We start from the raw sequence: 57,621 nt of genomic DNA, 5'->3' as shown, positions 1-57,621 counted from the left end.
TATCGACGACCGACGTCTGTGGTTGCCGCTTTCGCTGCGCTGTGAGTGCTACTTCTTTCACTGGGCACAAGTTCGCCCAAAAAGCGTTTCATCTTTGCCGGCTGAGTCTTTCTTTCTTTGCCTTCACAACCACGTGACAATATGGTCTGCTTTTCCGAAGACTGCCAAACATTCTGAAAGATGGGTTTGCGACGAGAAAAGAAAGTTCCATTAAAAATAAACTGTGAGCTGTGACGGATACCCATTATGTTTAAAATCATGCTAATTAGTCTTTAATGAACTCATATGCGTGAGTTCAATTATTGATTAGTTATTTAAGGCACATGTTATAAATGAACAATTGTCGGTGAGTTTTCAAGGCATATCAACTTGAAATCTGAGGTTAAATCGAACCCGCATATATCGAACTCGCAAAAAAATTTTTTTAAAGCGAAACAAAGAAAAACAGGAATTCGTTCATATATCGGATAATTCGATATACAACTTTCAATGAAATTAGTGTATTTTCGATGCAGATTTCAATGCGAAAGTTGTCTTCACGGCACTTCACGATAATGTAAGGAACACGTCTTCACTACAACACGCGTTTTTTTTTTTTTTTTTTGCATTGCTCCGCCGTTTATAGCTGAGGATGTGGGGTTCAGAGACGGTATATGGGCAAGAAAATGCGGTATCGATATAAAAAGCAGCTCAAAATCTTCATACACAGCTGAGCGCACTCGTCGGGTGCTGTAAGCATCCAGTCTGCCTTGGCCCTAATGGCTGCCTTGTTTTTCGATATCATACTTAGCGTGCTTCTTGAGATGCTGTACGCAGCGGCGACGAAAGGCTTCTTTTCCCCATATTTGACTGTATTCATTATGACCAGTTTTGCGCAGAGCACATTATTCTGTTTCACGGCGTCTATCGCGTTAACAAAATTAGCGGAGAAGCGAACGGCAACCCCGCATGACTGGCCGGCGACGCAACGACGAGGAACCATGGGGAAAGGCACATGATGGCGAGCGGTAGTTTCTATACTCACACTGCGCGGCGCCCTCCTAATTACACCGCTCGTTTTCCCAAATGCATGCGGGGAAGGCCCCTTCCGTGAGGAAAAGCCAACTATTTTTGAGGGAAAGCCAACCACTTGCGGCGTTTCGCGCTTCCCGATGTTCGATATATCGAGTGTTCCGGCTATTTTTGTTCGATGTAACCGTAAATTTTCGTATGCATTCACGTTAAAGCATTGCTGTGTCCGGAAAAGGTTCTACATAAAGGATAATTCGATTTGCTCGAGTTCGATATAGTCGGGTCGACTGTAGCAAGAATTCTGAGGTACGCGTCATGAAAGTTCTGGTGAAAATATGCCGTTGTTCCATTTACTTTTGTAACAAGACGCTGTTTTGTACATTGATTTACAAAAGTAACTAGTATTACGTCCGTGTATTTCGTAGCACACTTAAGGAAGGATTATTTCGAAACTGATGTCATCCTTAGATTACGCATAGCAAAGTCACCGGCTACAATTCGTGAATTTCAGTATGTGCCGTAAAGTAAGTAGTAATCATTCTACATATGTTAACTATATTTTGCACCATTCTGACCTCCGATGACGTCCGCCGTTCCTGATAGATTACTTTGAAGAAAGATCACAGTTTCGCCGCAAGGGTGAAACAGTGAATGCGATAGCAACAAACTGAATGTTATACGAAGTAAGGCTGGTAGCTAACTGTTTTTAGATACGATATCGCGTAACTCTATAAAACACTGGTTTTTAGGTATACGGCCGCTCCAGGAAGCGAAGCGGTTTTCGCGCTGGCGTCGTCTAAACGCGAAATAAGCCGTGAGAGAACAGCACGCACAAGGTAACACGAGCCGTCTACTGATGTCTGTCGAGATAGCGCTCACGCCCGCGCCCTTTTGATCGAAGTTCGCAGTTGCTGCTCGAGCGACGCAGCCCCCCCTCCTCAACGGCGCCCCTTCCTGCTCCTTCAACCGACGAAAGACGGGCAAGGCGTTTCCTTTCTCGAACACATAACATAACAATGCACATAGCGTTCGGCAGACGCCATCTCGCCGCTAATTAAAGACAGACTCGTAAATTGGTCGTGAGAGGCGCGACCCTCCACACTGCACTTGGGAAGCGAGGGGCTCCACACACAGTAACCAGGGAGCCTTATGTTTATTAAACATGTTTCTCCCTTTCTCCTTGGTGAGCCATCGACGGCCGGACTCGCACGCGGCGCGATGTTATCGCATGAACCCTTCGTGTGACGGAGATGGCCGGCTTGTTTTATCGCTGCTTCAGCCGCGTTCGTCCTCCGCTCTCATGCACTTCTACTCCCGCGTAGAACATACGATGCGCCGGGCGATGTTATCGATTTGGACTTTATACAGAACATGACGGCGACGGCAAAACCTGCCGAGAGTGTCCATATAATTGCTATCGCAATAAAATCTTAGAGTAATTTTCGCAGTCCTGAAAAAAAATCTGGTATGTGAGTACGCGTCTTGCCAACAAAGTTTAGTTGAGAGCTCAACGTCGTCATCTCCTGTTTACACTTGCTTAACTTACTGTCCCTGTATTGGACCAATGCATTGAACCTTCATGCAGTCGTCAGGTATCTATTTCTTTTCTTATGTATTAACTTTTCAGGTGTTCCGGATGCCTATTCTGCCCTCTCCACAATTAATCAACTATACAAAATGCTATACGTAAATATTCTACAATAGATGTACAGCATCTACAACAAATATAAGCCTTCAACTGCGTCGTTCCTTTAAATATAAAATGAATTCACTTCATTGATTCGCTATACGTTTTAAAACAAACAGCTTTATTGGGCACTTTCATCGGCGCATGCACCTACGTGCTTTCATTTGAGAACTTTGTGGCGTCTAAAGGCTGTGTCATAGTCTCACGCCGTACTTTTCCGTGGGTTAATAATGCACACGTCACATGCCGTTTCACTTTAGAAGCATCAGTGTGACTGCTCTAATTATTTATGTGGCTTCCAGAGGCCGCTACTTCTATGACGACATTGTTTGGTTTGTAACTCACATAGTTATTTTATATAGGCTGGACAGGCTACGCGGACAGTGCATAACCACAACATGCGCATCAGTGAAGGCAGATAGCGCGTTAGTTCAACTTCGGTAGTCAACGGGGCTGCCAGATTGGTTGTGACACGCATGCCGCTTAAATTTAATGCGCATATACGGCGTCTATATCCGTATTTTTCGTATTTTATTAACCAGCCTTTTTTCTGGTTAACGTCTCTGCTAAATTTTGTATATATCTATCTATGAGCTAGACCTCTTTTATTTTATGAGAGCTTAGCTAGCAGTTGCTCTGGCAGTTATCTAAGTAAAAGGTAAATGGCCTGTACCCCACTCCTATTCAAGCTCTTGCCCTCTGATTGCAATTAGGGCCTGTTGGCTGGCCACTAGAATGCACAAATATATCTTAGTAAAACTTGTTGATGGGATAGTTGGCACATGCTTTCTGAGATGCAAATAGAGGCGAAACCAGCAATGAAGGACTCGAGACAGAACGGAAAAGGGCGTCCTGTTCTGCCCCGTCTCGAGTCCTTCCTCGGTGTTTCCGCGTGTAATGCACAGACTTGCGCGTCCGGGACACGGACCAAAGGAAGACACGTGACTCATCGCGTCTTCTTTCTGGCCGTGTCTCAATGGCACAACTTTGTGTATTCTTTCCTCTCAGTTTTCCTCAGTTCGCAACATCTGCATGTCGCTGCTATAAGTGACAACGTTCCGGCATATCTTACGTAATCTTTTCCGACGTTGAACCTTAGGTGACGTCGAAACTTCTCCGGTGCAAACCAGAAGACTACGTCTCCAACTTGGCATATCAGTTTCGGATTCATTGTGTCCATGCTTGATGATGATGCTGCACACGAGAAAAGGACCCACGTGAACACGCATTATCGCCAATCGCACTAAAGGAATAGATACATTTTCTTTTCTTGCATTGAGTGAGAATCCTCGACCACGGTGCTGTAGATATAATGCTGACACGCCCGAGAGTACAATGACGCCCTACGATATGATAGCTTCCTATACGAGCCAGTTCAGGCTAGAGCACTGCACGGGCCCGGGCCGGCCCGAAAGCCCGGGCCGTCTGAAGCGTTTTCCGGCGGGCCCGGGCTGGGCTCGGGCTTGAAGCCGCGGGCCTGGGCCGGGCCCGGGCTTGAGGCTGCGGGCCGGGCCGGACTCGGGCCGGACTCGGACCGGCCCGCAGCCTCATATATATGTGTATATTAACAGCACTAACAATGGGCCAGATCACGGTTGTTCCCATGGGAGGCATAAAGATTTCGGTCTTTTATTCGAGGTTGACACATACGATACATTTCATTTATATTCCTTGGTATTACGTGCCAAAACCACGATATGATTACGAGGCACGCCGTAGTGGCACCGGATCAATTTCGACCACCTTGAGTTCTCTAACGTGCACCTAAAGATATACGGGTGTTCTTGCATTTCGCCCTCACCAAATTGCAGCCGCCGTGGACGCGGGAGTCGCACCCGAGTCCTAGGACTTAACAGCGAAACAGCTTAACCGCTGAGCTACCACCGTGGGCAAAGCAATATTTCGATGCATTTACACACCGGATTTTCCGTCCGATCACCCGCTACAAAGCGCACGTTGTCATTATTAATCACCATCAACAACTAATATCCTCTAGCGGGCCCGGGCCGGGCCCGGGCTTGGAACGACGGGCCCGGGCTCGGGCTGGGTACGGTCAAGTACGCCCGGGCCCGGGCCGTGCTCGGGCTGGGTTCGGTCATGTACGCCCGGGCCCGGGCCGGGCCCCCGCTTGGAACCACGGGCCTGGACTGGGCTCGGGCTTCATAAAGCGGGCCCGGGCCGGGCTCGGGCCGTAAAATCCGGCCCGTGCAGTGCTCTAGTTCAGGCTTCCTGCGCCAATCGCTTTAAGTGTTCTCATATTATGACAAAGGCGGTGGTCACGTGCGAATAGAACGTTTCAACTTTTTCGCACTAAGTCCAATTCACTCGGTGGAATGTTACACTGCTAAATCGGGCTGCCCAACTAGCTGCATAGAAGACGACCAACCGAGCCGAAGAAAAGGCCTAAACTTCGAAATGTGCGGTTCCCGTGTCGCCACCTATTACGCGACGACACCAGGACGTATACGTACATGGTTACATGGGAGGTAAAACATAAATAAGTTTTTGTTTGAAAAGCTATATTGCATTTTAAGGCACTACGAATATGGTTTCCGAGGCTTCAATGCAGGGCTGGGCAAAGATACTTTGAAATTGTATCGCGATACGGTACAAGATACTCAGGCAAAAAGTATTGGAGATACAGATACAAGATACTACCGCAATAATTGTATCCGATACGATACTTGCCAATTGTATCTTAAGATACTTCGACACATTCGCAAATTTGTTATTACAGACCCCCATAACGTAGCAGCGACCGCCTATGCACGAAAAGGTTTTCTTGAAAATTTCTTTTATGCGACAAATTTTGTTTCATCTTAAGGAAATGGAGGTTAGTATCTCAAAAGTTTTGTCCTTCTTGCTCGAAGGGCATTAGTTTACTTCCGATAGAACTTATTGGGGTTTGGTTTGGCTGCTGACAGCTCTTCACTGACAGCGGCTCTTGCTTGTCATTTTTGTAAGTGATGGGAGTCGCTGCTCAGCGACCAGCTAGCGTGTCGCCACCTAATCACAAGAACTTCAATAAGAAGCCTTCGCACGATGGCGCAAATACCGGTGTGGAGTTTTACCTTGTCTGTTAAATACCGTTTACACAGCACCGAATTACCGGTGTACAGCAGCAACAGCGCTGCTAGCGACATTGTTCGTGACGCATTGTGTATACGTAGAGCTCATAAAACTGCAGTGACTTTTCATTTTCTGCTTATCTGCCGGCGTAAAGCGTTAGTTATCACTATACTCACTAACGTGCAATCTTTTAACAATTTTTCTTCAACGGGAGAACATGTGCACCCCAGAAATGCCTAATACCTATTTTATTGTCACGTGGTGGTGACGATGAATAGGGCGGCAGTCACTCTGGTAAAGACGAAACTGCTCACTGGGCAAACTTGAGCCCAGAAAACTAGGTAACTCAAAGTACAAGCAAAGCACGCTGTACACCGAAAGTCGTCGGCCTTCGATAATGTGATCATCGACGGAACGCGTGGTCGCATCAGCGATCGAACCTTGCAGCGTTACCGCTGGTGCTCGCGTGAGCTCCCGAATGAACTAGAGTGCTCGCGTCCTGCGCATATTTTTAATAATTATTGTTGCGGTTTTGCATCACAAAACAACGATATGATTATGATGGATGCCGTAGCGGAGGGCTCCGGAAATTTCGACCATCTGGGGTTCCTTAACGTGCACCTAAATCTAAGTACACCGGCCTCTAGCATTTCGCCTCGGTCGAAATATGGCCGCCGCGGCTGGGATTCGCACGTAATCTTAACGGAACAATCTGAAACAATCGCGAATATTTCCAAACATCGCGGCGCGGCTTGAGCCTAGCGCTGCTAATATTTCTTTTGCGGTTTAAACCTGATCACACCAAAATAAAGAAATAAGAGCGCGTGGCAGGACACCGCTGCTATTCACGCTATTTCCACCTATAGCTCCGATTACCTGGTGATTAGAAAGAGAGAGAGAAATAACTTTATTTATAAAGTCCAGCGAACTTGATTGGGGTAGGCCCCATAACAGTAAAAAAAAAATTAGGGAGACCTCAAAAGGAAAAAACCAATATACGTAAATAAAATAGAAAAGCCGTTCTGCATCAAATATTCATCGTGAATAAGTATTGAAACAAGAGGCAGGCGGTACCCCTAATAGCTATGGCAATTAAGCATGAAGTATCGTCAACTAACCTGTTAATGTAAGACAAAAGATGTAGTGCCTATGAAACATTGAGTGAAACGGCTCGTTGGGCGCTCATGAGAAAAACGGATCATTTAGTATAGCAATGTTTCTCGAATCCCCTTCCTAATGACTTTAAGGTGGCTCCTAATTATTTCCATTATTATAGTGCAAACTCAGTTTCACTGTTTTACCAAGCAGTAAGCAGGATGTTTGCTACTGTATACTCAGTGCGTGCCTACATAATTACATATTTGTTTTCAAAATCACCTTGGCAGAACAGTAAATTCAAGTGAAATATAAATGTGTGAACAGTAGCAGAAATAAAGCTGACAGTTAAAAGTAAGAATAAAGGAGAGAGCCTATTCTGGCAGCACGTTACAAGAGACATACTGCTGTGAGCACACCGAAAAAAAAAAAAAACAGTTCAGAGCCCGAGTAATGTCCGGGATGCAAGAGAAGAAAAACTAAGAAAACACTTGTGCTAACAATCAAATTATCATTTCAAAAACTCTTTGAATAAAGATAGCAGGAACATCATAATCATAATTTTTACGGTTTAACGTCCCAAAACCACGATATGAGGGGATGCCTTAGTGGAGGGCTCCGGAAATTTCGGCCACCTGGAGTTTAACGTGCACCTACATAGAAGTACAAGGGCCTCAAGTATTTTCGCCTCAATCGAAAATGCGACCGCCGCGGCCGGGACTCGATCGACAGCAGGCAGAAATAGGTAGGGTACGCGAAGATATCTTCTGTTAGATAAACGCTTGCTCTATTAGATCTAGCATCGGTACTAGAGGTGCTGTAGTTAGGATCTTATTTACACATAAGTCAATCGCAAGAAAGTCAAACTTACATCCACAAAATCCTTCAAATCGCTGATGTGCGAAAGCCACGAGACGCAACGCAAATATGCTTCAGACTTCGTAGCGAAGCACAACGCAGGAGAGCGGCATCAGAATTTGCGCGATAATCGCCGCACGCGTTGTGGTACGCTGCGCTGGACAGTGGATAAGAGTGTGTCATGGCAATGGCACAAGTCAAAAGAAAAGAATTGACAAAACGGAAGGCACGTGAGCTAAGCATAGACGTTCGCGCGCTTGTTCTGTCGAGGCTGCTCGAGCGCTGTCATGTTACTCTGCTCAACCAAAACGGACGCGCACACCCCATCGCTCGCCCTCACTGGTGAAAGATAAAAATATGTCACTGCCCTTAGTTTTATTCAGGCTGTTTAGTACCAGCTTAAGAAGCGGAGTTGAGCCAGCGATTATTGTTTCAATGGTGTTCCTATAGGAGTATCTTGTATCTTAAGATACACGATACATTAGTGAATGTATCGGAAATACAGATACAGATACTCGTCTTTCGAGACGTATCGCGATACAGATACAAGATACCCAAACAGTATCTAAGATAGTATCGAAGATACATGTATCTTCGATACTGCCCAGCACTGCTTCAAGGTCTCCAGAGCCTTCACCCAAAGCAAGAAACTGAATGGTAATCATTGTCGTGTCAGTGCCGCTCCAAAAGGGACAATTAGTTTTAGCCTTTACAAGTTCAGGAATTCCTAAAGCCATGCGGTTGATTTTGGCTTCACAATAATAGCGCGCGCGTCTGAGTGCAGATGTAGATGAATAGGTAGATACTAGGATACACTGGGCGGCAGAATGCGAATCTATTTATGGTAATCGCACTCATTGTTTTCATTTCTTCGGCCTGAGGAATCATTCGTATTATGACACTCAAAAGTGAGGCGGCGCTTAGAACGCAACTCTTTTGTGATACAATGAAGAATATATAACGCACGTTTCATGCCTGTTTTCTTTTGCAACTTTCCGTAGTTTACCCGCATGTATATGACACAAGTGACACACATTATTATTTTAGTAATCAAACACCTGCAGGCGTTTTTTTTTTTCGTGGTTTTGGGATGTCAAACACCAATAATTATATTATTATTAGAATTCTTTTTTAATGCATGGCAACAAATATACACTTACAAGTGAAATAGCTGACTGGGACGGCCACCAAGAGCAAGGCAAACCAGGCTAGCATGCTGTACCAAAGGCTTGAGAGAGCATAGATATCCGGTAGCAGACCACTGCACAGAAATGGACGGGTTCCGTTAAAATAGAGTGTTTCAGCGGATTCACAATGAATTAAAAAGAACACGCCATTTTTACATCTATTCACTTCATCTCCTTTAATTTTAGCTCATACTTCAACTCAGCAGTTGTATGACATACCGAGCATATATATTTGGAAATTATAGTTTTTGTTCAAAGGTAGCGTTATGTCAGATGTTATGAACGACATCCGAAAGCTGATTTTTAGTTCTGGTGCCAAGTCCTCTGTTATGTGCCCGTAATTTGGCTCTCCTTACTACCTAATGCAAATCAGCAATAGAACCGGACTAGGCAGACAGTACTGTTGGGCAGGACTTGGCAAATGGTTGCCCATATTATATATATATATATATATGTATTCTTTGCTTTAAACTACTCCTCCGCCTTGATGCGTGGTTCAGTCAAAGCTACAAAACGCCTACAAAGAACCCGAAATGGCGGCGGTCAGCTTCATTTAGACTGTGGCGCCAACCACACTGGAACCGCAGTCATACAGAAATATAATGCAATAAATTACTTCAGTCAGACAATTCACAGTCCACTCGGAAAAGACGTTTCGTCTCTTGTCGGCCACGGGAGCAGTTCTTTTACAGTTGTCAAAGCCGCATATCACAATGGGTTGCATGAAGACATTATCGAAGCACATGGGGAACCAGGGATCTCATGATAAAATAAGCGCAATGTGCACGAAGGCCTAGAAAGGACACGGGACGGAGTGCTTTAGGAGCCAGTAACTCGCACAAAACCTGCACTTCCGGGGGGCAGAGTGACGCCCGGTTGTACTATGAGGCGACGCGAATCTCGCAAACGTAGACAGCGATCAACGCGGTGATGGTGGCAGGGTTAGAGAGGAAGACGTTATTACCGCATGGAAAAGGGCCCTTTGTACTAGAAATTACATTTAGGATGACTGCCGGTTGGGCATGTTGGTAAAGGTTCATGATGAAACAAGCGCAGTATGCACGAAGTCTTAGAAAGGACACAGGACGGAGCGCTTTGGCATTTCAGGTGGGCTATTTAATTTGATCATGAATTAAGTCTCAGGTGGCGTATTATCTTTATGACGATGAAGAATGCCGAGATATAGGCCGCAACGCTCCACAGGAAGGTGTATTGAGTCGTGAGCTTTTGAATATGCAACAATTGCTGGACTTGCTGATATTGGCCGCGAGAACGACCCATAGGTGGCAGCACCGTCGCCGCGGTAGTGTGGACTGGAGAGGCCTTCGGCGGCGCGTATACAAATGCACACAGCGGCGCTTCGTTGTGAGCGGTTTGAGCCAATTGTCGGCGAATAAAATGCGTTGATTGCTGCTTACTGGAAATATATACGATCTTAATTGTTGAATCGATGCACAAAGATCATCCAAAGTTAGTATTACTAGTAAGAGAAGCGCAATCGCCGATGAAAGGGATGCTCGGCCTGGATGACAGTCTGCGCTTACGCACTATATGACGTTTTTGGTTGTTTTATCTGTAGGTGTTTAGCTTGTGTTCTGTGGACTATGCACTGCTGTAGCACGACTGAACTATTTGTTCATTTGTATACCAGCCCATATTCCTGTGCAATGAGTTCAATAGCACTGTTCGCGCGAATACGCATTTTTTTGTTTGTTGTTCTGTTCTTCATGAACTGTAGGACAGTTGATAAGTTAAGTCAGGAAAGCTACGTGATTGACAGCGCTTTAGCGCCACGGAGACGTTCAACGCGTACGCACTTGTGCTTGCTCCAGTAACAGAATAAAAAGGTAAGAGTTTAGCACAGAGCTTTGATCGATCGATTGATTGATTACGTGCACGATAGTGATGCAACAAACGTCCGGTTATTTTATGGAATAAGTGTCTTTACTTTTTTTTCACATTAAACATGTCCGCTGCCTTCCATCAATTTCTAACAAGTCCACAAAAACACTCAAGATAAGGTAAAACAGGATGAGGTTTTGCGTGAAATTGTACGACATAAATGTAAGGCACGCCGTCGGGATTAATTTTCAACATTTGGGTTCTTCAAAGCGTACCTAAATCTAAGCACACGGGTGGTTCTGCATAAATTGCGCCCCAAGTTAAAATTGCGCGCGGCAACTCCGTTTTATCACTGCCGTTTCATTCCATTGTCTGTTTTTTTAGGGGATAGTTTGAGTACCGAAGTGCCAGACTTCACGTGAAAGAAATATTTCGCTGTAGCGGGACCACTACAATAAAAGGACATCTGAAGCACAGCTAAAGCTCATCGCATAACCGATGAACCACAGTGCCGCAGTTATACACCTAACAACAACGCGAAAGTGCATGGCCTAGATGCTCGTTTTTGTTTACCAACGAGTCGCTAAAAGGGTGCCTTCACACACTATTAATTGCTCCTCATGTTTAGTGCTATGCCAAGCACACTTTAGGATGTGCTTGAACCAGAAAGCGACACCTGCACTGAAATGATTCTGGTGAACGAAGGGTACGACACCAATACACAGCCCTCTCGAAAGTCGCACTCATTGATCTTATTACAATGCGCATGCAGCCTAGCAAGCCCATTTGCTTCTGTACACCATGTTAGGTATACGTACGAGCAGTTAAACTCGCGCTACATAACAGAATAAACCGCCCTTTGAGAACGGGCAGGACGTACGCGCACATGCAAACACGACGTGGCTAGCAGACGACGCAGGGATCAATCCACACTAGGCGCGGTTCAGCCAGTAGCCGCCAGGCGGCAACTCCGCTCGATCTCGCGGCCAATAGCACAGGGTGCTTCAGAATTGGTGTATACATATATAGTGAAGATACATGTATTCGGGCTTCTGGCGCTTCATGGGAACAACTTGGCGCAATACTACTACGCGCAGTGTCTCTCGCTTCTATGCATTTGCACGAGCGGGGTCTGCATAAAATGGCTGTCAGATGCACTGCGCTTATTATTATTATTATTATTATTATTATTATTATTATTATTATTATTATTATTATTATTATTATTATTATTATTTAACACTCGAAAAGAGTGGTTCAGGACAGCTTTTGAGAACACCGGTTCTTTACATCGGATGAGACGTTTTTTTTTATTGAAGAAAGGAAATGAATGAAGGAGTTGTTGTCACCATTGCTAGTGACGGCTACCCCTTTCCACATAGTTGTCAGGATTATATATATATAATATATATATATATATATATATAATATATATATATATATATATATATATATATATATATGGTAAGTTCAATCCTCGTTTCAACAGAGCACACATACAGTCGCGGTGCGGTCTTTCATTTAGGCCGCTCAGTAATCATCACAAATATTGGTGTCTTCAAAAAAACGTAGGAGCATTTTCACTGCTTTGCGGTTTATCCTAGACGGCCATGGGCCTAGTATATTCGCCAACGAAAACGTTCGCTCAGAGTCCAGCGTGTGAAGTTGCTGTTCGAGTCGCTGTCTGTGTGTCGTGCTTGGGACAGTCGAGCAACAGATGATGCATATCCTAGTCGTTGTGGCCGCACGAACATGCGGACGATGATGCACACTGAATCCGAATAAGAAGTGCTTTGCGTAAGCAGTTCCGAGTAATAGACGATGAATGAGTGTGTCGATACGTCTTGGAAGCTCAGGGTCTAATTGGCACTGAAGGTTAGGGTCAACACGTACAAGATCGATTCCTTTGTGCTGTCTGAGAACCAGGTGGATAAGCATAATTCACGTTTTGCTGTTCGTAAAATTCGGTGTATGTCACATTGAGATATAGGAATGAGGCGGGCTTGTGTGTAATGATGAGCGGCTTTCGCCAACTCATCTGCCACTTCATTTGCCTTGATTGCGCAGTGACTGGGAACCTACTGAAATGCCACGTGATTACGTGACTTCGTAGCTTCTGATTAAGATCGCGCATACTATATGTATATCTATTTTTCCTGAAGTGGCATTTTCCACACACGCAAGAGCCGCCAGGGAATCCGTGATTACGATCCACTTTCTGGGTGTCGTTGACAGTCTAACAAAGCTGATGGCTGGCAAAATGGCTACAAGCTCGGAGGTTGTTGAAGAGGAAAGATGACCCAGCCGACATACATATTCTTCATGTAACTCCGAAATGATGAATGCTGATCTCGCAGTCTCTTCGTTGACGGAGCCATCAGTGTACACGTGAACAGTGTAGCCTTGGTACCTGTTAAACAGGTGATGTGATGCCAACTGCAGTGCGGCAACGGCTGGTACGTCATGTTTACTGCGAAGTCCTTCTATTGACGTTTCAATAGTTGGTAGCTCTAGCAACCAAGGCGGATAGTTTAAGTCCGGTGGCCAGTGTGTCGACGCAGGAAGTTCTGAAATGTACTGTTGGTACACACGGTGCATTTGCGTTCCGGGACGGTTCTCAGTTTGTGATATGAGTGGATGGGAAGGGTGTTGCGTGACTCTTACCTGTCGGTGGTTTCCTTCAAGACTGTCGTGCCGTCGAACAAAACAGCAGAACTTGCATTTTTCACTTCAGCGGGACAGCCGTCCATAGACGGAGGAGGCTTGGGAAGGGCCATGGAGGTGACGAATTGACCGAGATTTATCCAAAGTGAGAAGCCGAGAGATACGATCAGTCCCGCCATTGCTCCCTGCGAAGGGCGTAAATATGTGTGACTTATGCGCACATCGACATACTGCAAAAAGTTGCGACACGACATTATAAATATAGACCACTGGCCACGACAAGCTAATGTATACCCATGTTCCACCGGATTGACAGTGTTGGCTACAGACGGAGCTGCAACATCTGTTGATTCAGCGTGAACCAACAATCATACGAGAGAACACACTGTACGAATCGCCTGACTAGCTGCTACATCATGCATGTGTTAAAGATTTCTTAATCAGCCCCGTTACTGTTCACTTGACTAATATTTGCTGGACTAACACTAAGGGCGGGTATTATGAACCAGTAAGGCCTGCTCCTTTCACCAAGGATCAAGTTCAACCACCCTAAATGCAGACGAACTGCAGTAAATGTTGTTTTTCAATCACGAGAAAAAAAAAAGAAAAAAAAAGACTGGTGGCCTTATGCTGGAGCCCGTAGGAAATTATAGTGCAAGATGGCGTGTCGTGTGCTTTATTAATATTAGACACGCGGTTATTTAGAATGATATAAGCGCAGCATGCATAGCCTTGCAGCAGTGAAATTATGTACACTCTGCAGTGAATGCACTCATACTATGGGTATGCATTGAAGATACTACCTGTCAGGGTACTTACTTTACTGTTGCCACATGGAATGAACATTCCTAGTGTAAAGAGGCCCAGAAGAGGCCCACCGATTGAACTGGTGATGACTTGGGATGCCTGCGAAGTCCGGCGAAAGGAAGAAAAGCACCGAAAACGTTGGAGCGTTGTGAATGTGGTGAATAAAGCGAATGCCGCTGAGGTGAACTTTAGCGCTACTTTAAGGTCAGACGTAGTGCAGAAGTCACATTTAGCTACGCTTAATTTGTTTATGATTGCGCAGTTCGTAATAAGATGGACAGAAGTCGATGTTCCACTTTGAAGCAGTCAGCTTAGAGAGATATCTTGGTGGCACATTGTGAGTTCACTATAAACGTAGGGTAGGCTTTCTTCGGAGTTCAGCGCAGATTATATCTTCTGTTAAAGGTGTTCAATATTATAGCCACCGTTCAATACCTTTACTAGTGGCACGAGGAACGAGTGGCACTCTTGTTTCTCTTCTAGCACTTCCGGTCGAGCACTTACTTCCGGTTTTCCGAATGTACAGAGGAAGCCTCCCAAAAAGTAAATCTGGTACGAAATCAATGGTTCTTGTTAAAAGATTATATTGGATACATATGATATTGGAACATAAGTTTACTGATAAGGGCCAATTAACTGTCAGGATCATTAATGAAAATTAATTGTATGAGTTTATTGAAATAGCTGACGGCTGTCTTTTGAGCAGCTGGGATCCTTGCGACACCTGGCGGAGCAGATCAAAACCATGCAGCTCTTTCTACGTGGCCTCGGAGATCCGCTTCGGCAGTGAGACGAGACGCAGAGTTAACCCAAGGCATAGAGTTAATATACTGACCCAAGGAATACACCAGGGCACACGAACACCAAGGTGTGAGTGCCATTAACAGACACCCAAGTCAAGGATTAGGCTCCAATTTTTTGCATCTGATAGTCATACCAGTGCGCACTAATCCGTAATCATTCCGAATGAAACGAAAAATCTCTAGCAGATGTATCAATATATTATAAAAATCTCAGAACAAAGATGGCACGGCCCTCCACATCCATCTGAATATTATTCATTGAAACTGGGTGCTTTACGAACTGTACGAGTTTCGTGCCACTCTCGTTGGTCGCCTTACGTCTCCAATACGCGCATGCGCTGTCCACAAACGCTCAATGAGAAGCAACTTACATTTCCGTCATTCTCCGGGTTTGCATTCGGGGCGTTCACGAGGTGTTTTTCGAAGCACGTGGAATGAGCTCAAACTCGGGAATGGAGCCGCAACCGAAGCTGGAGTCGTCTATATGTCCGGGGAGAAACTGAGTGACCATTGCTGATCCCTCTATCTTGAGACTGAATAACATTAACAGAAAGCTGTACGCCAAGTCAGAGGTCTGAAGGCGTGTTTAAAATCACTAACGAAAGGGCAGAATTGATCGCATGGCAATATTACAGACAGTTTTGGGGTTATATATCACTTTCTATACAGCCGAATAATACTTCAACAACACAAGCTGGAAGGGCGGAGGGGAGGTCGTGCACGAGTTGACACGGACTAAGGCTTATGCATATTTTCGTCGGTTTTTTTTATGCGCATGGCTTCTCAAATAGCCCTGCATTTCTCATATTTCTTTCTGTACGCTACAGAGGTAAGGCCACGTGTAACTGTACATTTTCCTGTAGTAAACTTCAGTCGACAGCGAGTGCCGTGTCTTGGGCCATCTTTTTTTCCTCACACGATAGGAAGTCGTGTGGTCGTAGCGAACAAACGTTCCGTCGTTATGACACAATTTTACTGCGCTAGTGGTCTGAGAGTTCGAGACTGGATTTGGTGTCTCCGTTCTTTCCCTTCATGCCAGGCCACATACTCAGATTCATCCTCACCGTCGCTCTCTGGGATTAAGGAATAAAGCAACGAATTCTCGGTTTTTACAAATCAACGATGTGATCATGCGACATGGATTACTTCCGAATAACTTCGACCACCGGCAGCGTAAATCGAACTCGTTCCTTAGAGCCGCATCCGCACGTGTCCTTAGATAAGCTTTTGTTAACTTTTGCGACGCGCTTTGGAGCAACCCAACAGACTCTGAGAGTATAATGGTGTTTGTTCTTGTAATTTGTAATCCACAGTAGGCAGTAAAGACCGAAAGATCGCCTTCTCAAAGCGGCGTCCTATCCCGAGCGCACCCCATGGAGTAAATGCGTGTCCGATGCAAGCACCTCTCGAACGCCCAGCAGGCAAACTCCGGCCGACGGAAGCGCAAGTGTCTACTCACGGCGAGCACGTTGCCCATTCTCGAAGCGATGCCCACCAGGCCAATAGTCAGCAGGCCGAAGAACACCCCTGCGAGCACAACAAGCAAAACGACCGAAGCGTTGGTAGCGGTATACGGTGTCATTCAGCTTGAAGAAAAGCCAACACTATAGTTGGGTACAACCAAAGAATAAATTTAAGCTCCGCCCACAGCCGTCACTGTCCCACCCAGAGAGAATTTGCACAAATGCCCCATCCAATTGCATTCGCTCATTTCCATGACGTCAAGCACTTCTCGCATATTACAGGTGGGGGATTTTTCAAATGCAGACACATGTTGGTGTGGCTGCATTTCAGTCGAGAAATTGAACATCCTGTCCTATTCCAGCAAAGATTCCGACATCACTGTTTGGGCTAACGAAATATCTTGAGTGGAAACAACGAACCTTTAATTACTGATACGCGTAGTACTGGCATTAGCAGCGAAGAGGTACTTACGATTACAAGAGAAACCACTTAGCTCGACTTTCTTGCACAGCTGAATGGCAGGCGCGCAGCAGTTCTGGGGACGTAGCTTCTGTTTATGTGTAATCGGCTATAGAATGTTTACATGTACAGCGCTCACGAACTGAAATTTGACATCAAAAGTTTTATTATAACGACTGGTATGCACAACTGCGCCGGGTAGCCGCGTCATGTCTCTGCGAATCTGGCCGCTGAAGGCAACTTTGGCTATGATGTAAGCCTTCGAGTCGAAACTACGCCGATATGACATGAAGCGAAGACGGTGGAAACGAAGATGGGTGCATTTCTTAGCCCTAGAGTGTCGCGTTTCAATTCGTGAGCACTGTACCAGCTACTAAATGCTAATTTCATTGTTCTTTCCACGCTCTACGACAGTGATTTCGCGTAGAAAGCGCGCCTTCAGGCCAAACGCATGCACGAGAACGTTTTCTGCGGTTTTTACGTCATTTGTACGGAGAGGAGTAAAGCTGTCGCTCTAAAAAAAACAAAAAAAAAAAACGCGCATCATCCGTTTCAAAGTGATGCTTGTTGTAAACTTTCACGTCGGCGGTTTGGTGCATCATGAGTTCGCACCGTCTGGACAGTCTGTTTCTGGCCATTTCTACGTGCGAGTTTTGCAGAGGGTGCGCGACGCGGTTCGAAGGACGCGGCGGGACACGCGGTGAGGCAAGCGATGCCTGCATCACGATAACGCGCGCCGAGCCGCACATCGCTAGTTGCGCAGCGATTCCTCGCTGAGAACAGCATTCCGATCGTCCCTCAACCACTGCACTCTCTGGATCCCGCTCCAAGTTACTTTGGGCTGTTCCCTACTCTGGAAATGGTCCTCAAGGGTATACGTTTTGCAAACGTGAAGGAAATCAATACAAATGCGACGGCTAAGCTCCGACAGATTCCGAAAGAAGCCTTCTGCCGCTGCTTCCAACAAGGGCAGAAGTGACAGAGCAAGTGCGCGCGCGCGCAGGGGTCCCACTTGGAAGCTTATTAGGTAAGCATTGTCATAGATCCTAACATTATCACGCTAAACCACTACTCTGGGAACTTTTTGATTGCTCCTCGTATATCTGACGAACTGATAAACCAGGTGTAACTGCCTAACGTTTATTTGAAAAAATGTGCAAGTTTGCAACAGTTTGAGTGAAACGTATGCTGCTTTTACATGTCTGTTTTGTTGTTCTTGAATGATAAAGTGTCAGTGAAAGATATCAATTACTTTCGCGCGAAGGCACTTTGGAGCTACGTCAGAAAAAAATTTTAACGCGCCAATACGCACCCAGCGCAACAATAATCTTGGCCCCAATTTTGTCCGGAATGTCTGGCTTGATGATGGCAATAATGTCCACGTACGACACGGCGCACAAGGCGTTGACTCCGGATGATATGGAGCTGTAGAGCCAAGAGAATCATACATAAATGGGTTGAGCGAAATTTTCGGAAGGATCGATTAAAAAAAGCTGTTCACATTACGTGACGTTTTTGTGAGATACTTAGCAGGTTGTACTACACATAATACAGATTCTCGCAGAACGATAATATGCGTAAGAGACAGATGGCAGTTGTAAAACTACCAGAACTGCACCGAATAGACCTAGAAGGCACTGAAATCACTCCGCTATGCATAAGAAAGCGGTCAAAGTAAGCGTGCTCCTCTGACAACAAAGGGGTCTTCAATCGAAGCGTTCTCATTTACGAGAATTTTGTTGCACATTACTTAAATCGGCAAACTTCAAATTCGCATATTCGAAACCACTCATATTGAGTATATAGCCGCACGGACCAAAGCACGAGAACCGCCACTGCGTGCTGATGTTTCGCGTAGCACCCCTTCTCTAGTGACGTAGAGTGAAGTGGTGTTTCAGCTACACTTAAGATATGTTCATGCGTACGTTTGTATGTGTGCGTGTATGTATACTCACGCAAAACTAAAAAAAACTTGGGTGGAGGGAGGAGGGAGGCTTTCCCGCTTTTGTCTACGCCAGTGACCTTATCTTAGACGAAAAAGCTCTTATAAATTGCAGTCAGTCCCAGACTATCCTTAGCTGACGAGGAAGGCCCCACCTTTCTCGTCAACTAAAGGAATCCTTAAATTTACACATGTTTTATTTGACAAATTAAGACTATCAAACATTGATTGAAGTCCACACAAAACTGACGTTCACCTCAGTGAGGCCGCAAAGATACCGGCAACGAACAGTCCAGGAACTCCGGTCATCTTTCCAAGCACGTCCATTACAAAGTAGGGTAGCAGCTATACAGAAAGAAACACAATAATTTTAAACATAAACGTTCTGTGTGGCATTTAATAATTGCACCCACCAAAGTCGACTAATTTCATTTGGAAATGACGCGATGGTCCCTAACATTCACGACCTTGAGGTACTGTCTATGATCTCCGAAACTTCTCGTTAAACGACGTTAAGAACAGTAGTGATTTATTAATTATGCCACGCAGCCGACATTTACCGGTGTTTTTTATATTTAAATTTATTGTAGAAAAGGTAGTTCGTACAATAAATGGTTATCCACATCCTAAATAGTATGAGCATATTTCAAGACTATTGTAAGTACTCAAACATGCACGCCAGCTGGAATAATATCGGTAAACGTATGCGAAAACTGCAGGAAACTGAAAATTAAAACATTCGAGAAACAAGCCAATCCACTCTGCGTGCATTGCAGTGCCTTACGTTAAGTGTCTTTAATATGAGATTATGTAAGGACATGTTGGAATCATTTCTGTGTTGTTAAACAAGGCGATAGAGGCAACACTTGACATTAGAAAGAGGTACATTAGACTTTGTCGCCGAAACAAGGCTCGCAGCGCAATAACATTGGTCGACGACATTACGGCTTACTGAAGCGTCCAATTTTAAAATAAGTGTATACGCACTAAGGGCTAGAGCGAGAAAGGACAACAGCAAACTAAAGGTTCCGTTATGTTAAAGCGGTGCATGAATATTAAAGGATGCTAAAAGGTTTCTAACTCCGGTTGCAGCGTGAAATATAGGAGGCGCGTTTGCCTCGTCGAACGCACACGCTTTTCTGTTTAATGCTCTGCGCCTAACGAGACATTATATATCCGTGTTGGAAAACCCACCTGGTCTTCTGTGGAAATTTGGTGAGCTGCCACGGGATCACAACTGGCGTATTTCACGTAGACTAGTAATCCGGCCAAGCTGCTTAGCGAGAGAACCGTACACAGCAAGGGAAAGTTGAACCAGACCACACTGTCGGCAAGAAGAACAGAGAAGAGAAAGTCGACAGACTTGAAAGCGATAACCGCAGGGGAAAAGAAAGAAGGCACCGCAAGAACTGCCCAAGAAAAGCCGTGCAACTACAGTCACCACCTGGTAAAACTTGACAGCGCTGCGGTACCTGAATGGCCATTCTCTTGCATGTCACCCGAAGCTAAAGGAGCTGAACTTAAAACACACCAAGGCTTGCTTACTTCCTAAAGCGGAAGAATATGTATTTGCGCGTATTGATCGTCCAGGCAAACCTGGGCGCAGTGTGGTGCGAACATGTAGGTATGTAGCTATATAGCCACGATTGACTGGAACGTGCGATGTCATAATTGAACGGCATGCCCCAGAACAACCTTTGAGATTGAGATTATGTAAGCAGAAGGCTCCTGATGAATACGCAAACTAGAAATTTCTTAATGTGGGCCTAGATTTAGGCACACCACTTTCTTTTAATTAAAAAAAAATTTTTTTTGCATTCTGCGCACGCCATGACACAGCCGTCAAGGTCGTAACTCCGACCTGCGACCACATTTTCAACCCTTTAAAACAGCATAGCTGATGGGTTTCCGTGAATGAACAGTAAATATACGTGTATTAGCGAAATGACAGAGTTTTATCGAAATATTTTGATCGCGCTGTTTACTCCTGCAGCACACAGCTTGCAGTACTTATGTAAGTTTAAGCTAGTTTTGGCCTTCCCTAATTCTGCCAATGCCTTAGAACAAAGACATTTTTTCTAAAGAGTGGGTCTAGCCTGTACATTAAGCAGTAAGTAGCGATTTTTTTGCGCTGTCTTTATAGTTCGCGTGGTACACAGTATATACCGCTTCACTGAAATATATGCAAACTTATTTTAACAACAAATCCTCTTTGTCTTGATTTCTTTCTGAAGTATTGAGTGACCTAGCGCAGATAAAATTATTGATGACGATGAAATTGGAATGTACCGAGAGAGATACTCACAACTTAGCTTTGATGAGTGTCGGTACTGTAAGGTAGCGTAGCACCATCATGTGATTGGTCGCGTAGCTGGCAGTGTTGGTAAAGAAAGATCCAAAGGCCAGGCCCCATACGGTGTAGTGGACCGTGGGGTTCGGGTCGATACTGACGAATAAACGAGTCCGTGGCTTTTAGTTAGTAAGTATATCAAGACATTCATCATAAAGTTCGCGTGTTCCAGCTACAGTTAATCATGTGGTAAACGTGGCTTTGTCTACGCCACAATGACCATCACCATCACCACCGCCATCATTATCATCATCATTGGCCTCTTAGTATACGGTCATCAAGAGAGTTATTCTGGACACTGCCAAATTCCTTCATGTTGTCAAATTTCGAAAATCGACGGCATTTTAGGCCAATCAGAGAAGTCGTAGCAGCTCTCTGGACCAAGCTGAGTTGACTAATGGCGGAATTTGACAATGTTCAGAATACCGCACCAGTATTATCAGCCAACATAGCGTGTAGCAACAGGCTCAGCCGTTTAGTTATCATTTTAATTTCGAGAGCTTGGTTGTCGGAGAGCGAGGCCCAGCATACTTATTTGCACGCACTTATTTGTTATTTTATTTCACTGCGAGCAGTAGCGCCTCTTAGCTCAGTCGCTTAATAAATATCCCAAAACACGAGTCAGCGCGCTTTTAGGGGCTATACCGAAGTCAGTGAGACTGAAAACCACCCGTTTGTAGCACGAAGCCACAATGAAATCCTTATGGATTTCTCAGGAAGGTTGGTTGTCATTTTGCCTGTCTTGACCCTTCCGCCACCTTGCGGGATTCCGCAGAACTCATTTGCAAGGCTACACCTAACTTTAGAATTCAACTGTGCGTGGGTCATCAACATTCTAAGTCTCATGAAAATTGTTTGTTTATTTAGCGCTTCCTAAAAGTTCGGCTGCGTCTTGGTGTGTGTTCCAACGAGTAGTAGTTATTACTCCGTCGTGAAGATTGATGCATATTTGAGCAGTGCGTTTTATACGCACGCAGACACACAAGCTTGCCACAAGGACTCACACATCAAATTGCACGCGTCCGCCGGTGAGGGATGTCCGCCAGACTTCTCGCAGTCCTCCTAGCTGATACATGCCCAGAGCTATCACGACTACCATGGCAACCACCGTCACCACCGCCTGGAAGGTGTCCGTCAATACCACTGCTTTGATGCCTCCCTGCAAAGGGGGCGAAAACGTCACTCATGGTCGCTAAGTGTCGCTGAGTACGCGAAAGACTGCGATCTTTGCACATGGATATTTACTGCGCTGTATACACCTTTACCTTCGTATTTTGGTTGCGTACCTCTGGCTTGCGAAACAAGGTAACGCACCACAGCTTAAAAAAAAAAATATGTTGGAGGACACTTGAGCTTCGCCTCAAGAGTAGAACGCGATAGCGTAATCGGACCTCCGTTCGCATAGAATTCTCAATCAGTAGCCTCTCTTCGCTTCTCGGTGGTCACCTAAGCCGCGCGGCAAGGAAAGGAACATCTGTACGCGTAACATTAGCCATTTCAAGCTATCCTGGAATGCCTACTGCCCCGCCACGGTGGTCTAGTGGTTATGAAGCTCGGCTGCTGACCCGAAGGTCGCGGGATCGAATCCCGGCCGCGGTGGCTGCATTTTCGATGGAGGCGAAAATGTTTGAGGCCCGTGTACTTAGATTTAGGTGCACATTAAAGAACCCCGGGTGGTCGAAATTTCCGGAGCCCTCCACTACGGCGTCCCTCATAATCATATCGTGGTTTTGGGACGTTAAACCCCAGATATAATATAATAATAGAATGCCGACTGCAACTACTGCTGCGAAGTGTTTACTATGCTATAACACTTCCTTCTGCGAATCAGCGAAGTACCCACTACGCGCCAGTAAGGCGCAACACGCGAACCTACGCAGCTGCTCACTTTGTTTATACTTTTGCTGCCGACGATGATGAATTGTAATGGGTGGGCGTTTAAACCCGTCAATGGGGCACTCGTGTTGCAATTCACATGTCTTGACTCCTGGCGCCATTCTACGCTTCTGCCACGCAACATCGCCTGCGTTAAGGAGACGCCTCACACTGCATGACATTCGTATAGCTTTCCTTTTTTTTTGGGGGGGGGGGGGGGGGGTGGCGGGAAGCAGTTCCAAGCAATGGCATGACTCTGTGGTAGAACACCTGCTTGCCACGCAGAAGGCCTGGGTTCTATTCTCACTCGAACTGAAGTTTTATTATTATTTATTTAGGCATTGATCTCACATTTTCACTCACGGGCAACGCTGATTGTTCCCTCACAAACAACGACGCCGACGCCGACGCCGACGCTGACGCCGACGCCGGAATTTCTGCGAAACGAGCTTTTTAACGCTATCGCGTAAAAAGGGACACGAGAAACAATACGACACGAGAAAACTGCAGGAAAAGCCAGAAATAGACGTGCCCGGGCGCGGCCTTTTGCACTGGCTAACATTACTATGACTTAAACAAAGCTATTTTTGCGAGTACCCTTGTAGGAATCCATACCTTGTGTGCTTCATTTTAAACGAACACTAAAAATGCACGCCTTCTTTCTAATAAAATACGACGTGTGATCAGAACTTGACCTCTGCTGCATGTGCGTCTATTGCGTCATTATTTAAGCTGCTTTTCTTCCGTGTTATCTTAAAGGTAACCAGTTGATCTTCTTAAAGATGCTGTTGGCGCCTTGAGAATAAAGGGGGCACCATTTAAACTAGGCAGCCGTTAAAACTCGATATCAATTCGTTCACCCCTTCCCGTATATTTTACCGTAATCTTTTTTCCATTTTCGGAAGCGTGAAGCTTACATTAAAGCAACATATGAAGCTGACTGTATCATAAGAGCCGATTTTTATTTCCACAGGGCACATTGTTTCAAACTGGCTACTGCTGAATTACTGACATATTAGCTAATCATGTGATACTGCGATAGCGTGCGTACTTCAACTGGTTGGTACGTCAAGTTCCCTCTCTTTAACGAGTGACAGCGTAAGATGCTGGACAAACGGTTTTTGTACATTTAGAGTATGTGCAGGAATGTCAAATAAAAAAAAAGAAAAACACGTACGACGCTTGTGTAAACGGTGCAGACCAGTCCGATGGCCACGACTGCTGACCACAATGTCATTCCGGTCACTGCAACACGAATGCACGACGAAGTGTTAGGACAGGCCGCTCAAGGTCGCTCTTGACGTCGTGATTTCTAAGGTTAGTTTGTTACTGACAAGCTCTGACTACGCACATATTTCGGAATTATACCATGCCCAACTGCCGTCACGAAGTTGCCGGGCGACACCACCAGATATGGCAGACTTGAAGTTGTAATCACATTATATTAAAAAAGTATAACAAAAATGGCTCCCACTCAGACACTGCAGGCGCCTTGTGGCGTAACTTTAATGTGTTTGACGTACCCATGCTAGAATTAGGTACTGCAAGAAATGAGCTTGTAATCAAGGGTTGTAATAAACACGAGCCTGTGCTTGTAGTTAATGCGAAAGTGAAAGTTAATAAACGTTTCGCATTACTCACGTTGAGAAAGTGCCAAAGCCGGAGCGTAGAGAGATATCGCGATGTAGATCGTCTGAAACGATGAAAGAAAACGATTCATTTGGTAAATAAGTACCTTATTTCCGATTCGCGCTTTGATTATTTATTTTCCCAAACGGTCACCTTGCATTTAATTTGCTCTGTGTACATTTCAATTGTATGCCTGCCGTAAGTTTGCGGCGGCATTGCACTGCTGAGCGAAAAAAGTCGCAGGTCCGATTCCCGCCCGCGCTGTCAGCGCTGACAGGATGTAACTGAAGGACATTCACGTGCTGCGCTTGCGGCTCACGGCAAATAAAATCGAGGTGGTCAAGATTGCTTCGGCATCTCCCGCTAAGGCATCCCCCAATAATCTACTCTGCCCTTACAGGACGTTGAATCCCACTATTTTTATTTTAATCTTTATCATTACTCAGAATGACATATCCAAGAAGAGCAGGACGTCCCGCTGTCTGTATGAATGTTGTGTATACGTCGGCCTAGTGATAAGAAATCGGCCGCCTTTAAGATAACTGAAGCAACAGTAGGGTGCTGGCAATTGTATAGTTCTTGTGGGTAAGCATAAGATGTCAAAGAAGCGAATATGCACCCCCCGCGTCCTTTCTATTTACACCAGCATTTACAGAACAACATTCATTTATCATACCATAAGACATGAAGATTCCCGTTTCGCTAGATAACGCTTTGTTCATCTGTGCATCTTGTGGTTAATGGCTCCGTAAACTTTTCGCTGACATCCGACCCTCCCCCCCTCCCCCCCAACATCAACACTTACCATTTCAAACATATACAGGATGACAGCAACCATTCGTATTGTCCGATTGAAGCGCAATTCCAGGTACTGCAACGAGTATATACAGGGAATAAGTACAAAAACAATGCAAAACGTAAAGTTGGAAGTACCTCAGAAATGGATGGATGGATGCTATGAGCGTCCCCTTTAAAACGGGGCGGTGACATGTCTGCCACCATGCTCGAAGAAAAAAAAAAAAAAAGCTTCCTTGTTTCATGTTGGCCTAATACCTTATCTACATTGATTAAATCTATGTTATTATACCAAAACAATATAAATTCACTGTCCATCTCTCTGCCTCTTAAGGCAGAATGACCTTATTTTTCCCCCATTATTTATTTTTGTTCTTTATCTCTACTTTTCTGCCACCAATACTCTAACCGTCTCTTACTTATTTCTATCGCAGACGTGTGTAGCTTTCCATTGTTGTCCCTAAAACCCAAGGCTTCATGTAGACTCGTGCCCACACGTATACCTGGGTGAATATCGCCACATTCAATCAGTACATGTTCCATCGTTTCCTTAGTTAACAATTCCTATATCAACGCCATCTAGTGCATCAGTGACACAACACACGTTTGAGCTAGTTTGCTGGACTGGAAAGTTTTTGTTAACATGTACAGAAACGATTGCCAAATAGTTCTTGTTTTTTTTTTTCGGCATTTATGGTGGCTTGTATAGAGAAATAGTAAATACAAAAGCTCTGTTCGTGGCACAACAACACATCTGTGAAGGAAATTTCCGCTGCAAACGGACTGAACATGAAACGGGCCTATCGCTAAACAGCCATTATTCTGCCTGGAGTCCGACATTACACGCCTGAGGAACGACCGGGCGCGACAACACAGGTGCAATATAACATGACGCCGTGAGATTGGGGTATAAGAATTGCTGCGTTGGCGAACCAAACGACATAGCGTTAGAATATTGTATAATTGTTTAGATTTTACGTCCCAAAACGACGATAACATTATGAGAGACGCCGTAGTGGAGAGCTCCGGAAGTTTCTCCCACTCGGGGTTCCTTAACGTGCACCTAAATTTAAGCACACGAGCTTCTATAATATTGCCTCCATAGAAAACGACATGGCGTTCAAATTTAGTGCAGCCGAACGACCTGAAAAATTATTATGTGCTTTGACTGAGTTTCTCGTGATTACAGAGTGATCGCGCAACATTAATCACACATAAGATAACGCATACATTAGTGAAAATGATTATAATAAAACAGAATAATTAACAATCGGACTGGAGGCACTATGAAGCCAACCGTTTTATCTGTAAAAGATATCTTAAAATATACAATCATGTGCCTCTAAACGCAGGCACACCCCAAGTGTGCTTAATAATAGTGCTCAAAAATAGATGAGGTCTGTTCACGAAGGTCTGCGATCCATACCATGTCAATATACACCTTCAAAGACCTGTCACCTCGCCTTCCTCTGTAACTTATATCGTAAGTGCTGTGGTCACTGCAGCGTGATTACCTCTTTGCGAAGTATTGCTGTTGTGAAAAGCAGTGGGTGAAAGAATTATGATCATTTGTGCTGATGGTGGTGGTGGTGGTGGTGGTGATGTTGCAGCAGGCGGGGTTAGCCTGGCCTGCATGGCCGGCAATTGTTCCGCCTGAGCATCTCCTGAATTGTAGGGGTATGTCACCAAGTGCCGAAGAGCCCAGTGTCTCTCAGGAAAACCAACAAAATTCTTTGCACGCTTCTCCTCGTTGCCGCTGGCCCTTCAGGAAAAATGACGTCTTCAAATGTCCGGTGCCTATGACAACATTTTTGCAACTCCTAAAAATTACCAGAACAACAAAGATGCGATACGCAATCATTTCAAAGCGATATACAAGTTTCCACACCAAGCATGTGTAATCCACGGACTTTCTCGTGAACAAGCAACGCTGTTGTACCGCATAAGAACCGGCTCCGCATACACCCCGGTTTGGTCATTCAAGACTGGGCGGTACGCTTCCCCGTTTTGTGCCTTCTGCGGTGACATCGGGGACATTGAACATTTTATTAAAGACGATAGTCTTTCTTGGGGAACTTAAACAGGCTAGTGAAAGAAACCCACGTGACCGGTATGGCAAATTGAGGCGCCATCTGTTGACTGGGATCGGAGTTAAAATCTGCGTTCCGTCTCTTTCCTCCCAACTCTCTTCAACCCCCTCTCTGGCGGGATCAACTCCCTTTCCTGCGGGAGGCGCGCTTTCCGCCGCCTTGCTGGCGCCGCCGACTTTGAAATCCGTTAGAAAGTTTCGTGTCTGGCGTTGGTAAGGCGTGCGTTAGCCGTCGTCGCTCGTCCGTTTCATGGTGCTCGCTCGCTGTGTGCTTGTGCGACGCGATATTTTACGACTCGCGCTGTTCGTGCATAGTGCTTTGTTGCTTGAATACTTCCAGAACAAGTCCCGGAATATATGTGCCGGCCCCCAAAAGAACGACAGGTGAGCGTGCCCTTTGACAGACAGACAACGAACTTTGAGTCGCGGTTTTCATTGTGTCAATTTGAATTCACGTCCATACCGAGTAGCTGTTCTCTGCAGTGGGGCTACAGTTACTGTTCTCAAAAATGACTGATTTGAAAAGGGCAGGATGCTGCGTTTAAATCGTTATACGAACAAGCAGCGGACATGAAGCCCATGCAAAGTAACAATAGTTACAGGTTTACAACTCTTACAGAACCGCGTGCTTAAGTGTGTGCTTTGCATTTGTCTCCGGTTAATTACTCCCCATCGCCTATAACCACGTTTAATTTGTTAGACATTAGGTAGATGTATGAAAACTTGTGCTGCTCTGAGACGAACAAACGAGATCACTTTTGCACGAATCGACGGCGCTCTTTATCTGATTGAAACTTGCCCTTTTCTTTAGGGTGTATTTCGGAACGCAACACAGCTGATCGGTGCGCCCAGAGAAAAGCTGAAGAATTGCAGAATCGGCGCACTTCAAGAAGAGATGTCATGAATCATCCGATATCAGCCGTTCATTTTCTCCGCGTTTATCATCACTAGTTATATGAAAATCAACGTTTTTGGAAATGTAGTCAATAAAGTGCGGCCAATATTAGTTGTGTTATATGTGGAGTTCATTTTGACATCTTTAAAATGGTCGTTACATTATTATTCTACTTTTAGGTATTTCAACTGCTTTCATTGTTTTTGCATTTCAGGAATGTTCAATTTCGTTATGATAATTTTGTGCAATATCGTGCGCATATATCAGAAGCTGTTCTGCACTTTTGTCAGTATAAATATTGTGTTTTTGAATATGTGCCCTAGTGTTATGTTCTGTTTTTTTTCCCACTGTTCTTTAAATTCTTAACATTGCCGAGAACTTTCGTGTTGTTTAGTGATCATGAACACGTGTATGTTAATATCCTGAGCCTGTATCGCACCACATTTGATGGAATGTTGATTTTCGGAAACGAGGAGAATAAAAAGAGACCAAAGATATTTTGTGTTGTGAGTGCAATTCATTCTTTTGCGTTCTGGCACATGTTGCACGACTGCAGTGTTTGCAGAATGCCTGATTGCAAATTGCGCACATTCAATGCAGATTGCGCACATGAGTGGGTCCGGTGGCGGCATGGCGAACTCCCGTTTCAAGCACGTCTGTTTCATCTTGCAGATTGCCGTTATCGCCGGCTACCCCGATGTTCTGATGCATGATCCTACAAGCGACGCACCGCGCAGTCTCCTACCACGATTCAGCGGCGCTCGAACTGGCGGCAGTGCCCGATCCTCGGCGGGGCAGGAATGCGCTGCTGCTGATCGTGGGAAGGATTTTCCGTCTATTGACGTGCTTTCGTTCAACCATCTGTACTGCTCACGGCATGGCACAGCGGCGGCGCTGGCAGCGAGGATGCCCAAGGATATAAGAGCGGCAACGTGGAACCATCACTTCAGTGGGTCCGGTGGCGGCATGGCGAACTCCCGTTTCAAGCACGTCTGTTTCATCTTGCAGATTGCCGTTATCGCCGGCTACCCCGATGTTCTGATGCATGATCCTACAAGCGACGCACCGCGCAGTCTCCTACCACGATTCAGCGGCGCTCGAACTGGCGGCAGTGCCCGATCCTCGGCGGGGCAGGAATGCGCTGCTGCTGATCGTGGGAAGGATTTTCCGTCTATTGACGTGCTTTCGTTCAACCATCTGTACTGCTCACGGCATGGCACAGCGGCGGCGCTGGCAGCGAGGATGCCCAAGGATATAAGAGCGGCAACGTGGAACCATCACTTCAGTGGGTCCGGTGGCGGCATGGCGAACTCCCGTTTCAAGCACGTCTGTTTCATCTTGCAGGTAACATACAATTACAAATGCTACCGAAGTAATAACCGCTGTCTGTTGCTGCTACCGGACCCTCTGAACTGTACTGCCGTTGTGACACTACTGGTGCATTGCCTAAGAATGTCATTATTGTTACTTTGTGGCGACGTAGAGACCAATCCCGGTCCCAAAGTTGATGAAATGTTGTCGCAACTACTGGCTGGGCAAGCCCGCATCAGCCAGGAATTAGCTAGCCTATCTGAAACAGTTGCATCATTTGAAAGTCGTCTAATGAATGTTGAGACAATGGCAGCGTCTATGTCAAACATTATACCACGTGTAAGTGAACTGGAGCAGACCGTTGGTACGCTTCAAAAACTAGTTGGCAAGCTTGACCGTCAGAACGATGAGCTAGAGAACAGACTCCGTAAAAACAACTTGATAATTCATGGTTTGCGTGAGACATCTTCCGAGACGACTGACCATCTGCTTGAGTCTGTATTGGATCTATTATCAGTTAAACTCGGTGTAAAGTGTGACGACATAGAGCGTTGCCACAGGCTTGGAGCAAAAAGAGGAGATAAACCTCGGCCGGTAATTATTAAACTAATGGATTTCAGGTCAAAGATTGCTATCTTGAACAACGCACGAAAACTTAAAGGAACTAAAATTTACATAAATGAGGACTACTCTGCTCGGGTTCGACTGGCACGTAAAGCGCTGTGGCAGAATTCCCAAGATATGCGCAAGAATGCTGGCAAAGTGAAGCTTAAGCACGACACACTCACGATTGATGGTGTTCGTTACATGTGGGAAACTGATAAAAATGCCATTGTCAAGGTTTCTACGAATTCACTTTCAGCAGGGTCAGTCTCTGTGAAATCGGCTTCTGCGCAAGCGCTTGGTATGAACTCAGCTTCCTCCGATTCTGTTTTCGCGAAGGCTGATTGACGTTGTGATCAGAATATAATTGTCCTCAATGTAAATGCGAGGAGTATACTAAACAAAATTGAAGCTCTGAACTGTTTAGTGGAATGCCACAACCCATCAGTTGTTTGCCTTACTGAGACTTGGCTAAATGATACTGTTAATGATAGCGAAATTTTGCCTGCTGGTTATGCACTTCTTCGGAAAGACAGGCATGTTGGCCGTGGAGGAGGTGTGGCAGTTTTAATTAAATCAAATCTTGAATTTTCTTCATTACCTGACCTTCCGGGCACAGAAACTATTTGGTGCAAAATATACATTGAAGGTATCGTAATAGTTGTTGGTGTCCTTTATCGCCCTCCGAACTCCGACGATGTTGTTCCTGCTATTAATGATTACCTTGTCAGTAACAAGTTGTACGATTGTAAATTATTGTTAGCTGGAGATTTCAATCTCCCGTACGTTAACTGGAACTTACTTACCCCAACTGGGCGTGATCGGGCGCTTTGCGCTTCCCTGATCGACCTGACGGTTTCTTTTGGGTTAACTCAACTTGTAGATACTGTAACACGCGAGGACGCAATATTGGACCTTGTATTTGTAAACCAGCACCTCTTAACGCACGGTGTAAAATGTGAAGTCATCGAAGGGTTATCTGATCATAAAGCTGTTGAAGTTGCCTTGAACTTAGTGTGTCCCCCTCAAAGACCTGAGATCAAAACTGTTTTGAACTTCTGTAAAGCTGACGACACTTCCGTATTGGACACTTTAGCCTCATCTTTTGATGAATTTGTATGTTGTAGCGAATTTTGCAATGTAGATACGCTGCTTCTTAAGTTTTGTGACACTGTGCGTGAATGCCTATCAAAGTACGTGCCTCAAAAATATATTAAACGGAATCCAAGACATCCATGGTATAATAGAGATATAATTCAGCTCACTCGTCGCGTAAAGCGCTTACGTAAGAATCGTCATTCCAGGTGTGAGGAAAATGTTTCTTCATTTAACACATTGAAAAGTAAATTAGGCGCTAAAATGAAAGAGGCTAAGAACTACTACTTTAGCAATACTTTGGCTACATTTATGAAAAAAAATCCATCCAGGTTCTGGAGATCGATTAGTCCTGCATCGTCTACACCTTCATCATTTATTGTTAATGACCAATCCTGCTCAAATCCTGAAGCTATAGCAAATGCCTTTAATAATTACTTTAAATCTGTTTTTTCTACTGATAACGGCATCAATCCTTCATTTACTGCATGCAGCAACCTGCCTGCTCTTCCTGGTCTTGAAGTAAGCTCCTCTGGAGTACATAACCTGATATTAAATCTTGATGTCACGAAAAGCTCTGGCCCAGATGGTATTCCAAATATGTTTCTGAAAAGGTATTCAGAGTGGTGTGCTAATTATCTTACTGTAATATTTAAAAAATCAATAAGCTCTGCAACAGTTCCCCAGCTGTGGAAATTAGCAAACGTCGTGCCTGTATTTAAGTCCGGAAACAAGCAAATAATACCAAATTATAGGCCAATATCTTTACTTTCTACCAGCTCTAAACTTTTGGAGCATATCATTCATAAATACATTGTAGAATACCTAAATGCACACAATATACTTTCCCGATCCCAGCACGGCTTTCGTGCGGGCTATTCTACTGTCACGCAGTTGCTTGAATTTACGCACGACATTGCTTCTTCCCTTAATGACCGAGGACAGATTGACGCCATATTTATTGATTATTCTAAGGCCTTTGACTTGGTTTGCCATGCTAAACTTTTAGTTAAACTTCGCGCATTTTTTGGCGACAATAAGCTAGTTGACTGGATAGCAGATTATTTGCGGTCACGCACACAATTTGTTACGTTTAACCGCGCGAAGTCATCTTATGTACAAATCACATCAGGGGTGCCCCAAGGTTCAGTCCTTGGGCCGCTCTTGTTTATTATCTATATAAATGACGTAGCAGAAATTATCGGTGACACTCAAATTAAACTTAGAATGTATGCAGATGACTGCGTTATCTATAACACCATCTCAAATGTTGAAGATCAGGAAGCGCTTAACAGAGTTTTTTTCATTGTTTTGTAACTGGAGTGAAACCTGGCAAATGTCTATTAATTTCAAAAAGACTGTAGCCATGACCTTTTCAAATAAGAAACAGCCTCTTAATTTTATATATAATAATGATGGTGTCAGTCTAGCTCGTGTCACGGAGTTTAAATACCTTGGTGTAACTTTGACAACAAATTTAAAATGGCACACGCATGTCGAGACAATCTGCAACAAGGCTCTTCGAAAACTTTGGTATCTCCGACGTACGTTAAGCAACTCGACAAAAGAATGCAAATTGACAGCGTACAAGACCTTGGTCAGGCCTATACTCGAATATGCGTCGGTTGTTTGGTCACCTCACCACAAACATGACATAGCTATGCTAGAATCTGTTCAAAAAAAAGCAATAAGGTTTATTTTGCGTCGCTATGACCGGCGGTTCTCGCCTAGTGCGCATGCGCATGTTTTATCGCTGCAGCCTCTCGAACATCGGCGCACTTGCGATCGAATCATCCTCCTGCATAAGATAGTTCACACCGGCTTAAGTGTACTAGCACCCATTTCTTTTGTTGCAGCTTCTGCACGCCGTACGCGACGATTCAATTCCCTAAATATTATGCCGTTTAGAGCTAGTCTTGATTGTTTTAAGTTTTCCTTTTTTCCGCGGACCGTGGATCTATGGAATGAGCTTGATGGGTCTCTGCGCAGACTCGATGCTCAGCAATTTGAAAAAGAGTTGCGAAATCATGTATTTTGTTAAATTGTATTTTTTTTCTTCATTGTGTTGAACATCTGTATCCACTCCTGCTATGTCTCAATAACTGAGACAGAAGTATTTGTAAATAAAAATAATAAATAAAACGGGCAACGAACGCGCGGCGCAGCACGCGCAGCGGATGCAAAAAAAAAAAAAAAAAAAAAAAAAGCGCCCGGCGCGCTGCACGGCGCAGCACGCGGAGGAGGGGCGAGGGGGTCATAAAAGAAAGGAATATGGAGCCCGCGCACGCAAACAAAACAAAAAGAGAAAAACCCGGCGCGCGCCAGGGCGCTAGGAGAGGAGGCGCGGCTGGTGTTAGTGTTGCCATGACGACGCATACCGTGTGCGCCGCCATTCTGCCGTTCGAGTCTCCGAATCCCAGCCGCCAGGATATTAACTGAAGGGACGTTTGGCGCTGCCAGCGCTGACGTCATGAATTAAGGCATCCTATGGGAGGTATACGGAGTAACCTCCCCCTGACTTAAACGCAGAAATTTTGGTCTTTCTGTCTGTCCTTCTGTCTGTCTTTCTGTTTGTCGGCACGTCCCTCGATTCAGCCACTTGGCCAAAGTTGAACCACTTGCACAAAGGCCAGCCATCGTGAACGGCTCACTAGGTTCATACTTGTGTACATGGTTGATCAAAAAGCAAACATTACGCATATTTGAGGCGCAACATCACTAGGTAAATATTAGGTGGTGTGTTCCTTTAATAGAAAATACATAGATACGTAATTCTAGAGACCCTAGTTCCTAAGCTGCGCTGAAAATGCGACTGCGCCGAAACTTGGCTTCCTCCATGCCCTCTGCGCGAGCTCATTGTTGTGTTTCGGTTTCAGTTCAGTATTGCACTGTACGAGTGCCATGGGGCGCCGCTCTGGCATTCCTGCTTTACCCAGGCGACGTGAATATAAAAGAGTGTGTGGAGAGTACTCGTTGAGTGCGGACATTTCTTCTGCTTCGGCGCTTCGCGCCAAACCGCGTGTTCGGGCTGGCTGGCGTCCCCGCCGGTCGCGTTGGTCACCGCCGGTCTTGCCTGCTGCTGCGCCGGGACTACCAGCCCGCAACACAGCATTCACGTTTCCCGACGTATTGCCAGATGGCGTTCATATCTCACGCAGCGCCTCTTCTATCGTCTTTAGACGACATTTGCAGCGAAGCACGCAGATACGCGGCCAATTTTTTGGCTTTGCCCACAGTTTGATGTAGAAAGAGCAGCGATGGTCCGCACCTTGCATTTGTGCTGAGATCGGTGATATCCCTGCGAAAACTCGCTACCCTGAACACGAGAGCCTCGACGAATTTGTCGTGCTGCACATGTGGCACTTCCAGTCTTGAGGCTGGTTAGCGGCTTCGAGTGCGCAGGATGTTTCTGGGTGAGCAGGCCACCAAAGTGCTCGGTTTCTGTTTCGGTTTCTGAGACATCGTAGTGGTCGTCAAGGTGAATGAAGAGTTTACGGTGAACCCCACGGAGATAATAAATGCTTCTGTTTTATTGCGATAGCCATTATACGGATACTCGAGGCACATTTTTGCCGTCGCCGTCATGTTCTGTATAAAGTACAAATCAATAACATCGCCCTGCGCGTCGTATGTTCTGTGTGCGAGCGAAAGCTTGCGGCCTCTGCACACGGGCGCGGTTCGAGCAGAGGTGGAACGCGTCGGCCGGCTCCGTCGGGCGAAGGAGCACGCATGAAGGGGTGCCGGTGGGGAGCTGTGTCGATCGGGCAGGAACGGCGAACTTTGATGAAGAGACGCACGCTAGAGTCGCGCTAGAGTCGCACGCTAGATCAAGAGTCGCGCACGCAACCTCGGCAGACATGAGTAGGCGGCTCGTATTACCTTGTACGTGCTGTTCTCTCACCGCCTACTTCGCGTTGAGACGACAGACAGCCCGAGAAAACCGCCTCGCTTCTTGGAGCGGCCGTATACCCTTACACGAGGGTTCTGTAGAGTTCGGCGAGATCAGATCCTAATGAAGTTAGCTGCTAGGCTTACTTCGTATAACATTTCAAGTTACTGCTATCTAAAGTCCCTCTAGCTTTCAAAAGTATCGAAATGTCTTGATCCAGCCGCCGCGCTCTGCGATAGGCCGGTTGGCGACACGTGACCTTTTCGCCTTCGCGTCCCGCCCAAAGGGTCCAGCGGTGGCAGCGCTGGGTCAGCGATAGGTACGGAGTTGGGCTATTTTAGCAAGTATATAGAGAGTACTTCACGCGCCTCTGTCGCGTTGTTGATGCAAACTAGAAGCGTTTATGTTCCTGAAGTTGAGTGGACGCAGGAATTCTGCGTTTGAATTTAATGTTTGGAGCATGACACGCTAGTATGTCGGGTCCCTATGCCTTCGGTTGCCTCACCGCGCGGAGGACGGAAAAAAGCTTTTTAACACGAAAGTGTTTTAGGCTGGGGTCCACCAAGACTTTAGTGGCGTATTTCCGTCACGGAAATGACGTCGAAAAAAATTTACAGCATCAGATGGCGAAGAAAAAAAGTGCCGTGAACGGGCATCGAACCCACGACCGCTCTGTCCGCAACAATAGATGCCGGGCACGTTATCCGCTGCGCCACAGTCACAGACTCTAGAGGCTTTACAAACGCGCCTTTTATATCTACCACTCTCCCGGTCGGCGGGGTGGTGTTGCCCACTGAGAGCGGTAAAGTAATTCGTCATTACTGTGGCCTCCGCGATTAGCACCTGCAACGCGTTACACATACGTCCCATTCGGCGCGTTTTCAATAGAAGTTCAATTTTGTCAATGCCTTAACACACCGCGAGGTGGCGACCTTAGTCCAAACGTCGTAAAAGCGTCGGCTTCGCTCATAGCATCGCGCTAATCCAAACCAAAAATAGCTCTGCGACGCGCGCCTGCCTCACCTGGCTGTAACACCGCGTTCCCCTCGTCCGGCCGTGGTGTTCAATCACATTTTAATATGCCGCAAGATGGCGACCAAGTTCTGCGTCGAATATGCGACGCTCTTCTAGCTATCACACCTCGTTCTCTGATTGCGCTTTCACCGTTAACTACTGCAGCTACCACAAGGGTTTGTTTAATCATTTAACATGGACGTTAGTCGTCGGGATGGAGATGTACCACCAATCATCAAAGTGGGTGCACCCACGTTTAATGGCTCTATTCGCCCCGAGATCGAGCGGAGTCGCCGTCTGGTGGCTACTGGTTGAACCGCGCCTAGTGTGGATTGCTCCCTGCGTCGTCTGCTAGCCACGTCGTGTTTGCATGTGCGCGTACGTCATGCATGCCCCCAAAGGGTGGATTCTTCCGTTGTGTTAGCGTAATTTTAATTGCTTATACGTATGCCTAACACGATGTACCGAAGCATTTGGCCTTGCTCGGTTGTATTTGCACTGTGATAAGATCAGTGAGTGCACTTGTCGAGAATGCTGTGTATTGTCGCCGTACCCTCCTTTCGCCAGAATCATTTTAGTTTAGGTGCCGCTTTGTGGTTAAAACAAATCGTAAAGTGCACTTGGCGTCGTCCCAAACACGAGGAGTACTAAAGAGCACGTGAACGCTGCCTTTTAGCGACTCAGTGGTAAAAAAAAAGAAACAAGGCTCAAGGCCATCCACTTTTGCGTTGCTGTTAGGAGTATAACTGCGGCACTTTTGCTTATCGGTTATGCGACGAGCTTTATTTTGCATAAGATGTCCCTTTATTGTACGGTTCTTGTCCCACTACCGAGAAATATTTCTGTCAAGTAAATCACTGTGAAGGAAAACGAGCGCTAAAAACGGACGAGGAGGGAGGAAGACACGACACAGGCTTTTTCCTTCACAATGATGAACTAGGCCAAGTTTCTCTTCTAATGCTGTCAGGAAAAGTCTGATACTTAGGTACTTTAAATTGTCCCTTAAAAGAACAGAAAATGGAATTACACGGAGGTGATTAAACTTGAGTTGCCGTGAGCAATTTTAACTTGGAGCAAAATTTATACAGACACATCCGTGTACTTAGATTTAGGTACGTTTTAAAGAATACAGATGGTCAAAATTAATCCAGACGGCGTGCATCACATTTATGTCGTATAATTTCACGCAAAGCCTCGTTTTTTTACATTATCTTGAGTGTTTGAGTGGCGTAGTTATAGACTGACGGAAGGAGCGGGCATTATTCGCTTGAAAAAAGTACACTTCTTTAGAATGAGCGACCCTTTGTTGCATCACTGCTATGCAAGTAATCAATCGAAGAAAAAGCTATGTGCTGAACTGTTACTTTTTTGTACTCTTATTGGAGTAAGAACAGGCGCGTGCGTGTTAAACGTCTCGCTAAAGCGCTGTCAGCCACGTGGCTTTCCTGACTAAATTTATCAACTGTCCTACATTTCATGGAGCACTGAGTAAAAAAAAAAACGCCAGGCCTGCGCTGAAACCGCAGCACAGTCACAGCGAAAGCTGGAAGAGCGGCGTTTCTCGAGCCCGTTAAGCTCTCTTGGAGCTACAATACAAGTACACTAGAAAGGTATCCACTACGCCATAAATCACAATTTTTGTGAAGTTGGGAAGCACCTACTAAGCCATTATTCGTCATTCTGCGGAGAAGCGAGGCACCAGCTACACGTCTGTAAGGCATTATGTGCACTTTGTTGACGCGACGACTGATGACGATGAAGAATTATGGCTCAGCCCATTGTAATGGGTTGGAATCTTTAAACGGCCCACCAGTTATGTAATTTGCATTGGGTGACGCCCGGTCGTTATTTCCCTCTCCCGTCATGCTGTATAACATAGGTTGACGTGGGAGAGAGACGGGGGGGGGGGGGGGGGGGCGAAGAACTTTACTGAGACCCCAAGGAAATGGATCATGCGCTTATGGGCTTCCTTGGCAACCAATACAAGTGCACTTGCGAGGAACCCACTACGCTATAAATCATTGTAATTTTACTGAGACGCCGAGGAAGTGGATCATGCGCTTACGAGCTTCCTTGGCAACCAATACAAGTGCACTTGCGAGGAACGCACTACGCTATAAATCATTGTAATTTTTTAGAAGTATGGCAGCAGGCACTGTGCCATTTTTCGTCATTCTACGGAGAGCGTTGGTACCTGCTATACGCATGTAAGGCATTATGCGCACTTTGTTGATGCTGTGCCTGATGACGATGAAGAATTATGGCAGAGTCCTTTGTAATGGGTTGGAAGCATTCAACAACCTACTCGTTGCGCAATTCGCATTGTGTGACGCCTGGTTACAGAATTCGCGTTGTGCGACGCTTGGTGCTTATTTTACTCTTCTACCACGCTATATTGCATATGCTAATGTGGTTCCTTCCCGACATGAAGCATGCATAGGAGCTTTTTTCAAAGCAGTTCCAAGCACCGGCATGGCTCAGAGGTTGAATACTGGGCTCCCACGCAGAGGGCCCAGGTTCGAACCTCGTTCCATCCTGGAATTTTTTTCTCATTTCGTTTTTTTTCTTATTTCGAGCGATACTGGTTAAGGACACCGGCGGCGGCGGCGGCGGACAACTACGGCGCCAAAACGGCCGGTGAAATGATCTCATAACAGCTTTCGCTGTAAAATGCGGATACGTATTCGTGCCTACTTCAACTCATCGCACAAGAATACGGGCTTTCTTTCTTTCTTTGAGTGTTTTTTTTGTATCCAGAAGAACATGAACTAAATATTTTGTTAGTTCAGTCGCACTACGGCAGTGCGTAGTAGGCGGAACACAAGCCCAACAAGTGCAAATAAAACAAGAAACGTGATATAGTGCGAAAACGCAGACTGTCGCCACGGGCGAGCATCCATTTGATTGACAGATTGCGCTTCTCTCACTAGTAATAGAAAGGTTCGGCGGGCTTCTTGCATCGATTCGGCAACGGGCAACATACATATTACCATTAGGCTGCAGTTAACACCTTTTATTCGCTGACAATCGGCTCAAACCGCTCACAACGAAGCGCCGTTGTGTACATGTGTATACGCGCCGCCGGCCGCCTCTCCACACTAGCGCGGCGACGGTGCTGCCACCTGTAGCCCGATCTCGGGGCGAATAGCTGCCAGGCATCAATATACATTGTGCAAGCTTTCTCATATCAATGTACGGTAAACATTCAGTTACTTCTGTAAGGGCACGCTTCATTTCGTGTTATTCCGATTCCTATGACCGAAGGATCAACCATCATTTTTTTTTCACTCCTCGCGGTGACAAAAATATCTGCTGAAGCTAGGAAGGTATCCCCCAACAAAATAAGTCGCAAGAAATTTGAGCCCACAGAAAACACCCGGCTATGCGAAGTGATTTTGTAATGGTTATAACTTCAAGCAGCCTTTCGCCGGGCCGGGGTGCTTTTGTTAGTGCGTATACATGAGCATTATCTCAGCAACGCTAGAGTGTACTAGAACTGTCGAGTGGCGTGAACGCGCCTCGCCGCCTGATGCCTTCCGCGTCGACCGTAGCGGCGGCGCTGCACTCGCTCGGTACTGAAGGCGCGCGGCGCCACGCGCAAGAACTGCTGGGCGCGTCGGCGGCACCCGGCTAATCGGCACTATTACTAATGCGGTTTTCGTTGCGTGTCTATCATTATTAAGCGTAGGACTTGTCGTAGTAAGCCTTGATGGACGAAACTTCAAAGCTTTTAATGGATGCTTGCTTCAGAAATGCCTTTGAGAGATACTGCAAAACAGTTCTTGTAGCCGAAGTGACTGCTGGAAAGTGCGCAAAATATAAAAATGAAAATGGGCTGCCTGATACCGACCGTCAAGAGTCACGATCTCGGTGTAATTGAGCCGAAGTCCTTGCTGGGCTAGTTACATTACTGTCAATTAACTAGACGCCGAACGACCGCCAGAAGACAGAGACAGAGGAAACAGAAAGGGCGTGCCTTATTCTGATTTCTTCTGTTTTAATGCTTTCTTCTGGTGGTGATTCGGCATCTAGTTTATTCAGAGTAACTGAGGAGGAGGAGGTAAAACTTTATTGGACCAAGGGATTTGGGCACGTACGTCCCAGGGTCCCCGCACGACCCCACTGCGCTATGCGTTCATGAGTTCATGCAGTTCCATGACGTGGGCGGCCCGGTCAGTGGCGATCTTCTGCTTGGCCGGGTCCGTCGAGCGCAGCAGGGTCTCCCATTCCTCCCATGTGGTCAGTGGCTCCGGGCCCCGCGGGGGAGGGTCCGCCGGGCATTCCATGAGAATGTGGGTAAGGGTAGCGTGGGGATGAGTGCATTGAGCACAGGACGGGGCGTACGCTCCCGGGTAAATGCGGGAAAAGAAATAGGGGGAGGGAAGGGTGCGGGTCTGAAGGCGGCGCCATAATATTTGGTGAAAGTTTTTTAGGGATCGGTGGGGTGGGGGGGTATAGCTGGCGTTCAGCACGGTATGACTGGGTAATCTCGTTGAAGGAATGCATGCGCTCCCTAGAAGAGCCGTACTCCGATTCCTGCTCTATTGGATTTAACTCTGCTCAGAAAGCTGTGTGCTGATATTCTGCCGAAAGCACGCCGAACATTTACCGCGCGTTGGCGAAGCTGTATGTACGGTGCGTATCTTTACAAATGCCCTGTGTAAATGTGACTTTTTAACACGAAAGTGTTTTATGCCGGGGTCCACCAAGTACATCCGTCACGGATATGACGTTGATAAAATGGACGCCAACGGGTGAGAAAGAAAAAACCAAGAAAAAGATACCCCGCTGGGAATCGAACCCACGACGTTGCGGCCGCGACGGCGAGCGCCCGACGCTCTACCGACTAAGCCAACTCGGGAGATGCTAGGCACGGCGCGAACGCGCCTTATATTTTTCACACCTTCTCTTTCGCGGCGGGCGGAGCGGGGCGGTGCCGCCGTCTGTGAGAGGTGAAAAGAAGTAATGCTTCACGATCGACACTTACTAGCGCTTACTCCGAGATTGCACGTGATATCGGAGGTCATGGTTAAGCGTCTCGATACCAGAGAGGTAGACTGGCCGCGCTGGCGTCGCCGAGGCACCCTTGACGCAGTTACGTTCTTTGCCTTTGGATTCGTGTTAGCGTGCGTCGGCTCATCGGAGTAGTGCAGCTTCCACGTGCACGAACGGGATTTCTCTGCCGCCGACTGCTTCAATTGCGAGAGCACCGACTAACAAAACTGCTGCAATACGCGTTGCAGAAAGGACGCGATTTCGACGGGCGAATGTCGTGCCTTGGTGGAGCGAGAGCAGCGCCTGCGAGACAGAGGCCAGCGGGACGCACGCGTTTGCGGCTCAGGCTACGAACCTCTACCTCCCGCGTTGCTGAAGTGCAGTGTGTGTTATGTATGCATGAGCACAGGCGTCGGCTACCCTTTACTAGAAAGCGCACACCGTGCCGTTCCTCTCCTTAATTGACGACGCTTTGAAGAAGTGCATACTGGGTACCAATGTTGATTATGAACTTGTTGATATCATCCTTACGCGCGATTCACGATTCGCTGTGTCCAAATATCTGTTCACACCGTCAGCTACCTCAACGGTTTAATCATGATCATGGGCGTTAGTCTTCGCGATAGAGACATGCTGTCAACATGGGTGCATCCACGTCAAACGGTGCTATAGCTGCCAAACACGAATAGACATTGTACAAGCTCTCATATATCACTACACAATAAGCACTACTTCTGTGAAGACACGTTTCACTTTCGTGTTATACCGATTCCTATGACGGAGGGATCAGCCATGTTTTTTTTTATTTCTTCGCAGTCACTTATAGTGAAGCGCGGCTCGAAGTGTTGTTTGCAACCTGCACAGCAATCAGTGTGCAGCTAGGTGCAAAATCCGATTGTCGCCTTCTCTTGTGGCCGGCAGGCTCCAAAAACAGGAAATATCTCGGAGCAATTTTGGCACGCCTGCATATTCGCTCGTGCACCAACGCGCGTAGCAGGCGTTGAGACACCGATTAAAGCTAAGTAATGTATTAAACGCGCTCAAAACGCGCAATTAGGCTGCGACGCGCGCGCGCCAAGTGCAGACGCTCTCCACAGCTTCAGTACAAAGTGACTACAGCGCCGCCGCTACGATCGCCCGTCGGAGCATCACCCGAGATGCGGCGCGGCCGCTTCGTTCGTTCCACTGCCCCCTTCTAGTACACTGTAGCAACGCTATTAAAGACGATAGTCTTTCTTAGGGAACTTAAACAGAAATTTTGGTCTGTCTTTCTGTCTGTCCTTCTGTCTGTCTTTCTGTTTGTCGGCACGTCCCTCGATTCAGCCACTCGGCCAAAGTTGAACCACTTGCCCAAGGGCCAGCCATCGTGAACGGCTGACTAGGTTCATACTTGTGTACATTGTTGATCAAAAAGCAAACATTACGCATATCTGAGGCGCAACATCACTAGGTAAGTATTAGGCGGTGTGTTCCTTTAACAGAAAATACATAGATACGCAATTTTAAAGACCTTGATGGTATGCGTTTAACGTTGAGACAGTAACGCGTTTATTAAAAGATTGCCACAGCTGAAGCGATCAGCGGTCCAAGCCGAGCAAGCGCGAGCGCCAACAACAATCGTCTTCTTCTTTCGCAGGCGTTCTTGTCTGCGCCCTACCATGTTACTAATCACTCCCCCGCGGAAAAGGAGCCATCCTGGCGACCTAAGGAACAGGTACAACTGGTGGGTCATAATGCGGCTTCAGTCAATCGACGTGAACAGTCTCGCGGCCGCAACGACGGCGGTCCGTAGATGATTGAACAGGCTCAATCATATAGTTAACTGGGATGCTTGACGTAGGACGCGGTAGGGGCCTTCGTACTTAGGCAGTAGCTTTGTGGAAAAGCCAGGAGCGGAGGAGGGAACGCGAAGCCACACCAACGTTCCAGGCGAATACGACTGAGGAGGCAGGTTTTCGTCGTGACGGTCCTTCTGGCCCTACTCGCCCTACAATGTTACAACCCTAGTTTCTTAAGGTGCGCTGAAAATGCGACTGCGCTGAAACTTGTCTTCCTCCGTGCCCTCTGCACAAGCTCATGTTGTGTTTCGGTTTCGGTTCAGTATTGCATTGTACGAATGACAGGGGGCGCCGCTCTGGCATTCCTGTTTTACCCAGGCGACGTGTAAGTAAGAGAGTTTGTGGAGAGTACTTGTTGAGTGCGGACGTTTCTTCTCCTTCGGCGCATCGCGCCAAACAGCGTGTTCGGGCTGGCCGGCGTCCCCACCGGTCGCGTTGGTCACCGCTGGTCTTCGCCTGCCGCTGCGCCGGGACTACCAGCCCGCAACACAGCACTCGTGTTTCCCGACGTATTGCCAGATGGCGTCCATATCTCACGCAGCGCCTCCTCTATCGTCTTTAGACGACATTTGCAGCGAAGCACGCAGATACGCGGCCAATTTTTTTATTGCTTCGGCATTATTTATGCCGTAGGTTAGTGCGTAGTAGTCAATGCAGAGTCACACCCCGTATCTATAACATTAAATAGCTCGGATACATACCCCAAATTTATTTGAAATTGCATTGGGTAACATTGCCACCTACTAGAGCACTGTACGGGCCTGATTTTCCGGCCCGAGCCCGGCCAGGGCTTGCTTTATGAAGCCCGAACCCAGCCCGAGCCCGGCCCGGGCCCGGGCGTTCATTACTAAACTTATCCAGGGCGCGTGAGTTCATGACCAGGCCCGGCCGGGGTCCTCTAGAGGATATTAGTTGTTGATGATGATTATTAATGATGCCTTGCGCTTTGTAGCGGGCGATCGGACGGAAAATCCGGTGTGTATACATGCATCGAAATTTTGCTTTGCTCGCGGTGGTAGCTCAGGGGGTTAAGCTGTTTCGCTGTTAAGTACGCGGGTACGATTTTGTCCTATCAGGTCATCTAGCATACGAATATATATAACACATGTGAATTCATGAGCATACAGCATAAAATAAACGCACCAGTATAGATATAATATATCTATACTGGTGAAAAAAAAGAACTTCAACTGTTTTTCTATTTTCTTTGCTAAGCTTTACTAAGAGCCAGCTCTTCTGCACGTGTCACTTCAGCTTGGCACAGAATGCCTTAGACCATGCAATGCGTAACGTTCGCGTGTGCTCGAAGGCCCGACTTAGGCCTTTTAATGAGCGGGCCCGAGTCCGGCCCGGCCTGCAGCCTCAAGCCCGGGCCCGGCCAGGCCCGCAATTTCAAGCCCGAGCCCGGCCCGGGCCCGCCGGAAAACGCTTCGGACGGCCCGGGGGCCGGGCCCGGGCCCGGGCTTTCGGGTTGGCCTGGGCCCGTGCAGTGCTCTACCACATACCTTTATCTGCGGGACACGGACGCGGCAGGGGTAGTAAAAGGGGAACGGCTTTGGATAAATGCACGTTGTTAAAAACAGTTAAACATTAAAATGGGCGAGACATTAGTGGGCATGCTATATTTCCTGGATCTTGAAACGCGCTCAAGTTGCTTTTATTCCTCAAATGCAGTGCAACTGCATTTGTGGAATATCCCCCTTCTCCTAAGTAAACCTCTTAAGGCCGAACCATATAGAGCGTTTTGGCAGGCGTTTTCTGACGTTGCGTCCCTCGGCGTCGTCGCATCAACGCCGTCAGAGAGGGCGGCAAACCATATGAGGAGCGTTAACTCAGCGTCGCACAGTGTGACCAGAGGGAATGAACCTGACACCTCGTAAAGCAGTGTACAGTTTCCGTCAATGGACCAACAAGATATATTCCTGATTATAGCTTTTATGTCTCATTTGCAGTTCTGTGGTGCAAAAAAACGAGTCACAGTGCCGCCGAAAAGTCTATTTTTTTATTTGACTTGCAGCGCCAGCTATTGGCATTGAGAAGAACCACAAACTCGTAATATATGGCCTCTGAGCTTGAAGCTGCCGCACGTCTTTGAGGCCACGTATTCGGCCAATACACTCATTCCTGCTAAGCCTACCGATGAACTTGAGTACGGCTCTCGGAAAGAGTTCAAAGATATCACGAGCGCTTTGCTGTCGAAGCTTCTAGGGAACAAGCTAAGTCAAATACAAGCATCAGTTGAGAACTTAAGGGCCACACAGCGCACGGCGACGACTTATTAGATTCGAGGCGGGCGGCAGCCATTTTCGCAGCAGCAACAACGCCGTTACGTAGCGGAAGTCGCTGCCAGCTGCACGCTGATTGGTTCTGCGTCTATCGAACTGCTTCCGGCGTCGACGCTGCCGCCCGCGATGTCTGGACCGTCCAGAGGTGGACGTTTCGGCCACCGTCACCGGTAGCGTCGACGTCGAGGGACGCCGGCGTACAAAACGCCGGGAAAACGCCGGCAAAAGCGCTCTATATGGTTCGGCCTTTAGAGTATAAACAAAATAAACTTAGTTAAAAATACCGTATAACCGTGGCAACACTTCCGAACGCTGACAAACACAGTCAAACCAATAGTAGCGCGTATATTGTGCTACACATACAAGAGCGCTAGGTGCCCGATGAAGTTTCCGAAAGTAGAGGTACGCGCACCACCTGCATATTTTATTCAAACTAGAAAACAAGCACCTTTAGCTCACCCAAATACCACCTGTACTTCAAGTTACACTGAATCTGAAAATATGCAAAGGAAAAAAAAAATAACTCCCCTGCAGCTGCGCCCTGCGCAGCTCCCACCTCGACGATCAGCTATGGGCCATCCAGCAAGCCCGCGAGGCGGCGAAGAGGCAAGACCTCGACGTCCCCACGTGGGAGGCCTAGGCCAACGAACCTAAATTGCTGGTTCATAATAAAGTTTATTCCTCCTCCTCCTCCCCTGCATGACAGCTGCTGTGGGGAACCCGCTCGGAACCTGCTTCGGAAACGCACGTCCGCGTTTAGTTTCAACGTTTAACGTGCTCCGTGCTCATTAAAGTTGTTGTCCCTGTAGTTTGATAAAAAAAAAAAGAAACCCAGACTTGGGTCCAATCCTACGAGCACTGGGAGAGCCGCTTGTCGGTGCTTTTTTTTTTTTTTTTTTGCTGTCGCATTCATTGCTCCGCCCTAGCGGCGAAATTGTGAATTTTTTTGTAGACTTTTGAACAATGCCATCAGCAGACTCTGTTAATTGGCTGACTTGTCTCAGTCTTCGAGATGTTATGGGTGCACCGTATTTGTTGTTTTGAGAATACAGGGGTGACGTTTATTCGGGAGTTGTAGAACAGCAATTGTGGCATAGAACCCACAAATAGAGAAGAAGAAATGACCTGTCGTAAACTATCCAGAAAACAATGTTCTCACACGCTTACACGGTGGTATGCATCATCCCCACCACACTCCACATCTCCACCTCAGGCAGTGTAGCTGCCACACTGTATGCATTACATGGTCTGCTGTTTCCAGAATAACCCAGACGAGCACTGGGAGAGCCGCTTGTCAGTGCTTTCCCGAATGGGCAACTATGGCTTACTGAAAGGGCAATGACATATAACAAACGCACTCTTGTACTCTACGGCGCCCACAAATCGTCACCATGAATCGTCACCATGAAGTGTATTTTTCCTATAGCCACTTACAGCCTTCTTACATATGTTACAAGTGAGAATGTTTCGGAAGAAAAACTACTACGCGATCGCCTAGATTTTTCCTTTTTACTTAAGTACCGACAACTGCCTCCTTTCACGGCCCTCTCTCACGCGCAGCTGGCGTGCGACGCCATTTTCTTCCTAACTTGGAAGATTTACAAAGCCATGTGATCTAAGTACATTAGCCACGCATCTTTCAGCGGGCAATATGCTACCGCGACGCGCCTTTCTCCTCCCGTCAACCCCCTGCCATTAGTGAATGGGGGACGCGTTTCACCAGGTGCTGGAAAAGAGTTAGGAAGAACGTGGCTCCGAAAACGAGCGTTAGCCAATGAGATTCGTCGCCGGCGCTTCAATGGTTGTTGGTACTTAAGAAAGAACAGGGAAAAATCTAGGGACTTTAGTCCGGACATAACTATGGTGTTCTAGAACACTTTAACATAACGTCGCAGAAGAAGGCTTTACAACCACTACTAGCCTTCCTGCGATCCACTGGCCTGTCAGAGCGCCTCTGAGCGGAACGCTCTCATGTGTTTGTGTGGTTGTGATTGTTTTTTTCCCTTATTATTTATTTTCTCTATCTCGCTTTCAACCCCCTATTCCCCAAGTCCAGTGCAGGTAGCATACCGGATACAAACTTGTGGTTAACCTCTCTACCTTCCTCTGCTCTTTCTCTCTCTCTCTCTCTCTCTTAGCCCACTGCATTTCACAAACAGCAATACTTCGCAAAGACGTAATCACGCCGCACTGTCTCCTCCAGTACATGCTGGAAACGAGGAACGCCAAAATTTGAAGGTGTCTATACCAGCTAAAGCATAATGCACGTACAAGACGAGAGGACAAAGCTGGTTGTGTCGGATGCAGAGTTTCTCGCGGCCGCGGCATGTTTAGCGAGACACATGATACACTTGTGTCCCTCCCCACATTCAACTACACACGCGTTAGATGAATTCGAAACGACAAGTTCGCTCTTTATGATAGGAACGAAGGGGAAGGTATGGATCGACGGACCCGTTCCTTCGTTAGATGCAACCTAATAAAGCCAAAAGTTAACGAAGCCAAGAAAAACCCCACGACGATCCCGGTTCACTCACCTCGTAGGCAGTCATGACCTCAAGCCGATAGAAGACGGGCATGAACAGGTGCGCCGTCACGGCTAAAGAAAGCGCGTACGACACGAACGTCATCATGTAGAGCGTTCCGTTGCGATACACCTCGGCTGCGTTTCCCAGCAGGTAGGCGGCCGATATGAAGCTGGCCATGAGCGAGGCGCCCACGGGAACCGCGGGAAGTCGCCGCTCGCCGTTCAGCAGCAGCGAGATGCCGCTCTTGGCGTCTCTGCGGCTGTCGTGCCAGGCGCTCCACAGGCCCAGCGAGCCGGACATGGCCAGCATGCACACGAACACTGCGTAGTCGTAGTACGTGAACCGCGCCAGAAGCTCCCGGCTGCTCGGGAAGTCGAGCAGAGTCGACGCTCGGTAAGCCACAGACTCCATGTGGTGTCGTCGCGTGCTGGCTGCCCGGTAAATTCGCCTCCCGGCGTTCCTTCAACTAGCCTGTGGTGGTGGGACTTCAGCTGCAAGCATAAACAGTAAAGAGTCCATGTTCACTTCGTATACCTCTCATATAAAAGGACTGTATTTTCTGATGTTTTTCGTGTAGCTAAGTGGCTGGAATTCGTGCTTGGGTGATATTTTTTATGGCTTGACTGACTTACGTGAGCTGTCCTTAGGTGCTCTATTACGTAATGTTTTTTTTCACTGCTGGGATTTTTACGAACTGTATTACCTGTGAAAAGGAGTAGCCGACGCTATATAAAAGCGCTAACATCCCCTAAACAACATATAATGCAAAGAAGGAGGCCTGCACGCTCTGTGATGTCACGTAAGATAGTTGATGCTTCCTTTGGAAACCAAGTTTTGAAAGAAATTTGGATGATCGCGCCAAGTGTCTCCTACGCCTACCCACCACAGTAGCTTGAATCAAGGCTTTGCGCAAGACGTTACGGATCGCAGCAAGGAGAGTACGTATATACAAAACAGCTTTTAGGCTAGCAGTGCTCATAAGACTTGATGTTATATAATCGTTATGTTGGACGTATATACACTAGCAGTGACGACAGGCCAATGGCAAACAGCATTTACGAACAAAACGCACCAGGAATTCGACCCTGAGACCTGTACTTACGAAAAACTCTTACGCTAGCATTGTTCGTATAATATTAAATTTCAGCCAATCCTGATACTGGACATTACATCACGTTTCTGTAGTTGACATCGCACATATGATTTTTCTCTGGTTCTTCTGGGCGGGTGCTGTTTCATGCAGAGCTTGCCATTCTTTTCTGGGCAGCATTTCGCAGCGCGGAAGCTCGCTGCGTGATTGACGCAAATCCTGCTCTGCGTCCCTGTGGTTGCATCCAGTACATAACATTACAAAATTTTTGAGAAGGAGTCTATAGCAAAGGCTCAACGTAACATGTTGATGTGCCAATGCACGTTCGAAGAGCTGTCGCATTTAAAATTTTCACGCAAATGTAATGAGACTATTTGCAGCTTCACGTGGTCGCACAACAAATACAAAACTACTAAGTAGATACGGCCACGCATTAAGGTCAGCGACCTTGCCAAGTTCATCCACAGGAGTTACCGTAGCGTGCAGACCACCGACACCTGAGTCACGACTCTCCTGACTTTCTCTACCAATCAGAGAAATCTCTTCCTTTGTACCGGAATGGGGGGGAAGGCGAGTCCATCTGGGTCTGGGTCGAGGCCTTGCTCCCAGATTTAAAGTGGTCTTGGAACTTGGGAATATAAATTTGGAAGTTTACTTATAAATGGCTGAGTCGTTCTTCATGGTCATTGTGCATTCCACTAGTTATCATGTCCAAGCATAATACAGCCGGTAATTGAAGCTACCTAAGGTTTGCGGTGCGAGAATGCAAGGGCGGGCCTGAGTGAACATTAGCCATCCTCCGCTCCACCCGTAACTGACTCTGCTACCATCTACTACGAGCGCATATATAATTTTCTTCACAACAGCAAGGACTAACACAAATAAGGGAAACGTAAAGACTGATTGGGCAGCAAGCTGGCTCATAATGTTGACCTGCCTTTATTAGAGTGCAAGAAGAAACGCATGCAGCTGCGCGCCGATCACCATCGCTGTGGTAAGCTTGGTTCCATTGACACGTTGAGGCTAAACCATAATTTGCAGAAACATTCGGTGCACTTTAGTTGCTGTTTCTTTCTCAGCCAAGAAACGCCAGGCCTGCACGGAAAGCGCAGTACAGTCACAGCGAAAGCTGGAACAGCGGCATTTCTATAGAGCCCGTTGTAAGCTCTCTTGTGGCTACTAATACAAGTAGACTTGCGATTTATACCCACTAGGCCATAAATCATAATTTTTGTGAAGCTGGGAACCACCGGCTACGCCACTATTCGTCATTTTGCGGAGAAGCGAGGTACCCGCTACACATCTGTAACTCACATTGTTATGTGTACTTTGTTGATGCGGCGGCTGACGACGATGGAAAATTACGGCTGAACCCTTTGTAATGGGTTGGAAGCATTCACTGACCCACTTGTTACGCATTTCGCATTATGTGACGCCTCGTTACAGAATTCGCGTTGTGCGACGCCTGGTTGTTATTTTGCCCTTCTACCACGCTATATTACACATGTTAATGTGGTTCTTTCCCGGCATGAAGCCTGTATAGGGTCTTTTTGAGACGGAGTTTCAAGCACCGGCATGGCTAGAATACTGGGCTGTCACGCGGAGGGCCTAGGTTCGAATCCCGTTCCAATTATTGCGCGCGATAGCGGTTACGGACACTGGCGGCGGCTGCGGCGGACAGCTACGGCGCCAAAAACGGCTGTTATTGTGATCTCATAACCGCTTTCGCTGTAAAACACCACACCCTGCCAGTGTGATATTTGGCTCCTGTTTGCTTTTTTTTTAACTTTTTTTCCCACCACTTATTTCTGAGGTGGAGAACGAACAACACGTGGTGACTTGTTCGTGCCTTCCACCTGTCCTCGTTTTCTTTTTTTTTTTTCGTGCAGTTTTAATCTCCCTCAAAGTATGAACCAACTAGGTCGAAAGAACGTCCCACTTATTTGTGTTTAATGTCTTTTTTTTTTGTTCATCTGCACTGCATGTGTGTTGTCCAGGGACACGATACGGCCTTCCTACGAGTATAACTTTCAATGACGTTCTCATTTTCACGCAACATTTACCTCTGCTATTAGACATCGTTACTGGCCTCCGCAAAGCGGATGTAACTGAGGTAAAGGTCAATTCGTTTCATGCAGACGCATCTGGTCGAACAAATGTGCGCGTTGACATTTGATTAGCGCGCTTCAGCGTCCTTTCGCGAGTTGCAGCGATAGCCGGATGCCGAGCGAGAGCAGGTGCGGCACAAAAGGCTACGGTCGTAAATCGAACTAAGGAAGGCAAAAAACAAAGTATGAACAGGCCTTTATACGAGCCCTTTTATATATCGCGGTCGTCTGGGATGGCACGACTTGCTCGTACGTCAACGATGTTACACGCTGCTGAGCTTATTGCAATATCTTTAGAGCACGTTTTGCGGCTGCTCTTTCCGGAAAGAGTTATCTCGTATTCAGACTTGGTATGACATTGTCAATGTATCATCCCAATTTACTTTTCAGGGTTTGCATGCCTACAGAACAATGTCATCACTCATTTGTGTGTCCACAAGGTGGACTCTTCCGTAAAACTGGCGCTGTCCAACAAACCATGTTCCTGCAGGCGTATACCTCCCCGGCCATGTTTTTTTCTCTCAGGTGGCTGGTTAATCCACATATACGTGTTAGGAGTGGGAAGATTGTGTAAGTTTATTGTAGAATTTTCTTTTGCAGGCTCTGTCAAATTGTTCTACGAAGTTCACTGTTAACCGCTCATGGGGCACAGTTATCCTCGTCATTAACACGAAGGACTCGCTCAGTTGACGTAAAAAATGCATAGTAATAACCACGCTCTGCCGGACTGCAGATGATCTACATCGCCTTGTAACGCCATGTTAAAAAGGCACTGACATAGCTTTACGAACAAGGAGAAAGAGCTACTTCCCAGCCCTTGTGTGAGACGAAAGCAACCGAAGCTAGGAACCGTGCTGCATCCATCCTAAATAAACCGAGGATCTTTGTACTAATGAGATCAGGTACTGTGCATATAGCAGACATATCAAAGAAGATGGCCTCAGTCGAAAATAAATACTTGGTGCCTTTGTGGTAAGTAAAGATATCAAAACTTCCTTACATGGCAAACATTCCCACCTTCAGGACAAAATCACGCCGTATACGGTATACATTCGAGTCGAAATGTGCCAAACAATTTCCAACAGGGCTTATATGCTTCAAGGTATGAATACCAGCCCAGAAATTGCAGCAGAGAATAACCTCATGGGTGGGGCTTTACATTAAGGATCGTATTAGAAAATGTCGCATTATGCTTATAAAGTGCTGTGCTAAAGAGGCGGGGCGGAAAATTATACAGTCACCACGATATGTAACCCTAGAAAAAACAATAATAATGGGAACTAACAGACAATAACGTCAAGGAAAGGAAATTATTGTCTGTTAGTTCCCATTAATATTATGTCTAACAAATAAAAACGAGCCCTTAAGAGTGATCTCCTTTCCTTCCTAGAAAAAACAGATGCTCTTATAGTAGCAGGCTACACGACACAGAATCGAAACACAATTGGGCACTGTGGGGAATTAGGTACAGTAAATTAAGAAATTTTTTCTGGACGCACAGTAATTGAACTTGAAGCTCGGTGAAAAGGGATGCCTTCGCAATGCAAATGGCAAAATTAAGTTGATGGTAACTATATATGGTTAATTATTCGACACGACGAAGCTTGGGCAAGTCAATTAAGAAGCGATATAGTGTTGACGTGGACACAGCTTAACATGCTTGATGGTAAAATCGTGATCTCATCTTCTTAATGGTACTGTGAAGAGGTTTTATTTTGTGTTTTCCCGCCATATATCTGGTTGGGCAAGACATAGTAGAGAATGACAGGGATGTCTCAAGGAACGTAGAGAGACTGAAATGGGTGTATAGTTCCACGAGACAGATAATTAGCCATCATAAGAACAGAATACGCCCGAACCACACGTACGCTGGTCGAGCGCGCGCTGTACGTTGGCTGTACGCGCTCCGGAGGCCGCGCATGCGCAGACGAAGCAAGCGCGGCAAAGCGCGCGCGGTACGCGAGCTTTGTTCGCGGTGACTGATATCGACCTTGAGACGGCGCGCTCGGAAGCGCTTGGAGTAGAGCACTGCACGGGCTCGGGCCTACCCGAAAACCCGGGCCCGGCCCGGCCCGTATGCCGGGCCGGGCCGGGTAAATTAGCTTTCACGGCTGGCCCGGGCCGGGCTCGGGCCTGAAGCTCCGGGCTTAGGGCCGGGCCCGGGTTTGAGGTGGCGGGCTCGGGTCGGGCCGGGCTTGGACTTTGCTCCGTTTTAAAGGGTCACTAAAGTGAAACACGGAATCTGTTTAGAACGATAAAGTGTATACTCTGAGAACCCGAACGTCATTAATTTCACCATCAATGAGTTTATTAATAAAGGAGAAAATCAAGGTCAAAGTTCTATCTTGAAATTTCGCGCTGAAATGACCGCACGTGACATCACAGATTTCAGATTGTATTCGTCGTATTTTGGGGACCTTAGCTCAACGAAATTTCCAGAAACTTGGTATGATAAGTCTGTTAAGGCCCCTCAGAGGTCAATGTATTTCATTTTTACCCACTATAAACTACGTAGGGCCCAGTAGATGCCGTCAGAATCTATGACGTCACGACGTTTGCTGCGTGAATTTCAAGTTGGCGTCGTGACCTGCATTTTCCTGCGAGTTTTCTCTCTTAAGTCGTGTCGCGGCGAGCGTGGTGCTTTTGGAATGGTAAGAGTAATTTACTGATAATAGAAAAATCGTTTTTCTCTTTAATGTGCCTTATTCCGCATACGCTGGGCATACATATAAGTCCCACATTTTATCTCGAAAAAAACGCTTTTTTATGTGGGGTAAGCTCTTTGGAGGAGTTTTATGAGGTATAAGTACTGAACTGCTTTTTCTTTTTGCATATGAGCTACTTGAGTTATCTGAAACAGGCGAGCTAAAAGTAAATAGACCAGGCGCTTATATGTAACATCTCGCTATTCCGTGCTTTAGTTGCTTTCGTTATTATTTTATAACCCAAATGTTACTCTGTAGTCGCAGTAATAAATGTAATATAATAAAATTATACCTATGAGATGCCATCGCAAGAGCGATCACAGAGCTACAAAGCGGGGAAACATTGTTGAAAGTTAGAGCCCCCCTCTAAAACTAAAGGACTGCACGGAGTCTTGATAGATAGAATCCCTATAAAGGCCCATTCTTTTTCTGTGACTCTGTGACGGCTCCCAGTGGTCATGTGGCGCGGTATGGACATGCAGAGCCTGCTTTGTGCCCACATTGCTAACGTCTGGGCTTTCGTCTTGTTCCGCCATATCAGGGTTCTCAAACGCACTTCAGCTAACTGGCCGCATTCACGAAAATTTACTCCCGCAAGGGCTAGGGCAATGACGAAGGTATACGAGCGTGGGAGGAGGAACATGTTTTAAAATTACCGTCATTTCACAGCAGACCTTTCCCATATCTCATAGACGGGATCATTTCTGAAGGGGATTTGGCGGCAGGAGTCCAACAACATATACATACTCCAGGCACGTAGGCAAGGGCCCCCCCCCCCCGAAATTTTTCCAGCCCTCTATATTCCCAGGCAACTTTTTTTTTGTTTTTGCCATAGAAAGATTGTCTTTCGAACAATTAGGCCTTGGGTCCCCCCCCCCCCCCCCCCCCCCCCCCCCCCCCCCGAAAAAAAATCCTGGCTACGTGCCGGCCATACTCATTATTGCAAAATTGTGCGGAACGGAGCAACTTGGAGCGCACCAGACTCTGTCGAAGAAGAGGAAACCGAGGGGCATCGATGGCATGTGCACGTGGCCGGCGCAGCACTTCGCTTTAGTATTGCCATTAAACGGACGTCTCTCTTTCACCAGTCATTTCGTATCACCCATAATGACTAAAATCTCGACGCCGATTCTGAAATATAGCTTTTGTTTCACGGTGGTGTATCAACACACTGTGACCGCATGGGGTGCCTGACGAAAAATATGCTTTCGATATGTCATGCCTGTGTATCTCAAGAACACACTTATAAAGAAAAAAAAATGGGAGGAAGACAGTCATGTACGGGCGGAGGGCCGCTAGCGAGAGGTCCGCGAGCCGCGTGTTTGAGGCCCTAAGCTACATGATGCTGCCGCAACAGCGTTGGAATGCGCAGGAATATGTCCATTAAACAAGGCGTGGGGTGAAGTATATTCGCTTGACGAAATATCTGGCTTGAAAAAGGACAATGACAGATTCCGCGCCGGGTGATGTCCCCTCGAACCATATGCATCCAATGAGTAAGCTTCGAGAAGCTTAGTCGCGCCTTTATTACCAAACTCGAGCGAACCGCGCAAATATATCGAAATCGCTTCGTCCACCTCTTGCCACTTGTAACCGCGTAGTCCAATGACCACCTTCTACCGGTACAACATCGCTGGGAAGGCATAAACCATTATAATATGGAAAAAACTAGCACGGTGCAAACCATGCATAACATACACTGCTGATAATTGCAAGGAGAAGCCCTCAAACAGGAGGTTTATAGATGAAATTGAAGAGTGGCACGACGTTCGGGAACGAGAGAAGTGAAGGGATGAGCCGGACAGCTATGGTCATTCTGCAGAGGTCCACAAAGACATCCTAGATTTGCTCCAGTGGTGGAAGTTAAGAACAACTGCCGACGCCTTCGCAATTGGCAAGGCAGATGTGGTGCGCCCGTGCGGCCATCGCGAGCAGTGCAAGAAGCTTTAGTGCGGCAGGATATGTGATGCAACAGCGCATGGCGTGCTTAAAGCAGGGATCTCTTGATACTTTGATTTTTCGCACAATAACATGTGAAGAAGTAAACTATAAACTACCCCTTGCGCCGTTAAAAAAAAACTATAAACTATGCCATAATATTAATCAGAACTAACAGACAATAACGCCAAGGAAAGTACAGGGGATGTTACCTGTGGTATACAGAATATAAATATGAAGAAAGCAAAGTGGACGAAAATATAACTTGCCGCCGGCAGGGACCGAACCTGCGACCTTCGAATAACGCGTCCGATGCTCTACCACTGAGCTACGGCGGCGGTCATCCTCTCGTCCAGTTTATGGGGTATGTATGTTCATTTAAACCTAGGAGTGTTAGTCAGCGCCAATCGCAGCCATGCGGCGAGTTTGGAACAGTGTTTTTTCTGCCTGTTGGCGTCACGTAGCACGTGATCATTTTACGAGCTGGAAGCTGACCAACAATCCGACGGATTATTGGTCAGCTTCTTGTCTGTTAGTTCTCATTAATATTGTGTCTAACAAAGAAAAACGAGCCCTTAAGAGCCATCTCCTTTTCTTCAAACTATGTCATAAGAAACTTATAAAGTGTATATACTAGCCGTGGTGTGGTATATGAAAATAATGCTATGACAAATAGTTTTTTCTTCCTTTCGGCTGCTTGTACGCATACACGCGGTGCACGCGGTTCCATACCTTTACCTAGATTGGTGTATTTACAACAACGGTCACAAATTTGGTTTTTTCCCTCTGTTTCTCTTGCTGTGGCAAGGTGCTACAATGGTGAAAACAGGTGCTACATATCGAGAAGGGTGCACAATTGGCTTTGTGGTTAGATCATGCTATAAATTTCAATAGGCTATAGAGTGCAATAAAAACAAAGTGAATTGAGCGATTTCTTCTCTGCCGAGCCAATCTATAACACATGCTATCTGAACACAGCTATATGGGCAGTCCAACGGACCCGCGACGCAGCAGAGAAACTTGGTCTTTCTGTTCCGATGTCGGAGCGGCCCGCAACGTGCTAGAGCGCGTTCGGATGGACCATAATAAAGTTTATCCATCCATCAATCCATCCTCTGTTGTTATTGCGCTCCCTATCGAAACTGAACTCGTGCTGCAAATCACTTCCCTTGCTACAATGTCTGCTACAAAACGCCCTTCATGATCTCCAGTGTATTTGCAGAAAACATGGGTACAGTATACCACTGCCGAACATACATTCATTGTATCCAATATGTCCGCTCAACTGTTTGTACCGTGACCCCCTTTTTACAAAAATTATCGTATGTGAAAGTATAATTGTTAGCGAAACATACGCCAACAAAGCGTAGATATTTGCAACTTAAAACACCTTGGTGTCGATTCCATGTTCGGGCAACACCACCTAGATTGGATTACTGGGTCGGGCCTCAGTCGGGCCTAATCTGTGGACGGGCCGGGCCGGGCCGGGTAGACGAAATTTTGTCTCGGGTTCGGGCCGGGCCCGGGTCTCATTTTGAGTCACCGGGCCGGGTTCGGGCGGGTAAATTTGAACGAGTTCCGGGCTCGGGCCGGGCCCGGGTCGAGAATTACGGCCCGTGCAGTGCTCTAGCTTGGAGCCCTGCAAATACGCAACTGTGGCATGGCTGTTACCAGCACCGGCTTGACCGACGGATGATGATA

At 46.6% G+C, this 57,621-nt stretch overlaps 1 protein-coding gene across 1 annotated transcript; it reads right to left on the bottom strand.

Moving 5' to 3' along the window:
- Positions 1–3,671: 3,671 nt before the first annotated feature.
- On the bottom strand, positions 3,672–48,516 carry LOC119386131 (sodium-coupled monocarboxylate transporter 1-like). Its single transcript, XM_037653474.2, has 14 exons — positions 48,089–48,516; positions 25,548–25,613; positions 24,755–24,806; positions 24,291–24,358; positions 22,243–22,397; positions 21,194–21,334; positions 20,083–20,212; positions 19,145–19,233; positions 18,259–18,371; positions 16,483–16,550; positions 14,233–14,319; positions 13,414–13,598; positions 8,881–8,981; positions 3,672–3,892 (listed from the first exon to the last, which is right to left on the bottom strand). The coding sequence occupies exons 1-14, from the start codon at positions 48,488–48,490 to the stop codon at positions 3,672–3,674; spliced, it is 1,878 nt and encodes a 625-aa protein (XP_037509402.2). The 5' UTR covers positions 48,491–48,516.
- Between the last annotated feature and the right edge of the window lie 9,105 nt (positions 48,517–57,621).

This window comes from Rhipicephalus sanguineus, chromosome 3 (genome assembly GCF_013339695.2).
Source record: "Rhipicephalus sanguineus isolate Rsan-2018 chromosome 3, BIME_Rsan_1.4, whole genome shotgun sequence".
In the NCBI taxonomy this organism is placed as follows: Eukaryota; Metazoa; Arthropoda; class Arachnida; order Ixodida; family Ixodidae; genus Rhipicephalus; species Rhipicephalus sanguineus.
Note: the sequence above shows the minus strand (reverse complement) of the source record. Positions and strands in the feature narration are given on the sequence as shown.

What these genes read in the sequence shown, in the direction of transcription:
- LOC119386131 (XM_037653474.2), bottom strand. Translation starts at nt 48,490, where the DNA reads ATGGAGTCTGTGGCTTACCGAGCGTCGACTCTGCTCGACTTCCCGAGC. An exon ending in ACACTCATCAAAGCTAAGTT is followed by an intron (nt 20,213 to 21,193) that starts GTGAGTATCTCT and finishes TCTTGCCGACAG; the next exon opens with TGTGGTCTGGTTCAACTTTC. An exon ending in TTCCATGTGGCAACAGTAAA is followed by an intron (nt 13,599 to 14,232) that starts GTAAGTACCCTG and finishes CGCCCTTCGCAG; the next exon opens with GGAGCAATGGCGGGACTGAT.